This window comes from Mobula hypostoma, chromosome 9, assembly GCF_963921235.1.
Source record: "Mobula hypostoma chromosome 9, sMobHyp1.1, whole genome shotgun sequence".
NCBI classification, from domain to species: Eukaryota; Metazoa; Chordata; class Chondrichthyes; order Myliobatiformes; family Myliobatidae; genus Mobula; species Mobula hypostoma.
The window spans coordinates 80,863,790-80,935,878 of NC_086105.1; the positions used below are offsets into that span (position 1 = coordinate 80,863,790).

Here is a 72,089-nt window from a genome sequence, read left to right on the forward strand (position 1 = left end):
TCTTTTAACAATGCCAAAAGTCTTCGGACCCCATGCCCAAACACAAGTTCAAGGGGCTAAAGCCTAGGGACTCCTGCACTGACTCCCTTACTGCAAACAAAGTCAAATAAAATCCCTCATCCCAATCCTTTTCATTTTCAACACAAAACATCCTAATCATGTTTCTGAGGGTAGAATGGGACCATTCTAAGGCTCCTTGCGATTCTGGATGGTATGCAGATGGTGTAATGTGTTTGGCTCCTAGTTTATAAACTACCTGTTTATATGTATAAATCCAGACATAAAATTACTTCCTTGATCAGACTGGATTTTTTCAAGTAACCCAAATAAAGTAAAGAATTTTATGAGGGCCTTCGTCACAGTTTTGGCTTTTATATTGCTGAGAGGTATTGCTTCTGGAAACCTAGATGCTGTACACAAGATAGTCAGAAAATACTGATGGCCAGTTTTAATTTTTGGCAATGGGCCAACATAATCTACAATAACTTTAGAAAATGGTTCATCAAATGCAGGAATAGGTTGCACTGGGGCCACTGGGGTAACTTGATTGGGTTTTCCCACAACCTGACAAGTGTGACAAGTTTGACAAGATGTCGCCACACCTTTCCTCAAACCAGATCAGAAGAAGTGTTTTATAACTTTGTTCACACCTAGATGGTCACCTAAGGGGATACTATGAGCCAAAGTTAAAATTTCATTCTTATGGTCCTTAGGAATGACTAACCTGGTGAATAAATGCCCAATCCTCATTTGCAGGAATCACGGGTGGTCTCCACTTTTTCATTAACACTCCACTCTTGAAATAAATCCTACTGGCACCTTCTCAATCTTGTTATCTGGGAGGGCATTCTCTTCCAAGGTGGCAATCTCAGGACCTCCGCTCTGCTTTGCTATAACCTCCTTCCGAGACAAAGACAAGTCTTTATGGTTACACTCACTACAAAGATCTTGATCAAACGAGGAAGGTAGGAAAGTTCCTGACAAATCATCAAAATCTGAATCCTGATTTGAGCTGTCATGGGTAGTAGACCCAAGCTGCACAGACCCATCTTCCTTGGCAGACTTTTTGGCCATAGCTCGGGTCACTGCACAGGATGGATACATGTTAGAATCCATCTTTGATCATCAGTGATTGGCTTAGTTGTCAGCTGCACTGCAGGAACAACTTTCCCACCTGCTAGGTCATTCCCTAACAATAAGGAAACACCATCCACCGGTAAACTGGGTCGTAGTCGGATTTTAACAGGTCCTGACCGTAAAACTACCTTGTGCAGGGGTACAGGTGTAAGATTGCCCTCAATACTTCGTATAAGATTTACTTCACCAATGTCAGTCTCATCACTAAACTCTAGAACACTGTCTAACATAAGTGACTGAGAAGCTCCAGTAACCCGAAGAATTTTTATTGGTATTTGAGTGGACCCTTCATTCATGGAAACAAATCCCCCTGAAATAAAATGATTGAATCCCTTCCTAACTCGGTCTGATCTTGACAGAGCTTCCTTTGAATGTCCCGAACCCTGCAGATTGATGGGTGTTTCAAAGTGTTGCACACAAGCATCTCAAACTGCCTCCATTTCCTTCTTCTTCAGATGGAAACAGTTAGCCAGGTTTCCTACAATAATGACAAATAGGACCAAAATGTTTTTCCTTCACTTGCTTCCCTTTATCCCTACCTTTATCACTAGCTTCCGATTTAGTTTCTGGCCTCACTGAGGGAGAAAGTCTGGAACATCTTCGCACTGACCAATCGTCGTTCCTTCAAATTCATGAGCAGGCAGTGCACGCGGAGTAAGTCCGCACCCAGCAATGGCTGTGATACTGCGGCCAGCGTAAATGTCCATGTAAAGCAGCTGGAACTGAACTGCAAGGGGATGGTTCTTGTGCCGTAGGTACGGATGGTGCTGCTGTTGGCTGCTGTAAGTTCTGGTCCTGTTCTTCTCATTCGGGTATCGTGGCTCGAGTGGGGTAGGATACTGATTTCCGCCCCCCCTTGTCCACCAAGAATCTTCGCCCGGAGTGCTTGTCCCAAATGTAGATGAGGCCATCATGGTGACCAGCCGCCGTAGCCATCAGCGACGGCTGGTCCTGGCGTTTCCCTGGCACGATCATGGTGGTAGGCAGCAGCAGGGCCCAGAACCCCAGCTTTGATGATAAAAACACCAAGACTCAGAAGTGGTGCCGTCCTTTGGTGTGGGTGTTCGGTGCTCCGCTGCTGGGGTGCAGGAGGGCTGGGCTTTCGGCCATGTCACAGCACTAATTTCGATGGTGGTTCCACCATCTTGTTTGGCGCGCCAAAGCATGTCCGCGTGGGCAGCCACCCCGCGCGTGTCTCTGAGGTCTTCATCTGCTAGTAGGAGGCGGATGTCTTCTGGCATTTGCTCCAAGAAGATCTGTTCAAAAAGCAGGCAAGGCTTATGGCCGTCTGCCAGTGCTAGCATGTCGCTCATCAGGGCTGATGGTGTGCGGTCGCCTAGGCCATCCATATGCGGTAACCACGCGGCCCATTCGCGGTGGGAGAGGCCAAATATGCAGATTAACAGGGCCTTGAGTGCCTCGTACCTGTCTGTTGCCGGGGTCTGATGCAGAAAGTTGATAACGCGGCCCACTGTCTCCTGGTCGAGGGCACCCACAATGTAGTTATATCTGGTGGCATCTGAGACAATTTGCTTGACATGGACCTGGGCCTCTGCTTGCTCAAACCAGACCAGGGGTTGAGTGGACCAGAATGTTGGCAGTTTAAGGGAAACTGCATTCTGCAGAGCTGAGTTGTTCATGCTGGGTCCGAATGCCGTTGAACTGTTGGGGTCAACAATGTGGTCACGCTGATATGCAACGAGTGAAAGCAACACACTGAGTCAAACAGGATCTGGTTGAACTGTTTACTGTTTCAATCCGCGCGCGCTTAAGTGCCGCTCCCAGCATCCCCTGCTCTTTGTGGGGCGGTTGTGATGTCGGCATCTGGGCCGAAATCTGCCCCACACTCAGGGCCCTCTCAGTTGCCGCTGGCTGTGGACTCGCCTGCGACTGCTGGAGCTGGTTTGCTTGCTGCGTGGGCGAGCCACCACAGTATTTTGATTTACAATTCACTGTGAAAGAAAATAGGAACTGCAATTCAAACTCTATTCAAATCTATTTAAAGCTACAAATAAAATAATTCTTTATTTAATTACAGTAAAATATCATCAACAATTTTAGTGTGTAAACCAGTTGTCCAACTATTCACCACTTCATTGAGACGGATGGTCTTGATGCAGTGATATCAGCTTCTCAACATCACGGTGAATGTCACTCAGAACTATCAGATCCCCGTGTTCGATAATTTCCAGTCTGTTTCCTTCTTCTTTCTTTCTTTATCAATCTTTTAACTGATTTAAAAGGAGCAGAAATACAAATAAGAGGAGAATTATCTCAAATATATATATCAATAGCAATACAAACAGGAAGTGAAATAAACATTATCAAAATCATACATAGTGTTAAGCTAGTATGCAGTACATAATAAAAAAGAAGACAGCTAATTCTCCTCTTATCAATTCATGGAGAGAAAAAAAACACTTTAAATTTTTAAATGAAAAAAAACCCACTACACTATACAAAAAAAAAGAAAAAACAGAAAAATAGACTGGGCAGTGCATTCTGAGGATACAACCAAAAAAAAAGAAAGACTTTCTGATCAAACCTAAAACATCAAAAAAAAAATTGGAAGAGTAATAAATCAAATCAAATGAAAATATTGAATAAAAGGTCGCCAGATTTTCTCAAATTTAAAGGATGTATCAAGCGTCTGACTTCTTATTTTCTCTAAACTTAAACAGGACATAATGGAGGAAAGCCAATAAAAGACAGTAGGTGGATTAGAATCCTTCCACTTCAGTTAAATGGATCTCCTAGCCAATAAAGCTGAAAAGGCTATCATACGTTGACCAGAAACAGGAACACTTCCTGTTTCCGATGGGATAATCCCAAATATTGTCATTAGTAAATTACGTTGTAGGTCCAGATCCAAGAGTTTTGATAATGTTTTAAAAACATCTCTCCAAAAATTGTCTAGCTTTATGCAAGACCAAACCATATGAGTTAAAGTGGCCACCTCAATATTACATCTGTCACAAATAGGATTGATGTTGGAAAAAATACATTCTAGTTTATCCTTTGACATATGGGCCCGATGCACTACCTTGAACTGTGTCAAGGAATGACAGGCACAGATAGATGAGCTATTAACCAAATGAAATATTTTACTCCATTGATGATCTGTAAATGACTCTTGAAATTCCACTTCCCAAGCACATTTAATTTTATTGTTAGATATCATTCGTAAATTCAATAGCCATTTATAAATTATAGCTTTCAATCCTTTTTGAAGTGGTTTAAGCTGAAAGCGAGCATCTGTCATATTAGGTGGATAAGCAGAAGGGTAACTTGGCACCAAACCATGTAAAAAAATTCCTAAATATAAAAAAAGTAATTACCTAAAAAAGTGTACATTAGATAAATCGTATTTATCCACTAACAGAAAAAGACGTTAAACAATCCCTCAAAAACAGTTCTGAGAAAGTTTTTATTCCCTTGGTTTTCCAAATTAAAAAGGCCTTATCCAAAATTGATGGTTTAAAAAGTAATTGAAATAGATATTACTAGAAAGAACAAAATTATTTAACTCAAAAAATCTACGAAACTGAAACCAAATTCTTAATGTATGTTTAATAATAGGATTAAAGTCTTGTCTACTAATCTTAGAAAACAAAAAGGGAAGAGGAGCTCCCAGTAAAGAGGCCAAAGAGAATCCTTTCACTGAGTTTTCCTCCAAATCCAACCATGAAGGACATTCATGTATATCTGAATAGTGAATCCAAAAAGTAATATATCAAATATTGATTTCCCAATAGTACATTCTAAAGTTAGGCAAGGCCATACCACTATGGCGACCCACTTTCTGGCACCCACGAACCGGCTCACGAAACAGGGCACGCAGGCAGAGGGCCGGCAGCAAAAAAGGCGCCAAGCCATCTTCACCAGCAGGGGGAAAATCCCGCGCGCAGAAAAGGTCTGGGAATATGCATTCCCCACAGTAGTCCCACCCAGGGAGGGCGGGAACGGGAAGGCTTTAAAGCTGGCCGCGAAGTTTGAATAAATCTCTTTCATCGCAACTCTAACTCACCGACTCCATATGGTTATTCTAGCGCTGTGTGTAGCACATCGCTACAATTGGTGACCCCAACGGCCCAAATGATATTTGGACCAGAGATGACCGACGCTGCATCTGTTCACGCAGTTTTGTTAAAACTGCCAAGCTTCTGGATGCTGCGACTCCATTTATGGTTCGAACAAGCAGAAGCACAATTCCACATTCGGCAGATAACCTCGGAGTCCACTCGCTACTACTATGTGCTGAGCTCCCTCGACCAGGAGACTGCTGCACAAGTTGAGGAGTTTATACAGTCGCCCCCAGAGGACGGCAAATACACAGCATTCAAAGCCCTGCTCATAAGGACTTTCGGACTCTCACGGCGCGAACGAGCACGCCGCTTAATGCACCTGGATGGTTTGGGAGACAGGCCACCGTCAGCATTAATGAACGAGATGCTGGCCCTGGCTGAAGGACACAAACCCTGCCTCATGTTTGAGCAGGCGTTCCTAGAGCAACTGCCCGAGGATATATGCCTGCTGCTGTCCGACGCAGATTTCAGCAACACCCGGGAGGTGGCGGCCCGAGCAGATGTGCTGTGGAATGCCAGGAAAGAGAGAGGGGCATCCGTCGCACAGATCACCAAGCCGCGTGCCCAACGACAGACCAGACCAGGCCCAGCAGCAGAGCCTACAAAACCTGGCGACGGGAGTGAGGAGTCCAATGAACAATGGTGTTTCTACCACCAGCGGTGGGGCATGGAGGCCCGCCGCTGCAGACCGCCCTGCAAATTCCCGGGAAACGCCAGGGCCAGCCGCTGCTGATGGCTACGGCGGCTGGCCATCAGGACAGCCTCCTGTACGTCTGGGACAAGCAGTCGGGACGCCACTTTTTGGTCGACACCGGAGCGGAGATCAGCGTCTTATCTCCAACGAGTTACGACACCCGCAACAGAGAACCAGGACCCACCCTGAGGGCCGCTAATGGCAGCACAATACGAACCTACGGCACCCGCACGGTGCGGCTACAGTTCAGCTCCAGCTGGTTCACGTGGGACTTCACACTGGCCGCCGTGGTCCAACCACTGCTGGGGGCAGATTTTCTACGAGCCCACAGCCTGCTGGTCGACTTGCAAGGGAAGCGATTAGTCCACACCAAGACTTTTCAAACGTTCTCCCTGGGTGAAGCACAGTTGCCAGCCCCACACCTGGACTCCATCACGCTGTCCGACGATGAATTCACCAGGGTCCTGGCGGATTTCCCATCAGTACTGACACCGCAGTTCACGGCAGCCATGCCCAGACACGGAGTACAGCACCACATCCCGACCCAGGGACCACCCCTCCACGCCCGTGCTCGAAGGCTTCCCCCGGACAAGCTCCGACTGGAGAAGGAGGAGTTCAAGAAGATGGAGGAATTAGGGATCATACGACGGTCCGACAGCCCATGAGCCTCCCCCCTTCACATGGTGCCCAAGGCAACGGGGGGCTGGAGACCATGCGGTGACTACCGCAGACTGAACGAGGCTACAACGCCAGACCGCTACCCTGTGCCGCACATTCAAGACTTCGCAGCAAACCTACACGGCGCAAGGATCTTTTCCAAGGTAGACCTCGTCCGGGGATACCATCAAATCCCGGTACATCCGGACGACATCCCCAAAACAGCACTTATCACCTCGTTCGGACTTTTCGAATTCCTCCGAATGCCGTTTGGTCTAAAGAACGCCGCACAGACTTTCCAGCGGCTAATGGACGCGGTGGGACGCGACCTGGACTTTGCATTCATCTATTTGGACGACATCCTCATAGCCAGCAGTAGTCGGCAGGAGCATCTGTCCCACCTCCGCCAGCTCTACTCCCGCCTGAGTGAATTCGGCCTTACAATCAATCCAGCCAAATGCCAGTTCGGACTCGACACCATCGACTTCCTGGGCCACAGGATTACTAAAGACGAGGCAACCCCGCTGCCCGCCAAGGTAGACGCGGTCCGCCACTTCCCCCGACCCAACACAATCAAAGGCTTGCAGGAATTCGTGGGTATGGTGAATTTCTACCACCGTTTCCTCCCCTCAGCAGCCCGAACCATGCGCCCCTTGTTCACTCTAATGTCGGGTAAGGGCAAGGACATTACCTGGAACGAAGAGGCCGCAACCGCTTTCGTTAAAACCAAAGAAGCCTTGGCAAACGCCACGATGCTAGTGCACCCCAGAACGGACGTTCCTACTGCTCTCACGGTGGACGCATCCAACACAGCAGTCGGTGGAGTGCTGGAACAACTCATCGAGGGTCGCTGGCAACCCCTGGCATTCTTCAGCAAACACCTATGACCACCCGAACTCAAATACAGTGCTTTCGACCGGGAGCTATTGGCACTATACCTGGCAATCCGGCATTTCAGGTACTTCTTAGAAGGTAGGCCCTTCACCGTGTTCACAGACCACAAACCGCTTACCTTTGCGTTCACTAAGGTGTCCGACCCCTGGTCGTCCTGCCAGCAGCGACATCTGTCCTACATCTCCGAGTACACGACAAACATCCGGCATGTCTCTGGAAAGAACAATGTCGTGGCAGACGCACTTTCCAGACCTACCATACAGGCCCTGTCCCAGGGGGTGGACTATGCAGCGCTGGCAGAGGCACAGCAGGCAGACGCTGAGATCCCCAGTTACAGGACTGCAGTCTCCGGTTTGCAGCTCCAAGACCTCCCCGTAGGTCCAGGTGAGAGGACCCTACTATGTGACGTAGCTACTGGCCAACCCCGCCCCGTCGTCCCGGCAGCCTGGCGCCGGCGGGTGTTGGAATCCATTCACAACTTAGTGCACCCCTCCATCAGGACAACTGTCCGGCTGGTCTCCAACAGGTTCGTGTGGCATGGACTTCGTAAACAGGTCAGTGAATGGGCCAAAACGTGTATGCAGTGCCAAACGGCCAAGGTGCAGTGGCACACCAAGGCTCCGCCGCAGCGGTTCGAACCCACCCGCCGGAGGTTTGACCACATCCATGTGAATATCGTGGGGCCCCTGCCAGTGTCACGAGGAGCGCGGTACCTCCTAACTATGATAGACCAGTTCACCAGATGGCCAGAGGCAGTCCCGCTCACCAACACCACCTCCGAATCCTGTGCCCAAGCACTGATCGCAACCTGGGTAGCACGCTTCAGGGTACCGGCCCACATTACCTCCGACAGGGGTGCCCAGTTCACCTCCAGCCTGTGGTCGGCTATGGCCAGACTTTTAGGAACACAGCTACACCACACAACTGCCTACCACCCACAGTCAAACGAACTAGTGGAGCGCTTCCACCGTCACCTGAAATCGGCTCTCATGGCCCGCCTGGAGGGGCCTAACTGGGTGGACGAACTTCCCTGGGTCCTGCTCAGAATCCGCACGGCGCCCAAAGAGGATCTACACACCTCGTCGGCTGAGTTGGTGTACGGCGCGACCCTGGTCGTCCCAGGAGAGTTCATACCAGCCCCAAGGGGGCAAGAGGAAGAACCCACAGCAGTCCTGGACAGACTACGGGAGAGGCTGGGTAACTTGGCCCCCATACCCACTTCACAGCACGGACAGAGCCCGACCTGCGTACCCAAAGACCTGCAGAACTGTAAGTTTCTTTTTGTACGACGGGGTGGACACCGGGCACTGCTACAGCGGCCCTACGAGGGGCCGTTTAAGGTGATTAGGAACAATGGGTCCACGTTCGTGCTGGACATTGTGGGGAGGGAGGAGGTTTTCACGGTGGACCGACTCAAACCGGCCCATGTGGACGGCGCAACCGGTCCAGGCTCAGGCACCGCGGCGCAGGGGCAGACCTCCCAAACAGAGGCCGATCCAGACTGTGGACATTGGGGGAGGTATCGCCGGTTCTGGCACCCACGAACCGGCTCACGAAACAACGCGCGCAGGCAGAGGGCCGGCAACAAAAAGGGCGCCAAGCCATCTTCACCAGCAGGGGGAAAATCCCGCGCGCAGAAAGGGTCTGGGAATATGCATTCCCCACAGTAGTCCCGCCCAGGGAGGGCGGGAACGGGAAGGCTTTAAAGCGGGCCGCAAAGTTTGAATAAATCTCTTTCATCGCAACTCTAACTCACCGACTCCGTGTGGTTATTCTAGCACTGTGTGTAGCACATCGCTACACCACCATCTTTTTTTAATTTCTGCAATAAAGGTTTACTCAATCTAGGATTTTTATTATAACAAATATAAGACAAGAGTCTATTCTATCGAAAAATGTTTTAGGAACAAATGCCTGAAATGCATGTAAGAGTTTCAGTAGAACTATTATTTTAATAGCATTAATTCGACCTATTAATTGTAACGTCATAGGTGACCATTTAAAAATTGGGTATAATCACTTAATGGGAGAAAATTATATTTATACAGGTCCTTAAAATTTTTAGTAATTTTAATACCAAGATAAGTAAAGTAATTTTTAGCAATACTAAAAGGTACTTGATGATATTGATCTGAGTGATTATTAATGGGAAATAACTCACTTTTATGTAAATTTAATTTATATCCAGAAAAACTATTGAATTCAGAAAATACAGATAGCATAGAAGGAATAGATTTCCTAGGATCTGAAATACAGACTAACAGGTCATCTGCATACAATGAAACCTTGCGTACTTTGTCCCCTCTCTTAATACCCTGAACGGTATTGGAATCTCTAAGAGCAATAGCAAGGGTTCTAAAGCCAAGTTAAATAATAAACGGCTAAGAGGATATCCCTGCCGAGTACCTCAGTATAATCTAAAGTATAATCTAAAGATTTTTGATTATTAGTTATAACTGCAGCCATAGGGGCTTGATAAATCAACTTGATCCAGGAAATAAATCCCGACCAAAATTAAATCTTTCCAAAACCTCAAATAAGTAAGACCACTCCACCCTATCAAAAGCTTTCTCCGCATCAAGAGAGACAACATATTCAGATTTTTTAGATGGAGAGGAGTGAATAATGTTTAATAATCTTCGAATGTTAAAATGTGAATACCTATTTTTAATAAATCCAGTTTGATCATTGGAAATAACACTAGGTAAAATACTCCCAAGTTTACTAGCCAAAATCTTAGAAAGAATTTCAAAATCCACATTCAGTAAAGAGATTGGTCTACAGGAAGTGCATTCAGATAAATCCTTTTCTTTTTTAGGAATTAATGAGATTGATGCTTCATAAAAAGTTTTCCGGAGGTTCCCAGAGGGTAAAGAATCAGTGAAAATTTGACATAAATGAGGTGTAAGTATTTCAGTGAAAGTCTTATAAAATTCCACCATATATCCATCTGGTCCCAGTTGGGAAGAAGATATAGCCCTTGCTATTTCCTCCTGTTTGATAGATGCATCTAATGTATTCATACCTTGAATGGAAATGTTAGGTATATTCAATTTTTGCAAAAATCTACTCATAAAAGTAATATTGTCTGAAAATTCAGATTTATAAAGGTTAGAGTAGAAATCCATAAATACCTTATTAATTTCATAAGGATGTACCGTTTCAGTTCTATCAGGTCTTCGTATTTTCAGGATCTGTCTTCTAGCCATAGTTGCTTTTAATTGACCAGCCAATAATTTGCCTGACCTGTCCCCATGTATATAAAATTAACTTTTAGATTTAAGAAATTGCTGCTCAATGGGAAAAGTCAAAAGCAAATCATGCTGTGTTTGGAGTTCCACTCTTATAGAGTTCTTCACTAGGCATTACTGAATATAGTTCGTCTATTTCTTTAATCCTATTAGTAATTACTAAAAGTTCCACCTTAGTTTTCCTTCTTAAACCTACTGAGTATAAAATTATCTGTCCCCTAAGAAAAGATTTCACCGTGTCCCAAATAACCAAATTTGAAATTCCCTCAGTTGAATTTAATTCAAAAAATAGAGAAATTTACTCTTTCATAAAACTTACAAAGTTTGAATCTTTTTCACATATACATGTGAAAAAAATCCCTATCTTTAGGATGCATAAATCTCCAAATATTCACCAGACTATATTCTAATAAAAAAGAATTAATACAAGTCTTAGCTTTATTAGGAAACGACGGATTGGTGGACGATCTATTAATTGACAGGTTGAGACAACAGATAAAGTCACTGCCCATAATCAACTTATATTCATACAAATTCGGCAGCACAGAAAATAGCTTCTTCAAAAATTCAGTACTATTCATATTAGGTGCATAAACACACACCAAAACCACCTTTTGACCACATAACAGACCAGTAACAATTAAATATCTTCCAGTTAAATCAGTAACAGTGTTAAAATCTGTTTCCTTTCTTCAAAAGAAGTTGGGCAACTGCACTGAGACCACACTCCTCTAAATTTGATGTTGGACTCAATAAACAATACCATACTTAATATTCTTGAGTTGATTACTAAATGAAGCATATGTGTCTTCAACTAATTTTATCACAGTTTTGAAAAGTGCTTAAAATGTCTCAAGCAGTTTTCTTTTGAGAGCCATCTGACTTCTGTGTGAAACAGTAAGAGTTCAAACTGTTCATCATTCTCAATACAAAGCTCTCAAAATAATTGAGAATTGAGAACATGGGACTTGATTTTATTTATTGCTGTGGTTTGTGCAGCTGATCACTTGAGCGTTTTGCAAGAAGCTGTCTGTGAATTACACAGTGAATGGTAAATATATTAGGTATAGCTTTTTTAAAAAAAAATAACCCCGCAGTGGTGTCCCGTCATTGTTGGTGTCCCATCTGTTGCACAAGGATGACTGTCAGTGAGCAAAATGTTACTTAAGACCCCAAAATATAGACTCCCCCTTTGTACCTGCTTCTAGGCCTCTTGCAAATAGCAATTGTTGAACCATACTTTTATCTTTTAAGAAATAACATACCCAAGAAGCAAAAATTTGTTGCCTAGCAAAGTTGACTCTCCAACTGCAGAGCAAACTCTGTTGCCCTAAGTGTGTTCAGGAACGTGTCTTCCACATTCTCAGATATTTCATCTATCCATCTTTGAACAGAGTTGTTGCTGAGCAAAGTTGCTTTAATAATTTGATCTAGTGACTTATACAAATCCATACTCAGAATCTCCCTTACTGCTGTCAGAATCAGATCTTACCCAATTGTATTGAGCTTTCCAGATTTAGCAATGAGCTATGAAATGTTGTATGAAGCATAGGAACCATTACTGTTTTGTTATGAAAAGCTAACAACATGCTTTAAGTTTTTTGTCCATTTCTCAAATGTTAAAGGAGCCTGCTGTTTCATTGCCTCATCTGAAACAAAAAAATCACAAAACAGACGTATTGGTTGCTTGCCACTGGTAGAAATCTACATTTCAGATTCTCCATATTATACTGTCTACATCCCCCTTTCGTTTGGTCTGCTTCCGCCATTTTCATTATGGATTAACTGCCTACTGTTTAAGTCCAACCTCAAGTGCAGTGATCAATAAAGGGGAAAGTTTTGATGTTATAAGAACTCAGGCAAAAACTGACTCTTTGTCCGAAGGTACATCAAGTATATCTTGGTTGGGCTGTAGGCTAGAGAAATGTGGAAAAAGACCATTTCAAAGGGCAAATTCTGTACTATATCTTATTTTACACCAGACCCTAATTCACAAGAATTGTGTCATTGTGTGTTTAGAGTATAGGAATTGTACTGGCTAATACTGTACTACAGAGGTGAACGGCAATAATACGGAGGCCGGGCCCAGAAATAACATGATTTCTTCAGTCCAGATTTCTCATGGTATTTCAAACGCAGAGTGTCATATTGTTTTTCAAGAGCTATAACATACTTAGAGCAAAGTCTAAGAGAACAGTGGGGGGCGGGAGTTGCAAGAGATGAGGTGATTATGAGATTATTGTAAACAATTAAGAGGCACCCAGAATCAAATAATTATAATAAATAACTTCTTAAATTAAGCATGTAATCACTTAGATGCCCCCTCACCCCGCCATCGACTGTCCGGCCACCACCCCCTTTATCTTTATAAGACAGAGGAGCAGAATTAGTCCATTTGGCAAATCAAATCTGCTCTGCTATTCCATCATGACTGATTTACTATCCCCCTGAACCCTATTTTCTTGTCCCCAGAACCTTTGATGACCCTAATAATCAAGAACCCATAAACCTCCATTTTAAATATATACTTGACCTCCATAGCAGTCCTTGGCAATGGATTCCATAGATTCACAGAGGTTGCTTGACCAGGAAAAGTCCCAGGGTCCATTAAGAGAGCAGGATCCTGCAAGAGTAGGGGAAACCATGCATGCTATATGTGCTGGGGGATATGACAGACCTTAGCTCATCCCCCCCTGGCTCGGCTTCTGTCTGTCTGTCTGTCTCTCCCTTCACATCTTCTCTTACTTAGCGCCCCCTTAGAAACTCCCACCACCCCCAAGGGAGCGATATCTCCCACTTTGGGAACCTTTACCTTAAGACTTGAAGCCAACATTCTGTAAATGGTCTCCAATAATCATTCATGCCTGATTAAACAATGGAAAGTTCCCTTCATTTTTGTTAACTCACTTGTGGGGTAGATAAGACTATGAATGGTATGTATTGGAAATGAGATCTGATATATTTCTCACCTTTTAAGAAAGATTAATTCATAGTGACTTGTGAAGGAAATATTGTCACATATAACCATATAACCATATAACAATTACAGCATGGAAACAGGCCATCTCGGCCTTTCTAGTCCCTACTGAACTCTTACTCTCACCTACTCCCGCTGACCTGAACTCAGCCCATAACCCTCCATTCCTTTCCTGTTCACATATCTATCCAATTTAACTTTAAACAACAACATTGAACCTACCTCAACCACTTCTGCTGGAAGCTCGTTCCACACAGCTACCACTCCCTGAGTAAAGAAGTTCCCCCTCATGTTACCCCTAAACTTTTGCTCTTTAACTGTCAACTCATGTCCTCTTGTTTGAATCTCCCCCACTCTCAATGGAAAAAGCCTATCCAAGTCAACTCTATCTATCCCCCTCATAATTTTAAACACCTCTATCAAGTCCCCCTTCAACCTTCTACACTCCAAAGAATAAAGACCTAACTTGTTCAACCTTCCTCTGTAACTTAAGAGATGAAACCCAGGCAACATTTTAGTAAATCTCCTCTGTACTCTGTCATATCCCCCAGCACATACTGTCACATTCCTCCTTAATCTTTAATTTTCACTGTATTTCACATATTCTCTGATCATCAACTTTATTAGGTACACCTGTACACCTGCTTATTAATACAAATATCTAAGCAGCCAATCAATGAGCAGTAGCTCAATGCATAAGGGCATGCAGACATGCTCAAGAGATTCAGTTGTTGTTCAGACCAAACATCAAAATGGGGAAGGAATGTGATTCAAGTGACTTTGTGGAATGATTGTTGGTGACAGAGAGGGTGGCTTGAGTATCTCAGAAACTACTGATCTCCTAGGATCTTCAGGCATAACATTCTCTAGAGTTTACAGAAAATGGCTGTGTGTGTGAAAATGACGTGATTTGGGCAGATGATGTTCATCCCAGATAAGTGTGACATGGTTCATTTTGAAAGATCAATTACAGAAAAATAGAAACATAGAAAACCTACAGCACAATACAGGCCCTTCGGCCCACAAAGCTGTGCCAAACATATCCCTACCAAAGAACTACCTAGGCTTACCTTAGCCCTCTATTTTTCTAAGCTCCATTATTCCATCCAGGAGTCTCTTAAAAGACCCGATCGTTTCTGCCTCCACCAGCGTTGCCGGCAGCCCATTCCATGCGCTCGCCACTCTCTGCATAAAAAACTTAACCCTGACATCTCCTCTGTACCTACTTCCAAGCACCTTAAAACTATGCCCTCTCATGCTAGCCATTTCAGCACTGGGGAAAAGCCTCTGACTATCCACACGATCAATGACTCTCATCATCTTATACACCTGTATCAGGTCACCTCTTATCCTCTATCGCTCCAAGGAGAAAACTCATCCTATTCTCATAAGGCATGCTCCCCAATCCAGGCAACATCCTTGTAAATCTCCTCTACACCCTTTCTATGGTTTTCACGTCCTTCCTGTAGTGAGGTGACCAGAACTGAGCACAGTACTCCAAGTGGAGTCTGACCAGGGTCCTATATAGCTGCAACATTACCTCTCGGCTCCAAAACTCAATCCCACAATTGATGAAGGCCAATGCACCGTATGCCTTCTTAACCACAGAGTCAACCTGCGCAGCTGCTTTGAGTGTCCTATGGACTCAGACCCCAAGATCCCTCTGATCCTCCACACTGCCAAGAGTCTTACCATTAGTACTATATTCTGCCATCATATTTGACCTACCAAAATGAACCACCTCACACTTATCTGGGTTAAACTCCAGCTGATGGCAGAATATAGTATTAATAGTAAGACAAGAGGGCACAGTTTTAAGGTACTTGGAAGTAGGTACAGAGGGGATGTCGGGGTAAGTTTTTTTACGCAGAGAGTGGTGATAGTGTGGAATGGGCTGCCGGCGACGATGGTGGATTGATGGACGATACAAAAGTGTCTTTTAACAGACTCCTGGATAGGTACTTGGAACTTCGAAAAATAGAGGGCTATGGATAACCCTAGGTAATATCTAAGGTAAGAGCATGTTCGGCACAGCTTTGTGGGCCGAAGGACCTGTATTGTGCTGTAGGTTTTCTTTCTTTCTGTGATGTGAAAAACAAAAGAAACCACCACTGAGCAGCAGTTCTGTGGGTGAAAATGCCTTGTTAATGAGAAAGGTCAGAGGAGAATAATAGCCGGACTGGTTCAAGGAAGGTGACAGAAACTCAAATAACCACATGTTACAACAGTACTGTGCAGAAGAGCATCTCTGAACACTCAACACTTCAAATCTTGAAGTGGATGGGCTACAGCAGCAGAAAACCACACAGGTTCCACTAGTGGCCAGTGAGTGAACTTCAGCAAGTTTCAGGATGCCATTTCATGGAGAAGTGAGAAGTAACGTAATAGAGACATTTCAGGAGGAAATTCACAAAATTTGAAAGTTGCTGTTATCAAGTTAATGTTACAAAGTTAAAGTGTTCTTTTTAGAATAATAATGGTTTTAAGAGCCCTCTGTGTCTTCAAGGAAAACATTAGCCTGGTCAAAAGGAAACTTGGATTCAAAGTATTACCTGTCCTCTTCAGTACTCTCAGAAAGACTACTCAACACCTCTTCCCCAGGACAGAATGTCCTTTATGGACAGGATATCCCTTATACCAGTTGCCTCACTGAGCCACTAATGGTCACCCTTATCTACATAAACACAATGCATGTCACTCTCAGGTTGGAGAAGCAGCCCCTCATAATCTATCTAGTTTGCCTTTAACCTGTCTGATTGCACTAACTTTGTTAATTTCTCCCTCTCCCCTTTTCAATTGGTCATTCTGGCTCTCCTCTTACCCCTTTTCCTCCTCTCCTGCCCATCACCTCCCTCTGATGCTCTTTCTCCCATGGTTCACACTCCTCTCCCATCAGATTCCTTCTTCAGCTCATTATATTTTTCAGCTTTCACTTTCAGCTTCTCCCTTCATCCCCCCCATACCGCACCAAACTACCTTCTCCTTCATCTATCACCTCCTTTTCCCTCCCCCACCCACCTTCTTATTCCGGCTTCTTTCCCCTTCCACTGTGGCCCTGATCAAGGATCTCAGCCTGAAATGTCAGTCATTTATTTCCCTCCATAGATGAAGCCTGACCTGTTGAATTCCTTCAGCATTTTGTGTCTGTCCCTTCTTATCTACGTTGGATTCTTCATCCATGAAAGATCTCTGTCAATGAAGAAACTCCTTTGCAAATTCTACTTCCCACTCAGTACTCACAGGAGGATTCTAATATTAACTAATGCTACTTTCCCCTCTCCTACCCCCCACCCCTGCCCTTTGGTGGCCTTCCCCTTTCTGAGGAAACAATTGTCATATCAGTATGAGTTATTCTGGCTATCTTCTTCAGTTTCCAAAAGACTTACAGCATGGGCAACTGCCAGTCTTCCATACAACCTTGCCCAGGCCTGCACCCTGGAGAGTGAAGACTTTCCAGGCACAGATCCATGGTCTCGCGAGACTAACGGATAACACCTGAGGGAGACCAGTTTACAGTGAATGGTGCGAAAATCAAAAAAAAATCACACTTCCCTTTTAAAGGGGAACAGGTCTTCTCATTACTATTTAAAAATCAGCACAATGTGTTCACAAAACAACCAAGCCTCCCAAGTATAGTTGCCCAAGCATTGCCCTAGCATTGCCCTCTCTTTGTGTTTTGCATTTTGGGAAGTGTGACGTCTCAGTTGTGGGCTAGTTTCGACAGCTGTGTATTAAAATGATATCACTGCTGGCTGGAAATCACTATGTGTGACCCTCCCTGTTATGGAATATTAGACAGTTTTCCATTTAGACTGGAAGTCTTCTGCCCAGGTTTTACACTATGATCTACAAATGGAGCAAGAAAATGCTATTTGTGACTCATCTTGATACATTCCGCATTGTACTGCTAAAGTGTGGTCGCTTTGATGTTATAGGATACTAGTTTGTGTACAGCGAGATCCAACTGAAAGCAATATAAACTCAATGGCCACTTTATTAAGTGGCCCACAGTACATTCATGGGTTTTTGCTGATGTAGCCTACCCACTTCAAGATTTGACATGTGGTGCGTTCAGAGAAGCTCTTCTGTTGCACCACTGTTGTTTGAGTTACTGTTATCTCCTTGTCAGCTTGAACTAGTCTGGCCATTCTCCTCTGACCTCCCTCATTAACAGGGCACTTTCACCCACAGAACTGCCGCTCACTGGATTTTTTTTTGATTTTCGCACCATTCACTGTAAACTGGTCTCCCTCAGGTGTTATCCGTTAGTCTCGTGAGACCATGGATCTGTGCCTGGAAAGTCTTCACTCTCCAGGGTGCAGACCTGGGCAAGGTTGTATGGAAGACTGGCAGTTGCCCATGCTGCAAGTCTCCCCTCTCCATGACACCGATGTTGTCCAAGGGAAGGGCATTAGGACCCATGCAGCTTGGCACCAGTGTCAGCGCAGAGCACTGTGTCATTAAGTGCCTTGCTCAAGGACACAACACGCTGCCTCGGCTGGTGCTCGAACTCACGACCTTCAGATCACTAGTCGAATGCCTTAACCACTTGGCCATGTGACCACAAAGGTTATCACCTACAGAGAAAGTCTAGGACCAGAGAGCACAGCCTCAAAAATAGAAAGACATCCTTTCAGAACAGAGGTGAGAGGAATTTCTTTAGCCAGAGGATGGTCAATCAGTGGAATCAGTTGCCACAGATGGCTGGGGAGGCAAAGTTATTTTGTATATATAAAGCAGAGTTTGATAGGTTCTTTATTAGTAAGGGCATCATAGGTTACAGGCAGAAGGCAGGAGAATGGGATTGAGAGGGATGATAAATCAGTCATGATGGACTGGCAGAGCGGACTCAGTGGGCTGAATGGCCTGATCCTGCTTCTATGTCTCCTGGTCTTACATCGAATCATAGAGTGAAATGCGTCGATAACATTAACAACCAACACGCTCATAGATGCACTGTGGGCAGGCCACAAATGTTGGCCATAGATATCCCTGGTACTTTCTAGTGTGTCATGGAGAAAATGGTGGGGGATATGAACTTGCTTGAGTTATTGGTGTACTTGGATGATCTCATAGTTTTTGGGTCCACCTTGGAGGAACACATGAAGCGAGGTTACCAAATGCGCTGAGCTGCCTGAAAGCTGAAGGGTTAAAACTTACCCTGGACAAGTGTCACTTCTGCAAGACGCCTGTCATTACGTTGGGCACATAGTGTCATAAGACTGAGTAGCTACAGATCCATTTAAGATAGAGGCGGTGATCACATGGTCAAGGTCCCAGAGTGTGAGTGCTTTGTGTTCATTCCCTGGGTTCTGTGGGTACTATCAGAGGATCATGAAGGACTACTCTAAAGTGAGTCACACTTTAAATCAGGTTCTGTGCAATTACCCTCCATTGGGGAAGAAAGGGATGAGGACAAAAGGAGAAGATGGTAAAGATTATCTGAGTCCTTCAGAGCCTTTTGGACCAAGATGGGATGTGAAATGTGAAGCGGACTTTCAGTTGCTGAAGGAGCTGCTGACGAACGCGCCTGTGCTGGCTTTTACAGACCCATGATTGCCGTATGTATCGCATACAGATGCCAGCAGAGAGGTCTGAGGGGGTGTTCTGTATCAGGATCAGGGCACAGGGTTGAGACCTGTTGTGTTTGTCAGACAGAATCTGTCATCCTCCAAGTGAAACTACCCCATGCCCAAACTGGAGTTCTTGGCATTGAATTGGGTTGTGGTGGGTAAGCTAAGTGACCACCTATATGGTGCTAAGTTTGAGGTGGGGACGGAAAACAACCCATTAGCTTACATCTTGACCTTGGCGAAATTGGATGCCACAGGCCATCGTGGGTCAGCGGCGTTGTCTGCCTATGATTACAGCCTGAAGTACCGGTTGGGAAGTAGGAATATTGATGCTGATGCTTTGTCCCAACGTGCACATGAAGGACTGGACAGGGACGGACAGTGGGAAAGCATTCCTGCCCCTGGAGTCAAAGCCATGTTCCAGTTTTCCATCGTGGGGAAGTCAGAGGAAAGGCAAGGGCAGGATCGAGTGGTAGATCATTTGGAAACCTCTGATGGAGCCAGCACAAGCTTACTGCAACCTGACTGCTCTGAAGATAAAGCAGTCACCAGAATTGAGTCCTGGGGAAGTGGCAGGCACTCAGATAGATGACCCATGCATTTCTACTGTTTGGTCAGCATTTGCGAAGGGGGACATGGCCCAAGCAGACAAGATGAAATACTCTGTGATATGGTGTCCCTACTACTGAGAGAGTGGCCCGGATTAGAGTTGAGGAACCAGATCCTATACCAGGTCACGTCGCCTCCCAACCAGCCTTGGTGTTTCCAGTGGGCTCTGCCTGAGAAGTATCAGAGGAATGTGGTGAGCAGCCAGTTGCCTTGGTACATGTTGGTACCAATGACATCGATATGACAAAGGAGGAGGTCCTGAAGAGAGATTTCCAGGACTTAGGAAGGAAGCTAAGAAGCAGGACCTCCAGGGTAGTAATCTCGGGATTGCTACCTGTGCCATGTGCTAGCGAGGGCAAGAATAGTAGGATCAGGCAGATGAATGCGTGGCTGAGAGACTGGTGTAGGGGGCAGGGCTTCAGATTCTTGGATAATTGGGATCTCTTCTGGGGGAAGTATGACCTGTTCAAAAAGGACAGTTTACACCTGAACACGAAGGGGACCAATATCCTGGCAGGAAAGTTTAATAGAGCTGTTAGGGAGGGTTTGAACTAATTTGGCAGGAGGATGGGAACTGGAATGATAGAGCGGAGGAAGGGGAATGCAGAAATAAATCTAAGATAGTGAGCAATAAAGATGTCAGGAAAGACAGGCAGGTGATGGGGCAAATTTGTAGCCATTGGAATGAGTTGCAGTGCAATAAAGTTGCAGTGAAATCAAAGTGAAAAGTATCAAATACTGTCTTAAGGTGTTGTACTTAAATGCACGCAGCATAAGGAATAAGGTGGATAATCTTGTCGTACTGCTACAGATTGGCAGGTATGATATTGTGGCCATCACTGAGACCTGGCTAAAGGATGCATGTCTCTGGGAGCTGAACGTCCAAGGATACACAGTGTATCGGAAGGATACGAAGGTAGGCAGAGGGGGAGGCGTGGCTTTATTGGTAAGAAATTATATTAAATCATTTTAGAAAGAGGTGATATAGGATCGGAAGGTGCAGAATCTTTATGGGTCGAGCTAAGAAATAGCAGGGGTAAAAGGACCCTGATAGCAGTTATTTATAGGCCTCCAAACAGCTGCAGGGAAGTGGACTACAAATTACAACAGGAAATAGAAAAGGCTTGTCAGAAGGGCAGTGTTATGATAATTGTGGGGGATTTTAACATGCGAGTGGATTGGGAAAATCAGGTCGGCACTGGATCTCAAGAGAGAGAATTTGTAGCATGTCTGCGAGATGGCTTTTTAGAACAGCTTGTTGTTGAGCCCACTAGGGGATCGGCTGTACTGGACTGGGTATTGTGTAATGAACCAGAGGTGGTTAGAGAGATTGAGGTGAAGGAACCCTTAGGAGGCAGTGATCATAACATGATTGAGTTCACTGTGAAATTTGAAAAAGAGAAGCCAAAACCTGATGTGTTGGTATTTCAGTGAAGTAAAGGAAATTACAGTGGCATGAGAGAGGAACTGGCCAAAGTTGACTGGAAGGGGACATTGGCGGGAAAGACAGCAGAGCAGCAGTGGCTGGAGTGTATGTGAGAAATGAGGAAGGTGCAAGACAGGTATATTCCAAAAAAGAAGAAATTTTCGAGTGGAAAAAGGATGCAACCGTGGTTGACCAGAGAACTCAAAGCCAAAGTTAAAGCAAAGGAGAGGGCATACAAGGAAGCCAAAAACAAGAGGACATGGCTTTAACGTAAGGGGTGGGAAGTTCAAGGGGGATATTAGAGGAAGGTTTTTTACTCAGAGAGTGGTTGGTGCGTGGAATGCACAGCCTGAGTCAGTGGTGGAGGCAGATACTCTAGTGAAGTTTAAGAGACTACTGGACAGGTATATGGAGGAATTTAAGGTGGGGGCTTATATGGGAGGCAGGGTTTGAGGGTCGGCACAAAATTGTGGGCCGAAGGTCCTGTACTGTGCTGTACTATTGTATGTTCTATGTTCTATGTTTGGCGGGACTGGAGTCTGTCTTCCTGGGACTTACACAACCAAGGAACCCAGCAGGGTTTCACTGAGAAAGTGAGTCCATAGGTGTGGAATCAGTTCAGAGTTGAGGTGAGTGACATTTATCCATACAAGGGAAACAATGGGAAGTGCTTGGGAGTATCTTGAATAAGATGTAATTGAATGAGCGGAAGAGGTTGTCTTACAATGTATGAGGTATAAGATTTTTATTAACTTAGAATGTATAGTCTTGGGAGTTAGTGGGTGGAAACACTATTTTTAAGTTACGCTAAGGAAACTCCATATATAACTTGGACATGTTTCTGCCTTCCATTTTACTTGTTTATAACTAGATTCTATCTTTATGAATGCCCATGAGATATGAAATCAGTGGTTAATGAAACTCTGCATGAAGGAAATAAATATCACCTGGGATCCTTTAAATAGAGAAACCACAAACATGAGCTGTCTTATACATTTCTATCGGTAGAAGGCAGGAAAGCCCTGTGAGGCAGCTGGCCAGAATATATTTTACGCAGAACTGCTCAAGCATGAGTTTCTCAAAGATGTTAGAATAATTAAGGTAACTGTTAATGACTAAATCAATTGCTCTTAATAAACTGCATTGTATAATCGTGTCTTGAGAACTGGCTGTAATTATATACTTAATAACCGGTTCACAATGACCAATATGCTTTGTCTGTTCAAAAGGTACCTAGTGCCCATTTTATCTAGTTTTAAATATATTCTGCCATTTGGATCCAAATATCTACAGTTTAGAATTCTGTATAAAAGAAGTATAATTTTATAAACTGTTATAATGAATAACTGGATTTAATCTTCTGGTTAATTATTATTGCTCCTTCGTCACTTGCATGGGTGACACAGTAATATAGCAGTTAGTGTAACGCATGCAGCACCAGCAATCAGCGCTCAGCTCCTGCCGCCATCTGTAAGGAGTTTGTATGTTCTCCCTGTGACCATGTGTGCTTCCTCCAGGTGCTCTCGTTTCCTCTCACATGCAGGGTCATAGGTTAATAGGTCACATGGGTGTAATTGGGCGATGCAGACTCATTGGTCCAAAAGCCTGTTACTGTGTGTATTTCTAAATAAACTAAAATTAAAAAGTATCTGGGATGTGAAAAGGAATTGCCAACACGCCCATGATCACTGAAGTGGTCTCATCTATTCCACGTAAAGGGGTGAACTGTAATATTGGTTGTGAACTGCTCAACACTACAGAACAGCTTGAGATTCATCTGCCTGCTTTTCTACATTGGAATCTCAATCAGCATCAGGTTTATTATCACTGATATATGTTGTGAATTTAACTGTTTAGCGACAGCAGTACAGTGCAACATATAACAAGAAATATATATATTTTAAAAAGAGAACAAAAGTAATGAGCAACACACACAAAATGCTGGAGGAACTCAGCAGCCAGGCAGCATCTATGGAAAAGAGTATAGTTAATGTTTCTGGCCAAAACCATTCAGCAGGTCTGGAGAAAAAAGCTGAGGAGTATACAGATCTTAAAAGGAGGGGGGAAGAGAGAGCGAACCACCAGATGATAGGTGAAACCTGGAAGGGGAAGGAATGAAGTAAAGAGCTGGGAATTTGATTGGTGAAAGAGACACAAGGTCAATGAAGAAAGAAAAAGGGGGAAGGAGCACCAGAGGGAGGGGAGGGCAGGCAAGGAGATGAGGTGAGAGAGGGAAAAGGGGATGGGTAAAGTAGGGGAGGAGGGTTAGGAAGTATTGCCAGAAGTTTGAGAAATCGATGTTCATACCAACAGATTGGAGGCTACCCAGGCAGAATATAAGGTGTTGTTCCTTCAACCTAAGTGTGGCCTTATCGCAACAGCAGAGGAGGCCATAGACGGACATATTGGAATGGGAATGGGAAGTGGAATTAAAATGGGCAGCCACTAGGAGATCCCACTTGTTCTGGCGGACAGACCGTAGATGCACGGCGAAGCAGTCTCCCAATCTATGTCGGGTCTCACCAATATACAGGAGACCACACCGGGAGCACCGAACACAGTAAATGACCTCAGCAAACTAAAATAATGAGGTAGTGTTCATGGGTTGTTTCATCGTCCTTTAAGGAATCTGATGGCAGAATGGAAGAAGCTGTTGCTAAAATATGGAGCATGTGCTTTCAGGTTCCTGTACCTCCTCCCTGATGGTAGTAATCTCTCTGCATCAAGCCAACTGACATCATTGTCAGGCTTCGACCAACATAGCTGTCCCGAGGACCATATTTTTGCCTCTTTGAAGGAAACAATTGGGCCTTCTCTTGGTGTGATTCCATTTATGAATTACCGGTGCAAGGAACTAACCCTCCTTGCTATGGATTTCCGCACAAGATTTTATGAGAAGTGTTTTCAACCATAAGAACTGATTTCAGAAAAGCTGTTGAGAATTCATTCATTTTACATACCAACAGAATGCCAGCTTTTTTTAAAATAGTATATTAATACAGGAAAATGTCCCAAGGCAACTATGGGGAACATTGTGAAACAAAGAACCAAACTGCTGGAGTTTGAGCGGCTGTGGAGGCCAAGTCATCGGGCGTATTTAAGGCAGAGATAGATAGGTTCTTGATTAGCCAGGGCATCAAAGGGCATAGGGAGAAGGCAGGGGAGTGGGGATGACTGGAAGAATTGGATCAGCTCATGATTGGATGGCGGAGCAGACTCAATTGGCCAAATGGTCTACTTCTGTTCCTATATCTTATAGTCTTATGGTCTAACTGCTCAAGGCTTTGCAGATACCTTGAGAGAATGAATTCAAGAGCCACAAGGTAGTTTTTCAGCTCTACAAAATCCTGGTTAAGTCACAGTTAGAGTAGTTCTGGTCACCTCAATGTACATAGGAGTTTCAGAGAAGGTGCTGAGGGGATTTATCAGGATGAGATAGTCCCTGGACTAGATGGCATGTCTTATGAGGATAGGTAGAACAAACTAGGGCTATTCTCTTTGGATTTAAGCAGAATGAACGGTGACATGATAGAGGTGAACAAGATGATAAGAGACGTGGATAGAGTGGATAGCCAGAGACTTTTTCTCAGGGCGGAAATGACTAATAATGGGCATAAGTTTTAAGGTGATTGGAGGTACAGGGGTATGTCAAAGATAAGTACTTTACATAGAGAGTGGTGGATGTGTGGAATGCCCTGCCAGGGGTGACAGTAAAGCCAGATATATTCAGACATTTAAGAAATTCGTAGATAGGCACTTGGATGATTAAAAAATGGATGGCTACAGAGGTGGAAAGTTTTAGACTATTCTCAGAATAGGTTAAATATCAGCACAATATTGTGGACCAAAGAGTAGTACTGTGCTGTAATGTTCTATATTTCTATGTTCTATCTTGGAAAGTTGTAGGACTGGACACAGCACAGAGAAAAGATGAAGAGAAACCACAGATTAATGAAATTATTTTCAAATTGAGCCACAGTCGAAGCCGGAACCAATGACCCCGTTTGGATTAAGTAGCATGTTTTCTATTGCCTACCAATAGGTTTGCACTGTATTTCTGTGTACCATGCCATTCAGGAAAATGACAATCTGACATGTAATGCGAGTTGTATGCCATTGAGTGATTTTCCACGTGTGTAGTGGGTATGGAGCACAGTGGAGCCCAGGTCATGCACTGTAAGCTTGGATATTACAAATGTATTTATGGGATTTTCATCCACAGTGACTTAATGAGAAGCTGATTCAGAAGCAGAGTTACGTAAAATGGAGTGCTATACCAGGAACAACTGCTCAGTGACATGTTTGCTGCAGCCAATGGTGCTGCTGTCTCCCCATGCCAAATTCAGATTTAGATCAGGATTCAAATTCAGATTTGGAATTCGACTCATGTTTAGATTTAAATTCAGATTCAGATTCAGATTTGGTTATTTATCACACAATGAAATGTGTTGTTTGTGTCAATGACCAAAACAGCCAGGGATGTGCTGTGAGCAGCCTGCAAATATCATCACACAGTCCAGTGCCAACATATCAAGCCCACAATGCTCGGCAAAACAATATAAGCAACAATAACAACAACAATAATAACAGCAGAACAACAGCAACAAAACAACAGCAGCAAAACAAGTCCTTTCACCTACCTCACTCACATAACTGGTTATACAGGTTCAATCCCAAATTAGAAACACAGACATAGAAAACCCACAGCGCAATACAGGCCCTTCGGCCCACAAAGCTGTGCAGAACATGTACTTACGTTAGAAATTACCTAGGGTTAACCATAGCCCTCTATTTTTCTGAGCTCCATGTACCTATCCAGGAGTCTCTTAAAAGACCCTATCGTATCCACCTCCACCATCGTCGCCGGCACCTCATTCCACACACTCACCACTCTGTGTAAAAAGCTTACCCCTGACATTTCCTCTGTACCTACTTCCAAGTACCTTAAAACTGTGACCTCTTATGTTAGCCATTTCAGCCCTGGGAAAAAGCCTCTGACTATTCACGCAATGAATGTCTCTCATCATCTTGTACACCTCTGTCAGGTCACTTCTCATCCTCTGCCGCTCCAAGAAGAAAAAGCTGAGTTCACTCAACCTATTCTCATAATGCATGCTCCCAAATCCAGGCAACATCCTCGTAAATCTCCTCTGCACCCTTCTATGGTTTCTGCATCCTTCCTGTAGTGAGGTGACCAGAACTGAGCACAGTACTCCAAGTGGGGTTTGACCAGGGTCCTATATAGCTGTAACATTAGATCTCAGCTCTTAAACTCAATCTTACAGTTGATGCAGGCCAATGCATCGTATGCCTTCTTAACCACACAGTCAATCTGCACAGCAGCTTTGAGTGTCCTATGGACTCAGACCCCAAGATCCCTCTGATCCTTCACACTGCCAAGAGCCTTACCATTAATACTATATTCTGTCATCATATTTGACCTACCAATATGAACCACCTCACACTTATCTGGGTTGAACTCTATCTGCCACTTCTCAGCCCAGTTTTGCATCCTATTAATGTCCCGCTGTAACCTCTGACAGCCCTCCACAATATCCACAACATCCCCAACCTTTGTGTCATCAGTAAATTTACTAATCCATCTCTCCACATCCTCATCCAGGTCATTTATAAAAATCACAAAGAGAAGGGGTCTCAGAACAGATCCCTGAGGCACACCACTGGTCACCAGCCTCCATGCAGAATATGACCCATCTACAGCCATTCTTTGCCTTCTGTGAGCAAGCCAGTTCTGGATCCACCTTGGATTTCATGCCTCTTTGCTTTCTCAATAAGCCTTGCATGGGGTACCTTATCAAATGCCTTGCTGAAATTCATATATGCTATATCTACTGCTCTATCTTTATCAACAAGTTTAGTCACATCCTCAAAAAATTCAATCAGGCTCGTAAAGCACGACCTGCCTTTGACAAAGCCATGTTGACTACTCCTGGTCAAATTATGCCTCTCCAAATGTTTATTAATCCTCCTTCTCTGGAGCTTCTCTATCAACTTACCAACCACGGAAGTAAGACTCATTGGTATATAATTTACTGGACTATCTCTACTCCCTTTCTTGAACAGGGGAATCACATTTGCAACCAATCAATCCTCTGGAACCTCTCCTGTCCTTATTGATGATGCAAAGATCATTACCAGAGGCTCAGCAATCTCCTCCCTTGCCTCCCTCAGTGGCCTAGGGTACATCTCGCCCGGTCCTAGAGACTTATTCAACTTCATGCTTTCCAAAAGCTCCAGCACATCCTCTTTCTTGATGTCTATATGTTCAAGCTTTTCAGTCTGCTGTAAGTCATCCCTGCAATCGACAAGATCCTTTTCCATAGTGAATACCAAAGCAAAACATTCATTAAGTGCATCTGCTATCTCCTCCAGTTCCATACACACTTTCCCACTATCACACTTGATTGGTCTTATTCTCTCATGTCTTATCCTCTTGCTCTTCACATACTTGTAGAATGCCTTGGGGTTTTCTTTAACCTGCTTGCAAAGGCCTTCTCATGGCCCCTTCTGGCTCTCTTAAATTCATTCTTAAGCTCCTTCCTGCTAGCCTTATAATTTTCTAGGTCTCTATCATTACCTAGTTTTTTGAACCTTTCGTAAGCTCTTCTTTTCTTCTTTACCAGATTTTCAACAGCCTTTCTATACCACAGTTTCTATACTCTACCATCCTTTCCATCTCATTGGAACATACCTATGCAGAACGTCATGAAAGTATCCCCTGAACATTTGCCACATTTCTTCTGTACATTTCCCTGAGAACATCTGTTCCCAGTTTATGCTTCCAAGTTCCTGCCTGATAGCTTCATATTTCTCCTTACTCCAATGAAATGCTTTCCTAACTTGTCTGTTCCTATCCCTCTCCAATGCTGTGGTAAAGGAGATAGAATTGTGATCACTATCTCCAAAATGCTCTCCCACTGAAAGACCTGACACTTGACCAGGTTAATTTCCCAATACCAGATCAAGTACAGCCTCTCCTCTTGTAGGCTTATCTTGGACCAGCAACCCGAAGAAACCAAGACTGGTTCGATGAGAATGATGAGGAAATACAGGCACTACTAACGGAGAAACATCAACATTACAGAGCGCATCAGAATGACCCCACGTCGCTAGCCAATGCAAGAAGAAAGGTGCAGAAAAAACTTTGCGAGATGCAGGACAGCTGGTTCAGCAAGAAGGCCGATGAAATCCAGGGCTATGCAGACAGCCACGACATAAAGCGCTTCTATGATGCGCTTAAGGCTGTATACGGACCCCAGTCCTCTGGCTCCTCACCCCTCCTCAACGCAGATGAGACGCAGCTGCTGACAGAGAAGAAGGAGATTCTGGATCGGTGGGCTGAGCACTTTAACAACGTCCTTAACCGCCCTGCCGACATCAACGACGAGGCCATTGCCCGCCTGCCCCAGGTAGAGATCAACAAGAACCTCGACACCCTCCCCACAGTGGATGAAGTCAGGAAGGCAGTGAAGCAACTCTCCTGTGGCAAAGCACCAGGACCCAATGCAATCCCTGCTGAGATATACAAAGCAGGAGGCCCTGTCATGATGCAAAAGCTGACTGTACTCTTCCAGTCCATGTGCAAAAAGGGACAGGTCCCGCAACAGCTGAAAGATGCCAGCATAGTCCACATCTACAAGAGGAAAGGTAACCTCCAGTCTTGCGACAACCACCGAGGCATCTCCCTCTTGTCCATTGCGGGGAAGATTCTGGCCCGTGTCCTGCTCAACCGCCTTCTCCAACATCTTGAGCAAGGTCTGCTCCCAGAAAGCCAGTGCGGCTTCTGTGCTGAACGTGGGACCGCGGACATGATTTTTGCTGCGCGCCAACTCCAGGAAAAATGCCAGGAGCAACACAGCGACCTCTTCATGACCCTTGTCGATCTAACCAAGGCTTTCGATATGGTCAGCAGAGAAGGCTTTTGGAAGATCATGGAGAAGTTTGGCTGCCCCAGCAAGTTCATCACAATCGTCCGGCAGTTCCACGATGGTATGATGGTGAAAGTTCTGGATGACGGCGACGAGTCGGAGGCCTTCCCAGTGAGAAATGGCGTCAGACAAGGCTGCGTTCTTGCCCTGACTCTGTTCAGTATGGTATTCCCTGCCATGCTGACAGATGCCTTCTGTAACTACGAAGAAGGAATCCATGTCAGGTACAGGACTGACGGCAGGTTGTTCAACCTTAGGCGCCTGCAGGCAGTTACAAAGGTGCAAGAGACTGTCATCAGAGACTTGTTGTTTGCTGATGACTGCGCACTCAATGCCAGCACAGAGCAGGAGATGCAGCGTGAAATGGACTGCTTCTCACAAGCCTGCGACAACTTCAGTCTCACTATCAGCACCAAAAAGACCAAAGTTATGTACCAGCCTGCCCCAGGAAAGCCATACCAGGAGCCGCGCATCACGGTGAAGGGCCAGAACCTCCAGGCAGCCGACAACTTCACCTACCTGGGCAGCATACTCTCTCGCGCAGTGAACATACGACACTGAGGTCAACAACAGGATTGCCGAAGCCAGCGCCGCCTTTGGGAGACTCCGTGAGAACGTCTGGGAGCGGAGGGGACTCAGCCTTACCACCAAGCTGAAGGTCTACTGTGCAGTGGTCCTTACCACCCTCCTTTACGCCACCGAGACCTGGACTGTCTACAGCAGATTCGCCAAACAGCTCAACCACTTTCACCTGAGCTGTCTCCACAGACTCCTCCACATCAGGTGGCAGGACAAAGTCCCCGACACGGAAATCCTGGAACGAGCTGGGCTCTACAGCGTCTACACCCTCCTGCTGAAAGCCCAAGCCGGGTGGGCTGGACATGTGGTCAGAATGCCAGATAGCTGATTGCCTAAGCAGCTGCTATACGGAGAACTGTGTCAGGGCAAGCGCTCAGTCGGGGGGCAGGAGAAACGTTACAAAGACTGGCTCAAAGCGTCCCTCAAAGGCCTGGGTGTCGATATCAACACGTGGGAGACGCTTGCCCTCGACCGTCCAGCTTGGCGCAGCAAGATCACCACAGGAGCCCGTGCAGCTGAAGTCAGGCGCATCATCGAGGCGCAATGAAAGCGTGCTGTGCGCAAGGCCCGAGCAGCATCCACTGCCACAACAGCACCCACCCACTTGTGTCCCACATGTGGGCGAGCCTTCAGGGCCCGGATTGGCCTCATCAGTCACCTCCGGACCCACAGCCACCAATCTCCCATTTGACTTTGAAGCCATGGTCACCTTCGACTACGAAGGATGAACAACAACAACAACAACAAAGCTTATCTATGTATTGTGTCAGGAACATTTCCCGAACACACCTAACAAACTCCATCCCATCTAAAACCCTCACTCTAGGGAGATGCCAATCAATATTTGGGAAATTACAATCTCCCACCACAACAACCCTGTTATTATTACATCTTTCCTGAATTCGTCTCCCTATCTGCTCCTCGATGTCCCTGTTACTACTGGGCAGTCTATAAAAAACACCCAGTAGAGTTATTGACCCCTTCCTGTTTCTAGTTTTCACCCATAGAGACTCAGTAGATAATCCTTCCATGACTTCCTTCTTTTCTGCAGCCGTGACACTACTTCTGATCAGAAATGTCATGCCCTCACCTCTTTTGCCTTCCTCCCTGTCCTTTCTGAAACATCTAAATCCTGGCACTCTAAGTAACCATTCCTGCCCCTGAACCATCCAAGTCTCTGTAATGGCCACAACATTATAGCTCTAAGTACTGATCCACGCTCTAAGCTCATCTGCTTTGTTCATGATACTCCTTGAATTAAAATTTGACACATCTCAAACCATCGATCTAGGCATATCCCTTCTCTATCACCTGCCTATCCTCCCTCTTGCACTGTCTCCAAGCTTCCTCTGTTTGTGAGCCAACTGTCCCTTCCTCTGTCTCTTCAGTTCAGTTCCCACCCCCCCAGCAATTCTAGTTTAAAGTCTCCCTGATAGCCTTAGCAAACCTTCCTGCCAGGATATTGGTCCCCCTCGGATTCAAGTGTAACCCATCCTTTTTATACAGGTTACACCTGCCCCAAAAGAGGCCCTAATGATCCAGAAATCTGAATCCCTGCCCCCTGCTCCAACCCCTCAGCCACATATTTATCCTCCACCTCACTCTATTCCTATACTCACTGTCGCGTAGCACAGACAGTAATCCCGAGATTACTACCTTTGAGGTCCTGTTTCTCAACTTCCTTCCTAACTCCCTGGAGTCTGCTTTCAGGATCTTCTCCTTTTTCCTACCTATGTCGTTGGTACCAATATGTACCACAACCTCTGGCTGTTTGCCTTCCCACTTCAGAATATCGTGGACGTGATCAGAAACATCCCAGACCCAGGTATCCAGGAGGCAAACTACCATCTGCGTTTCTTTCCTGCATCCACAGAATCGCCTGTCTGACCCTCTAACTATAGAGTCCCCTATTACTGCAGCTTTCTTCTTTTCCCTACCCTTCTGAGCCACAGGGACAGACTCTGTGCTGTTGTTTTCCCCAGGTGGGCCGTCCGCCCCAACAGTACTCAGACAGGAGTACTTATTGTAAAGGGGGACAGTCACTGGTGTACTCTCTAGTATCTGCCTTGTGCCCTTCCATCTCCTGACTGTTATCCAATTATCTGTCTCCGGAGGCCCCGGTGCATCTACTTGCCTATGGCTCCTCTCTATCACCTCCTTACTTTCCCTGACCAGACAAAGGTCATCAAGCTGCATCTCCAGTTTCCTAACGCAGTCCCGAAAGAGCTGCAACTCGACGGATCTGGCACAGATGCGACCATCCAGGAGGCTGGGAGTCTACCGGACATCCAACATTTGATACCCAGTACAGAACACTGGCCTCACAGATATAACTCCTCTTTCTATTCCTCACACGTAGCTTACCTCGCCTCGACCCATTATTGCCGAAGCCCGAATGAGCCAAAGCCCTAGCACTCTGGTTGTGTGGAGCTCACTTATCCTCTCTGCAACCAGGTGGGTTTTCTCTGGATCATCCTGTTTCCTCCCTCATCTCTAAGTCATAGCAGTGACACACACAAAACCAGTGGGTCAGGCAGCTACAGTGGACAGAAAAAGGCAGTCATTATTTCAGATCAGAGACATTCATCTGGACTGAAAGGTAAGAGGTGAAATGGTAAGGTGAAGGGAAAGGATGGAACTAGAGCTGGCAGGTAACTGGTGGATCCATATGTGGGAAGGGGAAAGATGTTGGGGGCAAAGGAAGAGTAGGGTGGACTAGAAGCTGGGAGACAATGGGTGGAAGTGACAAGGTTTGAAGATGATGGAATCTGATAAGAGAGAAAAACCTGGAGCTATTCCCACTATTCCCTCTCCCTAAAAACCCTCCTCACCCAGGATCCACGTATCACTTGGCAGCTCTGGTTCTATTCTTTCCCTCACCTTTGTATCCTGGTGAACTCTCCCCCAAGTGAAGGGTCTCAAACCAGAATGTTAAGTATATCTCCCTACAGCAGATACTGCCTGACCCATTGAGTTTCTCCAGCTTTTTGTGTGTTATTCCACATTCCTGCATCTGTAGGAAAGAGCAAACAGTGAATGTTTTGGGCCAAGACCCTTCATCAAGACTAAAACGTCAACTATTTACTCGATTCCATAGATGTTGCCTGACCCACTGAGATCCTCTAGCATCTTATGTGTATTGCTTTGGACTTCCAGCATCTGCAGATTTTCTCGTGTTTGTGACATATACACAGTTCTCCAACCCAGGACAGACTATCTCCAGGGTCCAACCTCCAAGCTCAAACATCCATCATCAAGAACTCCCAAGAAGTCACTGCTATTATCCTTAGGCAGGAGATACAGGATCTGTAGGTCCCACACCACCAGATTCGGAAATAGCCATTACCTTTCAACCATCAGGTTCCTGAACCAGCGTGGATAACTTCACTTATGTCAACCCTGAACTGATTCTACAGCCTACAAACTCACTGCCAAGGACACAACAACTAATATTCTCAGTATTATCAATGTACAGTAGTGTTAGAAAGTTTGTGAAACCTGTAGAATTTTCTCTATTTCTGCATAAATGTGACCTAAAATGTGATCAGATTTTCACGATTTTGCCACCAATAACACAAAAAATTATACTTTTGCATTTATTTATTGAGAAAAATGATGCAATATTACATTTTTGTAATTTGTTAAATTCAGGGCATTAAGTTAGATAAACTATATCTAAAGTGATAAGTATGTGAAGCAACACACACAAAATACTGGAGGAACTCAGCAGGTCAGGCAGCATGATCGGAAGGAAATAAAGAGTCAACACTTTATGCCGAGATCCTTTATCTGGACTGATGAATGGTCCTATGAAGGGTCTCAGCCTGAAACACCAACTCTATATCTCTTTCTGTCGATGCTACCTGACCTGCTGAGTCCCTCCAGCATTTTGAGTGTGTTATTCTGGACTTCCAGTATCTGTTTTTAAGTATTAGAAGTATTTGGTCATTTTTATGGAGCAGAATTATTCTTCTTTGGATAGACAGGCAAAAAACAAAATAAATTGAATGATATCAGTGAAGATTACTGTTTCAGTTTTTCCAAATGGTAAGCTGCCCTGCTGCCAGCTAGCACCTGTCTGAATGCATTGACACACCCAACTCCCACTCATCCCCACCACTCTCCAACTCACAGCACACTCTCATCCTGCGCTGGTCACTTCTCATCTTTCAGTGCTACTGTTCACATATTTATACGACTGCTTGTTTTATTATAATAGTGACAGTGACAAGTCTTACATAAACATGCTTCTCACACTTTCTGTCAACCTGTCAATCTTCAGGCCATGTCTCTCAGGGACTTGTGCTAATATTATTCTGTGACTATATGTGCTGAGTCGTAAATACTGTACATGTACTGTGTGTGACTCCATGAACTGTGTTTTGCACCCTTATTTGGGAGAAATATTGTTTTGTTTGGACATATGCATGTGTATGGTTGAATGACAATAAACTTGTCTTGTGTAGGATGTAAATGTGTGCTGAAATACACAAAGCTTAAGGTGAATTTATTTTTCAACCACTTTTTAGTTTGAAACGTACCTTTGCAAATAGATAGGTCAAGTTTGGGTGGAATGGTGGTGCAGCGGTTAGCATAATGCTATTACTTCACCAGTGACCTGCGTTCATTTCCCACTGCTGTCTGTAAGAAGTTCGTATGCTATCCTTTTGACTACGTGGATTTCCTCTGAGTGTTCTGATTTCCTCCCACATTCCAAAGATGTGCAGGTTAGCAGATTAATTAGTCATATGGGTGTAGTTAGGCAGCACGAGCTAGTTAACATAGAAACATAGAAAATAGGTGCAGGAGTAGGCCATTCGGCCCTTCGAGCCTGCACCGCCATTCAGTATGATGATGGCTGATCATCCAACTCAGAACCCTGTACCAGCCTTCCCTCCATACCCCCTGATCCCTTTAGCCACAAAGGCCATATCTAACTCCCTCTTAAATATAGCCAATGAACTGGCCTCAACTGTTTCCTGTGGCAGAGAATTCCACAGATTCACCACTCTCTGTGTGAAGAAGTTTTTCCTAATCTCGGTCCTAAAAGGCTTCCCCTTTATCCTCAAACTGTGACCCCTCGTTCTGGACTTCCGCAACATCGGGAACAATCTTCCTGCATCTAGCCTGTCCAATCCCTTTAGGATTTTATACGCTTCAATAAGATGCCCCCTCAATCTTCTAAATTCCAACGAGTATAAGCCTAGTTGATCAAGTCTTTCATCACATTAAAGTCCTGCTATCCCAGGAATCAATCTGGTGAACTTTCTTTGTACTCCGTCTATGGCAAGGACGTCTTTCCTCAGATTAGGGGACCAAAACTGCACACAATATTCCAGGTGTGATCTCACCAAGGCCTTGTACAACTGCAGTAGTACCTCCCTGCTCCTGTACTCGAATCCTCTTGCTATGAATGCCAGCATACCATTCGCCTTTTTCACCGCCTGCTGTACCTGCATGCCCACTTTCAATGACTGGTGTATAACGACACCCAGGTCTCGTTGCTTCTCCCCTTTTCCGAATCGGCCACCATTCAGATAATAATCTGTTTTCCTGTTTTTGCCACCAAAGTGGATAACCTCACATTTATCCACATTAAATTGCATCTGCCATGAATTTGCCCACTCACCTAACCTATCCAAGTCACCCTGCATCCTCTTAGCATCCTCCTCACAGCTAACACTGCCGCCCAGCTTCGTGTCATCCTCAAACTTGGAGATGCTGCATTTAATTCCCTCATCTAAGTCATTAATATATATTGTAAACAACTTGGTCCCAGCACTGAGCCTTGCGGTACCCCACTAGTCACTGCCTGCCATTCTGAAAAGGTCCCATTTATTCCCACTCTTTGCTTCCTGTCTGCCAACCAATTCTCTATCCACATCAATACCATACCCTGAATACCGTGTGCTTTAAGTTTGCACACTAATCTCCTGTGTGGGACCTCATCAAAAGCCTTTTGAAAATCCAAATATACCACATCCACTGTTTCTCCCCTATCCACTCTACTAGTTACATGCTCAAAAAATTCTATGAGATTTGTCAGACATGATTTTCCTTTCACAAATCCATGCTGACTTTGTCCAATGATTTCACTGCTTTCCAAATGTGCTGTTATCACATCTTTGATAACTGACTCTAGCATTTTCCCCACCACCGATGTCAGGCTAACCAGTCTATAATTCCCCGGTTTCTCTCTCCCTCTTTTTTTAAAAAGTGGGGTTACATTAGCCACCCTCCAATCCTCAGGAACTAGTCCAGAATCTAAAGAGTTTTGAAAAATTATCACCCATGCATCCACTATTTCTTGGGCTACTTCCTTAAGCACTCTGGGATGCAGACCATCTGGCCCTGGGGACTTATCTGCCTTTAATCTCTTCAATTTACCTCACACCACTTCCCTACTAACACGTATTTCCCTCAATTCATCCATCTCACTAGACCCTCTGTCCCTTACTATTTCTGGAAGATTAGTTATGTCCTCCTTAGTGAAGACAGAACCAAAGTAGTTATTCAGTTGGTCTGCCATGTCCTTGCTCCCCATAATCAATTCACCTTTTTCTGTCTGTAGGGGACCTACATTTGGCTTAACCAATCTTTTTCTTTTCACGAATCTATAAAAGCTTTTACATTCAGTTTTTATGTTCCCTGCCAGTTTTCTCTTATAATCTTTTTTCCCTTTCCTAATTAAGCCCTTTGTCCTCCTCTGCTGGACTCTGAATTTCTCCCAGTCCTCAGGTGAGCCACTTTTTCTGGCTAATTTGTATGCTTCTTCTTTGGAGTTGATACTATCCCTATTTTCCCTTGTAAGCCACGGGTGCTATACCTTCCCTGATTTATTCTTTTGCCAAACAGGGATGAACAATTGTTGTAGTTCATCCATGCGATCTTTAAATGCTTGCTATTTCATATCCACCGTCAACCCTTTAAGTGTCATTTGTCAGTCTATCTTAGCTAATTCATGTCTTATACCTTCAAAGTTACCCTTCTTTAAGCTCAGAACCTTTGTTTCTGAATTAACTATGTCACTCTCCATCTTAATGAGGAATTCCACCATATTATGGTCACTCTTACCCAAGGGGCCTCTCACGACAAGATTGCTAATTAACCCTTCCTCATTGCTCAATACCCAGTCTAGAATAGCCTGCTCTTTAGTTGGTTCTTCGACATGTTGGTTCAAAAAACCATCCCGCATACATTTGAGCCAGAAGAGCCAGAAGAGACTGTTACCATGCTTAGTGGAAAAAACAAACAAAAACTATTTGTAGACTCCTTACTCCATAACTGGTGATAACTATGGAGCTACTCTGTGTATTTGAAACACAACTGTTGCATGCCATGTAGGCAGCTGTAAGCTAAGGTTTGACAGTTAGAGCTTGGCCAGTAGGATTGGCAATTGCTTAGATGAAAGTCACCTGGAGGAAGAATTAATGCACAATGCTGGGATGGTCACTGGATGGGCTATTAAACAAGGAGGTGAATAGGTACTACTAGTAGGGGTTTGGAAGAGTGTGTCATTGAGAGGACTAGATCAGAGTGTGGTGTCATGGGGATGGGTGGAATGTGGTGTCTTTGGCAAATGACTTGATGTATATTTTCATGCAAGCATTCACAGTAGAACAAAGAAATACAATAGAATCTGTGTAAAGCTACACACAAAGACTGACAACCAATGAGAAAAGAAAATAAACTGTACAAATAAAAATAAAAAATAAGTAAATAAACTAACAAACAAATAAGTAGCTAAATAAATAAATAATGCTGAGAACACAAGGCCAAAAGACATGGAAACTGAATTAGGCCAATTGACCCATGGAATCTCCTCTGCCATTCCATTATGGCTGATTTATTCTCCCACTCAACACAATTCTCCTGTCTTCTCGCCGCAACCTTTGACATGTTGACTAATCAAGAACTTATCATCCTCCACTTTCAATATACCCAGTGACTTGAACTCCACAGAAGTCTGTGACAATAAATTCCACAGATTCACCACCCTCAGGCTAACAAAATTCCTTCTCATCTATGTTCAAAAGGGATTCTATTCTGATACTGTGCCCTCTGGTCCTAGCCTCACCCATGGGAGGAAACATCCTCTCCATATCCACTCTATCTAGACCTTTCATATATTTTATATGTTTCAATGAGATCCCATCTCATTCTTTTAAACTCCAACGAGTACAGCAAGGTATTTGATAAGGTAACTTTGCTCTGTGGATCCAGAATTGCCTTGCTCACAGAAGACAAAGAGTGGTTGTAGACAGGTCCTATTCTGCATGGAAGTTGGTCACTAGTGGTGTGCCTCAGGGATCTGTTCTGAGAACCCTTCTCTTTGTGTTTTTTATAAATGTCCTGGATGAGGAAGTGCTGGGACGGGTTAGTAAATTTGCTGATGACACAAAGGTTGGGGGTGTTGTGGATAGTGTGGAGGGCTGTCAGTGGTTACAGCGATAGGATGCAAAACTGGGCTGAAAAGTGGCAGATGGAGTTTAACCTAGATAAGTGTGAGGTGGTTCATTTTGGTAGGTCAAATATGACGACAGAATATAGTATTAATGGTAAAACTCTTGGCAGTGTGTAGGATCAGAGGGATCTTGGGGTCTGAGTTCATAGGACTGCTGCGCAGTGTGACTGTGGTTAAGAAGGCATACAGAGCATTGGTCTTCATCAACCATGGGACTGAGTTTAAGAGCCGAGAGGTAATGTTACAGCTATATAGGATCCTGGTCAGACTCCACTTGGAGTACTGGTCACTTCACTACAGCCCAGAGCTATCAAACACTTCTCAAGTATTTACCCTTTCATTCCTGGGATCATTCTTGTGAACTTCCCCTGGACCCTCTCTAATTCCAGCATATCTTTCTTAGATAAGGGGACCAAAGCTGCTCACAATACTCCAAGTGCAGCATGATCAAAGTCTTATAATGCCTCAGCATTATATCCTTAAAGTAAGTTCATGGGTTGTGGGATCAAATGTCAGCCTTGCAGTGGCTGGTTGGACTGAGGGATGGGGTGCTAGTGGAACAGAGAGGAGTGCATGGGGAAGCAGGGAGATATTGTTTGTGGAGTGAGGGGCTGACTAGTGATATAACAATCTTTGCTGGAAGGAGATGATGTTGAGAGGATGTTTCCTACAGTGGGAGAGTCTACAACCAGAGGAACATCCTCAGAATACAGGACAATGAGATGTACTGAGATGAGGAGAAATTTCTTCAGCCAGAAGGTGGTGAATCTGTGGATTTTAGTGCCATAGACGGCTGTGGAGGCCAAGTCATTGGGTATGTTTAAAGCAGAGGTTGATAGGTTCTTGATAGGGAAGGGTGTCAAAGGTTCCAGGGAGAAGACAGAGAACGGGGTTGAGAGGGAAAGAATGGCTGAGCAGGCTTGATGGGCTAAATGACTTAATCCTGCTCCTGCTCCTATGAGACGGATGTCAGTTCGGTGGACTGGGTGCTGGTGGGAGGTGTTAATGGAAAGATAAGTCATTGAACATGGTCTGCTGCTATGTGGTGTCAACAAGTGTTGAGAATTGGTCTGCATAGAGGAAATGTAACTGCTAAAGGGTGCCCTCGGGCCCCAACTTTCACCTAATTTTGCATTACCACTGTGTTGTAAAGAGGAAAGAAAAACAAATTTTGCTTTCAATTTGACTCACTCTCATCTATTGCTTTGTGGCAAGCTGGAAAACCCACCCACTGCTTTTAGGAGAATTCTATCCACTCACAACCCTCTTCACATTGACAGCACAGCAGTGGAGACTGCAAGCAGTTTCAAAGTCCTAGGAGTGCACATCTCGCACAACTTCTCATGGTCCCAGAACCCATTCTTCACTGTCTAGAAAGCCGACCAAAGCCTCTGCTTTCTGAGGATGCTGAAGAGAGATGGACAATGCACATCTGTACTCACAATGTTTTACAGATGCTCAATAGAGAGCATTCTAAAATGCTGTATCACTGTGTGGCATAGAAACTGCACTGTAGTGGATAGGAGGGTTCTCTAACAGGTAGTCAAAACAGCCCAGTGCATCTCCGGCACCAGACAACCAGCCATCAAGGACATATATACAGAAAGGTCCTGGGAAAAGTCCACCAATACCATGAAAGATCCCAGCCACCCTGCTCATGGACTGTTTGATCCACTCCATCACGGAAGAGGCTATTCAGCATCCACCCAAGACCACTGTAGATCCAAGTTTAAGGTAAATTTATTAACAAAGTACATATATGTCAGCATATAAACCCCTGAGGTTTATTTTCTTGTGGGCATTCATAGTAAATACAAAGAATGACAATAGAATCAATAAAAACACACAAAACAAGATGGTTAAACAACTGAAGTGCAAATGACAACAAATTGCAAATACAAAAAGAAAAAGAACGAACACAAGAATAATAAAAAATAAATAAATAAGCAATAAATATCAAGAACATGAGATGAAAAATCCTTGAAAGTGAGTCCATAGTTTGTGGGAACAGTTCAGTGTTATGGTGACTGAAGTTGATTCACAGTTACTTCCCCCAAGTCATCAGGCTAATTAATAGCTCCACCCATTAACCTACCACACCACCAAAACATCCACATCAGCCACTCCTCTTCACAGCTCTTCAGCACCCTTCAGCCCCCCATGCTCTTCCATTTTGTAATTACACTCCATACCTCATATCTCCACTGACACAGTCAGTATGCTATTGTTTTTCCATATGTACTGGTACTACCTAGAAGAATTCCACTTGCCAAGACTCACTTGGTCAATTTATCATTTCCTGTCAGAGTCACTTTATGTACAGTACATACAATCAGACTAGGCATATATAGTGTAATTTTATATATATACAGCCACACTCTAGCAGTTGCTGTGCATTGTGTTTTATATACAATTGCTTATAAATCATTTATTGCTTTTATATTTATATTTATCATGTTCTTTATTACTATTGTGTTTTTTATGCAGCATCGGATCGAGTAACAATCATTTCATTCTCCTGAACACTTGTGCGCTGAAGAATGACAATAAACAATCTTCAATCTTGAATAAAGAATGCATCACCCAAACATTTACTTCTCCTCAGAACCAAAGTTTCTGTCAACAAAATGACTTGGCTGGAGATCTAATTATGGTTACCCTGTTGCTCTAAACTTGGTTTGCTTTAGCTACTAAATAAAGAAAAGAATAGAGCTGATAATTTATATTAATCAAGAACATTTATTTTTGTTAATATGTGGTTTGTCAACAGAGTGTTAATCATAAATCATGTTACTCAGTGTCATTAAGGTGAAAGCACTTGATATGACATACTCATAGTGTGCTAATTATAGACTAGCATGGGCAGAAGTGAAAATCACACTTCGTTTCACAGAGTTTTGCTTTGTTACAACTTAATTCTCCAAATGCATGTGGAAATCATGAATGGAACAAAAACTTTCCATGATAAGTTAGTGTTGAAAATGCAGCAAATTAGGGACTCTGGTGATATTTGCTCTCAAACCTATCTATCCTGTGTTCACTGACAAACTTAGAAAGTTGAATCTGCCACTATGAATCCTCCATTATCAAGGACCCCCACCATCCAGACGATGCTCTTGTCTCACTACTACCATAGGGAAGAAGGTACAGGACCCTTAAGTCCCTCAGTACTAAGTTCAGAAGTAGTAATTACTCTGTCATCATCAGGCTCCTGAACCACAACCTATGCATCACCACCACCATCCAGGCCATGCTCTCTTCTCGCTGCTGCCATCAGGCAATGGGTACAGGAAAGTTAGGTCCCACACCACCAAGTTCATTACCCTTCAAAAGCCAGGCCTCTGAACTGGCAACTCACCTCAACTCTGAAATGATTCCACAAGCGATGGACACACTTTCAAGGACTCTACAACTCATTATTTATTTATTATTATTATTGTTACTTCGTATTTGCAGTTTGTTTTCTTTTGCACATTGGTTGTTTGTCAGTTTCTGTGTGTAGAATTTTTCAATAATTCTGTTGTATTTTTCTGTTTTACTGTAAATGCCCGCAAGAAAATGAATCTCAGGATAATATATGGTGACATACATGTACTTCGATAATGAATTTAATTTGGACTTTTGAACTTTAAACTTTGTTGGGCTCAGATCAAATTTCCTATCAATCTGTAAGACAAAGATGGAGAAGGAGAGGGAGAGTGGGGAGGGGGGGGGGAGAGAGAGAGAGAGAGAGAGAGAGAGAGAGAGAGAGAGAGAGAGAGAGAGAGAGAGAGAAAGAGAGAGAGAGAGAAGAGAGGGAATGAAGTATTTCAGCCCTTCACCAGCTCACTTCCCTCTGTAGATGCTCCCTGATCTGCTGAGTCCTTCCAACAGCTTTTGTATGTGTAAGATTCACCCCATAAAATGCGTAGTAATTCCAGGCTACATAGGTTGGGGAAGGAGGATGGTATCTTAGCAACTCCCCAGTGGCTGGTATTTAACAGAGGGAGGGATAGAAATGTGGAAGGCAAGTAGAAATGAGAAAACACAAGAAAAGAAAGGGAGGGACAAGAGAGGGACTGATGGAGGAAAAATGGAAAACTTAAAAAAAGGGAGTTAGCCAGAGTGAAAAGATGGCTGAGAATATAAAAGAGAATTGGAGGGAGGAGGCAGCAGAGAAGGAGAGAGGGAAAGGCAGAGCAAGGGGTTTGGAAGGAGGAAAAGAAGGGTGGGGTGGGACAGGAAGAAAAGAAGGAAATGAAGAGAGAAGAAGGAGAGGAGTGGGAGAAGGAGGGAATGATTGGCAGAAGGGCAAGAGGGAACGTGACACAATGAAAAGAACAGAGGGAAAGAGAGAGATAAGGGAAAGGAACTTGCCAAAAGGGAGTGAATAGGATAGACTTGAGGGGAAGAGAGGTGAAAAGGAATGGATAGTAATTGGGAAGGGTGAGGGAGAGAGGGAGGGCAAAGGGAAAGAGACTGGGAGACCAAAGCAATCAGGGAGAGCAAAGCAAGAAATGGAGAGAAAGATGGGGGGTGGGGAGTAGAGGGGAAAGAGAGGGAGAGGGAGATGGGGAGAAGAAATTGAAGGGAGTGTTAGGGAGGAAGAGGGAGAAGAAAGAGGGAATGGGGAAGAGAGGGAGGCAAGTAGTAATAAAGAGGCATGAGATGGAGCAAGGGAGAGGACTAGAGCAAGAGGAACAGAGATGGTAGGAAAAGAGAGGAATAAAAGAGAGAGAGAAGGAGAAAGGTTACAGAGAGGAAGGAGTGAAGTAACACGTAGGATAGTGGGGGGTCAATGAGGGGGAGAAAAATGCAGGAAGATGAAGGAAAAGAGAGAAGCAGATTGAAGGGAACAAGGGAGAGTGGAAATGGGAGGGGAGCAGAGGGGGAAGCAATGGAGCTACAGAAGAGAGAGCAGGAGGCAGTGAATTGGGAGGGCGGGTAACCCAGCGAGTATGGGGCAGTGATATGGAGGAAGGAATGTAAGAGGGTGGCTGGGCCGAAGGTAAAGCAGAACGGAATGGAGAGAGGCAAATTGAAAATGCCGAACACCTTTACCTGATTTTGTTAACATGGGAAGGTTGGTACACGAACAGCCACCACAGGTCGGGTCAGGGTCCAGTGGCACGGAATGCAACTTGACTTGCAAGCCTTCGCTTCTGCAGCCTTCCTTTGTATGAACCCCATTGTGATGTGTCATCATTTTCCACTAGCTCCATTGTTGGAGTCTTGGTTGGATCACTCTTTGTCTGGAAATCTCCACCTGACTTTGCTACCCTGAACTAAGCTCCAGATGTGATTGCTCTTGGAATCTCAGGAACTCACAAGCCACTCCACCATGACAAGGCAATGACCTTGGAAAAGAGAGAGAAAGAGAGATAGAAATGAAGGAACAGGAGAATGGTGGAAGGAGAAATAGGATTGCCATTGACAACCAGAAGTGCAAAGAGACTTGGGAGTCCTCATGCAGGATTCCCTAAAGGTTAGCACATAGGTTGAGTCAGTGTGAGGAAGGCAAATGCAATTTTAGCATTCATTTCTAGGGGACTAGAATGTAAAAGCAAGGATCTAATGCTGAGGCTTCATAAGGTATTTGTTAGATCTCACTTTGAGTATTGTGAGTAGTTTTTGGCCCCTTATCTAAGAAAGGATGTTTTGCATTGGAGAGGGTCCAAAGGAGGTTCACAAGAATGATCCTGGGAATGAAAGGGTTAATGCGTGAGACCCTTTGACATTGGAACAGAATTAGGCCACTTAGCCCATTGAGACTACTCTGGCATTCAATCATGGCAGATTTATTATGCCTCTCAACTCCATTCTCCCTTCTCCCCATAATGTTCGATGCCCTGGTTAATCAAGAACTTATCGGTCTCTGCTTTAAATATACCCATTAACTTGGCCTCCGCATCCATCCATCCATGGCAATGAATTCCACAGATCCACCACTCTCCGGTTAAAGAAATTCTTCTTCATCTCTGTTTTAAATGGGTGTCCTTCTATTCTAAGTCTGCGCCCTCTGGTTCTAGACTCCTCCATTATAGGAAACATTCTCTCCATGTCCACTCAAATTCAATTCCTTTCAATATTTGATAACTTTCATTGAGATGCCCCTTTCATTCTTCTAATCTTGGATGAGTACAGGCCCAGAGCCAACAAGCACTCCTCATACGTTAACTCTTTCATTCCAGGAATTGTTCTTCTGAACCTCCTCGGGATCCTCTCCAACGTTAGCACATATTTTCGTAGATAAGGGGCCCAAAACTGCTCACAATACTCCAAGTGCAGTCTAACCAATGCCTTACTATACCTCAAACTTAACACCCTAGCTTTTATTTTCTAGTTCTCTTGAAATGATTGCTTGATGGCTCTGGAACTATACTTGCTAGAATTTAGAAAAATGTGGGGGGTACTATCAAATATTGAAAGGTCCAGACAGTGTGGCGTGGAGCGTATGATTCCTATCTATAGCTGGGGAGTCTGGGACCAGAAGGCATAGTCTGAGAATGACATCCCTTTAGAACAGAGGAGGAGGAATTTCTTTAGCGAGAGTGGTGATTCCATGGAATTCATTACCATAGATGGTTGTGCAGGCCAAATCATTGGGTATATTTAAAGCAGAGGCTGATAAATTCTTGGTTAGTAAGGGTGTCAAAGGTAAGGGGACAAGGGGTTGAGAGAGAAAATAAATTAGTCATGAAGGAATGGCAGAACATATTCAATGGGCCATCGGTTTAGTTCTGTTCCTACGTTTTATGGTCTTAAAGATTGAGGAGGACAAGGAGAGAGGGAAACAGAGGCAGAGGCACAGAGAGAGACAGACAGACAGACAGAAACGTAGAGAGAGAGAGAGAGAGAGAGAGTGAGAGAGTGATGAGTGATGAGGAGGTGGGAGTGTAAAAGAAATGTTAAGGTGAGTGGGTTGGAGGTAGTGGAGAATGGAATGGAAAGAAGGAGAGGTAGAAATGAAGGAGGAAGAAAGGGTGGGAGCAAAAATATGGCTCCTTTCAGTCTCATAATGCTGATTTCCATCTTGCAACTGCTACACAATGGAGCACAAACCAACAGGGCCAGATCAGTGCAGAGTAATGACAGTCATTGGCCAACAAGTGATGGGACACTGTCTGCTCTGCATGTATCACATTAGGTCGGCCCCTATTCTGTGTAGTTTTCCTGACACAGACATCTAGTCAACTCTCATTGTGTCTTAGAACAGACCCAAACTGAACGATGCTGACTCAGCATAGATCAAATCAGGTCACCAGCAGTGAGAACTGCCGGCTCACCACTGTGACCCCTAAGTTAATCAGAATTTACCTTCCAGCGCGTGCTTGCAGGAACTCAGCAACCAGGCAAAACCACAGTTACACAGCAGCAGCAGCTCCCGGGAATTAGATGTCCGCCATTGACAGCTGGTTTTGTCTGGGTGGGGCCTGACTGGAAACTTATATTTAGTTGCTGCCAGCTGCTTGGCAGGAGACTGAGTGGAGGAGAGAAGCAAGTGAGAGAGAGACAGAAAGGAAGGAAGGAATGAGAGTGAAAGGAAAGGGGGAGGGGAGAGAAAGTCACTGCTGGCAGCTACATCTAAAATGAGTGAGAAATTCCAACAGCAGGACTGGATGTACATATTGTTCCTGTGATTCAATATGCAGTGTGAATGAAAATTCCAGCCTTGCAGTCAGTACAAAGAGCAAGAGCGAGGCTACCCTCTAATGGAGGGCATCTTACACTGCACCTAACTGCACCGTGTTCATCATATAGGAAAACACTGACATCTACAGATCACTATGAAAGATGCAGGGACCGTCCACATGATTAATCGGTGTTGGACTAGGGTATGCTTGCTTATATACTTACCCACATTCTCTTTTCTTGCTTTTGCCATCGGGAAGATGGTGCAGGAGCCTTAGATCTCACACCACCAGGTTCAGGAACAGTTATTATCCTACAATCATCAGGCTTCATAACCAGTATGGATAACTTCACTCACCTCAACGCTGAACTGATTCCACAACTACAGACGCACTTTCAAGGATTCTAAACCTTATGTTCTCAGTATTATTTATTTATTTACTTGTTATGATTTTTTTTTGTATTTGCACAGATTGTCTTCATTTACACATTTTTGTCTATCTGTAGTTTCTTACTGATTCTATTGCGCTTCTTTGTTTTACTGTGAGTACCTACAAGAAAATATGTTTCAGGGTAGTATATGCGGACATATACGTACTTAGACAAGAAATTTACTTTGATCTTTTGAACTTTGTATACTTTCAGCAGCACTTCATATTCCATTTGGGTATCTATCAACATGATGGCATGAACTTCAATTTCTCTAACTTCCAGCAACTACTCCCCTCCATTCTGCCTACCCCTCAGCTGCCCACCATCTCGCTCTGGTGCCCTTTCTCCTTCCCTATCGCTCATAGTCCACTCTCCTGTCCTATCAGATTCCTCCTTCTTCAACCCTTTCCACTTTCCACTTAACACTTCCTAGCTTCTCATTTCATACCCCTCTCCAAGACACCCACCCACCCGGACTCACCTGGTCTCATCTGTCACCTACCATTCCTTCACCTCCACCCCCAATCCCGCCCCCCCCACCTTCTTAATCTGTCTTCTGCTTCCTTCATTTTAAGTCCTGAAGAAGGGTCTCAGCCCGAAACTTTGACTGTTTAGTCCTCTTCAGAGATGCTGCCTGACTTGCTACGTCCCTCCTTCATCTGTGTACGATGATGACCTACAGATTATACATGTAATTGCTGAGTGAATTTTAAGATCATTCTATATTTTTCATGAAACTTCTCAGTTTTCCACAACAGGTATCACATGACTGGAATCTGGCTATTTTATTGGTTAATTACTATCAATAGAAATTTGGTAATCTCTAGTCTGAGTATGAAACAAACACAAATGCTTTTTCCTTTCTCTTTTCTCTGTTCATGTGACTCTCTTTTCTTATTTGTTTATCAATCTTGTAACACAATTGTAAGCATTAAGTTTTATGCCTCATTCTTAACTTCCAAAGAACCTTTGGATCGCAAAAGTACTAGAATACAACCATAAAGCAGGCTTTATCCAAGTAAAGAGAGTAGAAATATTGAGAAAACAAGCAAGTCTGCAGATGCTGGAAATCCAGAGCAACACACACAAAATACTGAAGGAAATCAGCAGGGCAGGTAGCATCGATGGAAAAGAATAAACAGTCACCATTTTGGGTTGAGACCCTTCTTCAGGACACTATTCAGGAATATTAGGAGTACATTCGAATCTCACCAACTAATTTCAGGGAAGATTAAAATGTTGTTACAAATGGACTGAGGCACCTCAGTTCTGCTCCATGAAGTCCAAGGCTCTCTCCAGAAATTTGGAGCAACGCTGTGGCAATGCAGTGGTACACAGTTGGCGGTACTGCCTTTAACAGGTAATCTGAAATGGTGGTAACTCTGGTCAACGTTCAAGGATCAAGGACCAAAGATCACCTGTATTTGACACATACATAAGATATTGCTCTGGTGTGTTGATCGAGGTGTGACATGCAACAAAAGACAACATTCAGCATTATAAAGAATAAAGAATTACTGTGTATATAGAAAAAGTTAAAGGTTAAATCAGGCTTTCACAACCAGGATTCCGTGAGAGGATGCAAGGGGTTCTGCGAGAGATCACGATTGAAAGAAAATCAAACATCGTCTTTTGAATTTCAAGCAACACGCAATGCTAGGGCTCACAGTGGTGGGCAGCGACTGAACAACCCTGTCAGCAATATCAGCCAGATATGGCAGTACGCAGTAGGACCATGTTTATTAGTTGACTAATTCTCACTTTTTGACATGAGATAAGAGGGGTCGTTGATAATTGGAGAGCGTTGTATTGCACGGAGGGGAGGGTGATAGGCTGATAGGCTGATGGTGAGTGCTGTATTGCACAGAGGTGGAGATGGTAGGCTGATGATTGGAGAGTGTTGTATTCCATGGGGGTGGTGGAGTGGAGGTTGATAATTGGTGAGTGTTGTATTGTACAGAGGGGAGGATGGTAGGCAGATAATTGGTGGGTGCTGTATTGCATGTAATGGAGGACTGTAGGCTAATAATAGCTGAGTGATGTAGTGCATGGAGCAGAGGATGGGAGGCTGATAATTGGTGACCGTTGTATTTCACGGAGGGGAGGACGGTTGGCTTATGAGCAGTCTGAAGTGCGTTTCCTGAGCATTGAATGGATTAGCCCTACTGGGGCTATGACGTCAGCCGCTCCATCTTGAATTACCTCCCCCAGCTTCCCCTGACAAGCCTTGGTCATACTCTACTGGTGGAGTAGAAAATTGGAGGGAATTAATTCTAAAGATGGTCCAGTGTGGTGATTTTTGAAAAGGAGGTGTGAGATGGAAGAGGGGGATTCTAGGCCTCAGCCTACGGACAATTCTGATAAGGGTGATGATGAAGAATTACAATCTTCTGAGTCATTTCACTGCACCAATGCAAGAATGGACACAAAAAAAGTCTGTCTTTTTTTTAACAAAACTATAAAAGTTTATTTACGCAACAAATACACAATGTGCAAACATTAAATATTTACAAGACAGTGATTAAATTCAAAATAAAATACGATTACTACTGTCTATAAAACAGTCAATTCTCTGGGGAGCTCACCACTCCCGTAAACCACCTGCTGTACCTATTGTGATCGCATGTTCCCTCTCCAAAGACAGCTGGGCACAAACATATCATCGGAAGAAGGTCAGACAGTTGGCCCTGGCAGAGCCCACAACTTTACACCGGCTGGTCCTGTGAATGGCCATCTTGGCCAGGCCCAGGAGCAAGCCCACCAGTCAACCCTCTTCACAACCCATCCCGCTTCCGTACTGGCTGCCCATATACGAGGAGCGTGGAGCTGAAGTGATCCAGAACCCGAACAGCAGCCCCTTCAGACACTCAAACAGGGGCTGCAACCTCTCACACACCATATCAGCTTGGTACACTAAATTCTCCCGGCCACAGAATGGACAGGTGGACCTGCTGCATGGCACTGCCCTGTGTAACACCTTCCACCCAGGTCCCCAGTGTACAGAGAAGGACCCCTGCATGAACAGATTCCTCCGCTGCCAGGTGGTAAAACAGACTGCCAAGATGAGTCTGTTTGGCAGACAAAGGCGAGGAGGTGAAAGGTGTGCAGGAGCAGCCCATACAAGAAACGATTTGAAGCATCTAAGAAGGGTACAGTGGGTATCCCCGAGAGGTGGCTCACATTATGCAAGACCCTCTCCCACACAGTATCCCAAGGCCTTGAACTGAGCACTTCTGGCCCTCCAAGTGGTGGTCCAGCTGGAACCTCTCCACTTTTCCAAGCCCTATTGACACCCACCATAACTGGATGGGGAACCATCCCCCTTGCAACTAGAGCACTGTCTCCCACTGCCACAGGAGCACTCTGTCAGGCCGAGACTAGACCCATACCCTCAAACTGAGACAGTTCCCTCCGAGCAGAGTGGCTGATGCTGTCTGCTGGAAGCCGCGTGCCCTCCTGCAGGCAGAGGAAGTGTGATGCCAGTTCATGCCATCTCAGAGGGTGGTCTCTATACAGGTATCTCTCTGGGGTCCTGAGGCAGAGAGCTGCCAGATGGGTGCTCACCCACACCAATGACTGACTGCCTTCTGTGATCAGAAGACTCAGGGCCCCAGCAGAGATCCAATGCCCCCCGTTGTCCCAGAAGAAGTTCACTGGTCTTTTTTGGGTCCTGGAGACAAAATCAGTGGGTGGAACTAAAGTAATCAGCTAGTACCATATCTTTCCAATGAAAGCTACTTATCAATGGATTTTAAATGGACTAGTGCACCAAGTTGTTCTACTCAATTCTGCCTAGTCTGTGGCAAGCAACTTACTAATGTAGCAATGGCTCCAGGAAAATTGAAAAGACACTTCAACTACAAATCACAGCCATTTTTATGCAAGAGTTCCCTGAGACCTGAAAATTATTTCAAGGTTTCCTCCAGGGCAAAAGGTTGAGAAAGGCTGGGTTAAAGTGTAGATATGGAATAAAATATGCATAAGTACATAAATGGAAGCATGAATAAACAACATAATCGGCGAAGGTTGTTAGGTTCTTGGTTAGTCAGGATGTCAAAGATTACAGGGCGAAGGCAGAACAATGAGATAAAGAAGGATAATAAATCAGCCATAATGGAATAGTGGAGCACACTTGATGGCCCAAATGGCTTTATCTGCTCCTATGTCTTATGGTGGTATGGTCTATAAAAAACATTTTAAAGTGTTTACAGTACACTGCAGTGACAGGGGTATTAGACAGAGAGGGGTGGTGGGGCTAAATAGAATGATTGATCAGATTAACTGCCTGAGGGAAAGAAACTTCTAAGAAAGTGTGGTTTGTGTATTAAAAGCCTATAGCGCTTTCCAGAATGGAGCTTTTGGAATAGGGGTCTTGCAGAGTAGTGCTATCCGTAATGATTTTTCCTGCTTGCTTCAGTGTCCTGGCCACATACAAATTCTGCAGTGATGGTCGACTGCAGTCAATGACCTTTTCAGCTGACCCGAGCATTTGCTATCATTTTCATATATTGTGAGAAAATGCTGCACCAAACCAGACAGTAATGGGTGACCTGAGGATGCTTGCTTTGATGGCAGTGTAGAATTGCACTGGTATTTTCTAGGGAATATGGAACTTTACCAATTGATGCAAGAAGCACATCCTCTGCCGAACTTTTTTGTTAAAGCAGGAGATATAGTTCGCCTACATGAGGCCCTGAAGTAATGATGCCTGGGAAGCTGAGTGTTGAAGCGGTGCTAATGTTAGAGTTGCTGATGATGGGTGGAGAGGTGATACATTTCTCCTAAAGTCAATATGCATCACTATGGTTTGAGGATATTCAACTCCAAGTTGTTGTGATTGCACCAAGACACTAGATTTTTTACTTCCTGGTGGTACTTAGATTCATTGCCTGCAGCGATTAGTTCTATTATGAATGTGAAATAAACACAGCAACATAAGACCATAAGACATAGAAGCAGAATTAAGCCTTTTAGCCCTTCAAGTCTACTCTGCCATTCCATCATGGCCAACTTGTCAATCCCATTCTCTTGCCTTCTGCCTGTAACCTTTGATGCCCTTACTAATCAATAAACTATCAACCTTTGCTTTAAACGTACTTAATGTCTTGGTCTCCTCAGCCATCCATGGCAATGAATTTCACAGATCCACCACCCTCATTACCTCTGTTTGGGAGGGACATCCTTATAATCTGAGGCTGTGCTCTCTGGTCCTAGAATTTCTCAGAAACATCCACTCCACATCCAATCTATCTAGGCATTTCAATATTTAATAGGTTTCAGTGAGTTCTACCTCTTTCTTCTGAACTTCAGTGAGTACAGACCCAGAGCCATCAAAATGCGCTTCATACATTAACCCTTTAATTCCCAGAATCGTCCTCAGGAATCTCCTCTGGACCCACTCCAATGCAGGGCCCAAGCTGCTCAGAAGCTCTTAATTTTAAAGAAGAATAGTATCAGTTGGCTGACCAACTCTCCCTCAACTGAAAAGGGCTGAGCAGAATACCAGGTTGATGTCATTACTATTGGATGGGTGCTTGCTTTATTCCAGTATTCATCAGCAGTGCTTCCTGGTCGTAGTTTCAATCTGAGGCAGCAAAAGGTGTAAAACACATAAGCAAGACTTCCTTTCTGTCTGGTGCTGTGTTTTCTCCCAGCACCGCTGAAAGAGAGAACTCTGACTTCTTGTGTTGCAACCTGTAAGGGCTCTTACACATGGTTATCGTGCTCAGAGCCTTTATCATCTGTGGGAACTGCTTGCTTCGTTTCAATGTTTTGATTCACTCTGTTGAGATTGTTTGACATCGTGTACACAAACAGGAATTTGTTGTGGGAAGCAAAATTCAGTCAAACTGCTGAAACTGGAATCAGAGCTGTGACTGTTCCAGAGGAGCATTTCGATGTGCTCACACACTTGGAAAGGATTGGTCACTTTCCGAATGTGAACCATTAGTAATGTATCTGAAAGGTGCCTTTGTTCCATTGTTAGATAGGATGGTACATTAGCTTTGAGATCTTTCATATAACGTAGAATGTAGAACATGAGAGCACAGTGCAAGCCCTTCGGCCCACAATTCTGTACTCACTCAGCATTCACTCAGCAATTCAGGAACAGCTTCTTCCCCTCTGCCATCTGATTTCTAAACGGACATTCAAGCCATGAGCACTACCTCACTACTTTTTTATTTCCGTTTTTGCACTACTTATTTTAATTTAACTATTATAAAACTAAGAGTTTCTTAAATACACCCTAATGCATCTGCTTCTACCACAGGCCATGGCAGAGTGTTCAAAACTCTCACCTCTCTCTATGCATCTCTGACAATCATCTGACAATTTCCCCCTATCATCTAAAAATTATACCCATGTCTTTATAATGAAAGCATTGAGTTCAAGAGTCAGGAAGTTATCTTGAAACTTTATAAATCTCTGGAGCACGGCATTCAGTTAAATTGTCCCATTATAGGAAGGATGTGAAGGCTCCAGAAGAGGATGCAGATGCAGAAAAGGTTTACCAGGATGCTGTCTGGTTTAGAGAGGAAGTGTTGTAAGGAGAGTTGGACAAGATGTCACAAAGGCGGGGCACTGGGAGCAAGGGTGGACCCAAATGCAAGACAAATCTTGTGAGGTTAATTAAGTTTAGTTTATTGTTCAATACCAGGAGAGCAAGGCAGGAGCAGGGATATCGAACTGGACAAGGACTCAGGACTACGACTAGGCTGGGACCAAGGGTCTGGGCTTGGACTCGGAATCGGATCCCAGAACTAGAGGTGGCATGAAGAGGCTATGGTATGGACTCCGAGCCATGGACTGAGCAAGGACCTAGTACCTGGATCTTGCCCCGGGCTCGGATCCCAGAACCAGGCATGGACATGACACGGGCTAGGGAGAGGAGGTGCATGGAAAAACAGAGCCTCGGTCTCGGGAGAGCAGGTACATGGAACCATGGACACATACACAGAACACAGAGTCGGGACCCCTCCTTGGGTACAGGACATAGGGTTGTGACTTACACACAGAACAGAGAGCTGGGACCCCTCCTTGGGTACAGGACATAGGGCCGGGACTCACACACAGAACAGAGAGCCGGGACCCCTCCTTGGGTACAGGACATAGGGCCGGGACTCATGACCCCCCCACGGGGCAATGGCAAGACGGCCAGACTTACCCCACGGAGGCAAGGACAGGACAAGACCAGCACGAAAGAACACAGACGGTACCTATCTAGCTCCAGCGATAGAACTAGACCAAGGTGCAGGCGAGGGCTGCAGACGAGGGCTAGAGGTGAGAGGGGCAGAGAAGGGATTCAGACAGGGGGGTAGGACAGGAATCACAGATGGCCAGGGCCAGGACTTGACTCGGAACTTGGGTGCCACCAGGGCCCGGACTTGACTTGGAACTTGGATACCGCCAGGACCGGGACTTGACTCAGTACGTGGATGCCCCCAGAACCAAGACTTGACTTAGAGCCTCCGGGTAGTGGCGAGCTCTCGACTCGGCCCGGGAACAGTAGACAGTGGTTCTTGATTCCCTGCAGCGGGTTAACTGACGGACCCACCTCGGTGAGGAAACTTTGCAGGCTCGCTTTGGCGAGGTAACTTGACAATGTTGCTCCAGTGAGGAAAGGCGAATTACCGGCACTCGCTTCGGGTGGAGATGAGGCTTGCTCCGGCCAGATGACGTTGGCACGCCGTACCTTTGGTGACTTTGCAGACGCTCCCGTGCCGAACAGCTGAAAGCCGGAGACTATAAACTACCAGTTCAACCGAGAGTAAATTGCCTCTAATCACCAAGGCCGAGGGACACGGGAAAACAGGGAAACAAAGGAAAACAGGGAGTCAGTGGTCCGGATCATAACATAAACGAAGTAAATTTAAAGAGACCCTGATCCAGATCATGACACAAGGTAGAGTTGTTTTCTCTGGAGCAATGGAGAGATTTGAAATTTATAAGTTTATAAAATTATAAAAGGCATAGATAGAGTACATAACCAGTATCTTTTTCCTAGAGGGCATGCATTTAAGATATGTGTGGGGTGGAAATTCAAAGAAAATATGTGAAGCATGTTTGGGTGCTTGGAATGCACTGCCGGGAATGGCGGTCGAGGCAGATAAGGATAAGGTGCTTAAGAGGCTCTTAGAAAGGTACATGAATTTACAGAAAATGAAAGGATACCCATAAGTGCCAAACTGAACTGGTGAGATCAAGAATGGCTTCAGGTTGGATGACCCAATTGCATCATTACGCTGGGTCCGGGTCCTAGCGCAAGACATTAATGGTGCTTGGGCAATTTAAATACAAGTTCAGAGTATTGGGACTGGAGGCGAGGGTCGAGTTGATTTCGTTCGCTCTCCCGCAGTGTTCATTCATCTCTTGGTGATGAACTGCTCCAGCTGCTGTGCTACTGAGACCGAGGCTTGGGCCTACTCCGCCTGCTTTGGGGAACAGATCTAAGAACTCAATCTGGTTTGCTTGCTTCTATTGTTGGCATGATTGTGGTATTTTCTTTCTCTTTCTCGGCACAGTGGTTTTGGTCTTTCTTTTTATTTTAATTGGGTATTTGGAGTTTCTTGCTTTGTGGCTGCCTGTATGTAGACAAATCTCAAGGTGTATAATTTATACAATAGTTGATAATAAATGTACTTTGAATCTTGAATCTCTGATGCAGATCATGTTGTGAGAGAAGGGAAGAGTTTAGTTTGGCTTCATTAAATCAATTCAACATTGTGGGTCAAATGACCTGTTTCTGTGCTGTACTGTTCAATGCTCTAAACATTAGACAAAAAAATTAAACAATTTAAGTAGCAGTTTGTCACCATATACCATCCTGAGATTCATTTTCTTGCAGGTGTTTACAGGAAAAAATACGAATAACAGTACATACACAAAGACTGACAAACATACAATGTGCAAAAGAAAACAGACTATGCAAATAAAAAATAATATTGTGAACATGTCCTTCAAAGTGAGTCTCTAGGTTCAGAGTTGAAGTGAGCGATCCATGCTCATTCAGGAGCCTATTGGTTGAAGGATAGTAACTGTTCCTGAACCTGATGATGTATGACCTGAGGCTCCTGTACCTCCTGTCCAATGGTAGCAGTGGGAAGAGAGCATGGCCTGGATGAGTGGGGATCATTGATGATAGACACTGTTTTCATGTGGCCGAACTCCATGTAGGTGTACTCAGTGGTGGGGAGGGCTTTGCCTGTGATGGACTGGCTATATCCGCCAGTTTCTGTCAGCTTTTCCATTCCTAGGCATTGATGTTTCCATACTAGGCTGTGAGGCAACCAGTTTGGATACTCTACACTATGCTAGGGAAATTATTGGTATTATAAGGATTTAGCATTTTCTGTGATCTCCAAAAAATTATTTAAATCCATCAGCTGAAGTGCATTTGACCAAGAACAGGGTCACACCTTGAATTGACCCAAGAGGTGTGATTATCAATAATGAGCTGTATGTCTGAAATGTTCTCTTCCCCTGGGAACATTAGAGTATTCAAGTGTTTAGCAAGCTTTATTCTTCCTACAAGGATAGACAATAAACAGAAAGCAGTTGTATTTATATGGGAGAGTGGATGTCTCCCGGACTTTCCACATCCGACACACAGTACAAAATACTGCCCCTGGAGCCATGCACCAACAGATGAGGAATGAACAGAGGGAGAGGGAGAGAGAGAGACTTACAAGACAATCTACCTCACCCAAGCTAATCTCGCGTAAGCTTGATGAGTCACAGCCACACTAAACACTGGCACACTCTAAAGAATGGCCACTCCAGTTGTACTTAACTTATTCTTATTGGCCCTTTCTAATGAATCCCTCCTGTTGATTGGTTGCTCCTCAAATCAGAAAAAAAAACTGCAGCGAACCTCTGCCTTCAAAATCATGATTACTGTCCTGATTAAAAAGTAGGTTTTCGTGCACCCATTGTGTGGATTGTCCAAAGGAATTGAACTCTGGCTCAGCTGTTCCAGTCATTACACAAAATGGCATTTCAAAGGTACTAAATTGAAGCCTGCAGGGATCCAACTAAGAACCTTGTTGGAAAAAAGACAACACCCGTGGGAATGACATTTGTAACAGTGAAATACAACAGGCAACAAGCCACTTTGGGCTTTTATGTGGTAAAAACAGGAGAACCAGCACTGTAGGAGTGTGATTGTTTGACACCACCACAACTTGATAGGAGATCCATCCACCATTTGCATGCCACATCCCTGTAATAGAATCAGCTGAAAGAGAATTGAGATAGGTACAGCAGTGATCAAGGACGGCATTGGAAAACTCAAGCATATCAAGGGTGAATTAGTGTTAAATGTAAATGCTAACACAAGTTTTACAAAGCCTCTCCAGTTCCTTAAACCGTCTGTGATAATGTAGCCAGTGAGCTAGATGACATGGTGGCTGAAGGAATTATTTCCGAGGTTTACTGGAGCCCATGGGCAGCACCAGTGGTTCTAGTAGCCAAGGAGAATAGGTCTGTCAGGATCTGTGGTGATTATAAGGTTGCCATCAATATAAAGATAGATCAATAACCTCTGCTCAGGATAAAGGATATCTTTCTGGAGGAAAATACTTCAGCAAAATGGACTTAGATGAGGCCTGCCTAATCTATAATACTCACTATAAACACTCACAAAGCACTTTATTGCTATACTAACCTTACTTATGCAGTAGCATCTGTATCTGCATTCTGGCAGAGCTACAGGTATCATCCATGTGTTGCAAGGCGGCCAGCTACTCAGTGTTATCTTGGTGACAAGGAACACCCCCAAAATCTCAAGACAGGGTGTCCAGTGGTGTTCTGCAGGAGTCGGTGTTCGGACCACTTCTTTTTATGCTGTTTATCAATGACTTAGATGATGGAATAGATGGCTTTGCTGCCAAGTTTGCAGATGATATACAGATAAGTGGAGGGACAGGTACTGTTGAGGAAACAGGTAGGCTGCAGAAGGACTTATTCACATTAGGAGAATGGGCAAAAAAGTGGCAAATGAAATACAATGTTGGAAAATGCATGGTCATGTACTTTGGTAGTAGAAATAAATATGCAGACTATTCCCTAAATGGGAACAAAATCCAAAAATCTGAGATGCAAATGGACTTGGGAGTCCTTGTGCAGAACACCGTAAAGGTTAACTTGCATATAGAGTTGGTGGTGAGGAAAGCAAATGCCATGTTAGCATTCATTTCAAGAGGTCTAGAATACAAGAGCAGAGATGTGATGCTGAGGCTTTATAAGGCACTGCTGAGGCCTCATCTTGAGTATTGTGAACAGTTTTCAGCTCCTCATCTACAAAAACATGTGTTGGCATCGGAGAGGGTCCAGAGGCAGTTCACAAGAATGTTTCTGGAAATGAAAGGGTTATCATACAAGAACATTTCTTGCTCTGGGTCTGTACTGACTGGAAATTGGAAGGATGAGGGGGAATCTCATTGAAACCTCTCAAATGTTGAAAGGCCTAGACAGAGTAGATGTGGAAAGGATGTTTCCCATGGTGGGGGAGTCTAGAACAAGAGAACACAACCTCAGGATTGAGGGACATCCATTTAAAACAGAGATGCGGAGAAATTTCTTTAGCCAGAGGGTGGTGAACTTTTGGAATTTGTTACCACGGGCAGCTGTGGAGGCCATGTTGTTGGGTGTATTTAAGGCAGAGATTGAGAGGTTCTTGTTTGGACACTGCATCAAAGGTTATGGGGAAAAGGCCGGCGAATGGGGTTGAGGTGGGGGAAAAAAGATCGACCATGATTGAATGGCGGAGCAGACTCGCCATTGTCGTATGGTCTAAAAAGATTAGAAGATTATGTGCTTGGAGCACGATGCAACAAGTTAAACTAAGTATAACTTACTGTGGTAACATTATTGATACACAAGAACTAAACAAGTGTGCAGAGAATATTCAAGCACTGAATGGCCCAAAGCCAAAGGATGTATCACAGTTGCAGTCCCTCTGGTATTTGTCAATGACTATAACAGGCTTCTGACAATCCTGGCTCCTGTGCTCCACACCTTGAAATAATTACTGCAGACTGGGAGGGAATGGCAATAGACCAAGCAGTGTGAGGTGGCTTTCAAAATGGTGAAGGAAATATGGTGATAGCAGACAGTGTACTCACTCATTATGATCCACATCATCCTGTGAAGCTTACTTGTGATGCCTCATGTTATGGTATGCGATGGAAGTGAATGCTCCAAAGCCTTTTTATCATGTTCCCTTAACTCTGCAGATTGACAGAGAGTCCTTGAATCTGGTTTGGGGTGTAAAACGTACTTTTATGGGAGAGAGTTTGTCTTCATTACTGATCATCAACCACTACTGTCCATTTTCAGTCCTCAGAAGAGTGTTCCATGAACAGCAGCAGCACAAATGCAGAGATGGACTCTGCTTCTTGGATGATACAAAATCAAATTGAAAAAGAAACTAATCATGGAATTGCTGATGTAATGTCCTATTTACCCTTGGTAGTGGAAATAGCTGAAAAACTTTCAAAAGAGGACACTCCTCTTGATATATTCTCCCTAATGGAAATCTAAAGTCCCTATATTATGGCAGAGATGTTTCAAAAGGAAACCAGTAAAAAAAAACACACTATTTCAGGTTGACATGGTGACTCAAAGTAGCTGGAATGTGCAGCAAAAATTCAATTTTCCTCACTTTTACCAGTGCCGGGATGAACTTGCCCTTGACGGAGTTCGTCTTGTTTGGAAATTAAGATTTGTTGTATCAGCCAAGCTGAGCGCTGAAGTATTGGAGGACGACATGCTGGGGTCATCTAGGTGTGGTCAAAATGAAAGCATTAGTTTGAAGCTTTGTTTGGTGGCCTGGGATAGATCAGCAGATTGTGCAGCTTATCTGGGATGCCAACACTTCCAGAAGGTGCCAGAGCATCTGCAGAAGAAAGGAAAATGGAGAAGAAAGGTGTCCAGAGGTCAGAATAGGTGAAGATAGGTGGTTACAGCCGTCTAAATAAGTGAAGAAAGCTGGCCACAGCTATCAGAACCACTGCCTGCAGTCCTAGAGTCAACTCTGCAACCAGCGCTGAGGAGGCCCTAGAACCTGAGATAGTTCCATAGCCACAAGTCTCTCCTGCGAAGCAAAGTGACACGTCCCTTGTCAGAAAAGTCATTACCCTACAAGAGTAAGAAATCCACCACAGCAGTTAAATCTTTAAGTCTGAATAGAATGATTTAAAATTACTATGCTGTGAATGTCTATATAGTAGATGTATTATAATGTATAATGTATATACTGCATATATGTATATAAGGAGAGTTGCATTCTATGTTGAGTTGGAATTCATAGCTAAATGGCGGGAGTGCTGTGTATTTAATATTTCAGTAATATTTGAATATCATTTTTAATATATCATTTGATTAAGCATTCTACATTGTTTTGCATTGAGGGTTAAATGTAAATTTATGTGAATGGCATACGTCATCATACCACCACGAAATATGTGTGCACCTTGATAAAAGTAAAACTAAGAGCATACATAAGTTATCCCGGCTCCATGTATTTAGAACATAGAACATAGAACATAGAATAGTACAGCACAGTACAGGCCCTTCGGCTCACAACGTTGTGCCAACCCTCAAACCCTGCCTCCCATATAACCCCCCACCTAAATTCCTCCATATACCTGTCTAGTAGTCTCTTAAACTTCACTAGTGTATCTGCCTCCACCACTGACTCAGGCAGTGCATTCCATGCATCAACCACTCTCTAAGTAAAAAAACCTTCCTCTAATATCCCCTTTGAACTTCCCACCCCTTACCTTAAAGCCATGTCCTCTTGTATTGACCAGTGGTGCCCTGGGGAAGAGGTGCTGGCTATCCACTCTATCTATTCCTCTTATTATCTTGTACACCTCTATCATATCTCCTCTCATCCTCCTTCTCTCCAAAGAGTAAAGCCCTAGCTCCCTTAATCTCTGATCATAATGCATACTCTCTGAACCAGGCAGCGTCCTAGTAAATCTCCTCTGTACCATTTCCAGTGCTTCCACATCCTTCCTATAGTGAGGCGACCAGAACTGTTCACAGTACTCCAAGTGTGGCTTAACCAGAGTTTTATAGAGCTGCACCATTACCTCGCGACTCTTAAACTCTATCCCTCGACTTATGAAAGCTAACACCCCATAAGCTTTCTTAACTACCCTATCCACCTGTGAGGCAACTTTCAGGGATCTGTGGACATGTACCCCAAGATCCCTCTGCTCCTCCACACTACCAAGTATCCTGCCATTTACTTTGTACTCTGCCTTGGAGTTTGTCCTTCCAAAGTGTACCACCTCACGCTTCTCCGAGTTGAACTCCATCTGCCACTTCTCAGCCCACTTCTGCACCCTATCAATGTCTCTCTGCAATCTTCGACAATCCTCTACACTATCTACAACACCACCAAACTTTGTGTCACCTGCAAACTTGCCAACCCACCCTTCTACCCCCACATCCAGGTCATTAATAAAAATCACGAAAAGTAGAGGTCCTTCAATTAGTTTTAATGTTTTGAAATTACAAAACATAACAGGTGTCTGCACTGATTTTCTTCATTTACCGCCAATCAAAAGAGCATGGCAGGGTACACTGAATGAATTCCTCCTTTGATTACTACTAGTAACTAATATGCAATTTTATAGTACTGTGGTAGTTTTGGTAGTGTGTGAAGTTGTTCTGTATTTAATTTAAATACATAATTTGTTACACAGTTAAATGTTAGTGTGTCTTTTGTATACCATTTTATCTAGTTCATGAGCTTTTAGCTTTGTCCAAAATGTACTGGTCCTAATGTGTCCTACTTAACCGGAATCCACTGTATATAGTTAAATGAGTAGAGAAAAAAAAGAGAAGAAAATACGGAAGTAATGTTCATGGGTTCATTAACTGTTCAGAAAACCAAATGTGGAATAGAAGAAGCTGTTTCTAAAATGTTCAGTCAAGTCTTTAGACTCCTCTACCTCCTTTCTGATGATAGTGAGGAGAAGAGGGCATGTCTGGGTGGAGGGGGTACTTAATGCTGGATGCAGCCTTTGGAAGGCATTGCCTTTTGAAGATGTCCTTGGTGCTAGTGAGGTTTGTGCCCAACATGGAGCTGGTTGAGCTTACAACCCTCTGCAGCTTTTTCTGATCCTGTGCAGTGGTTCCATTCATACCAGACAGAGATACAATCAGTTAGAATGCTTTCTTTGGTAGAAACTGTTAGCATCTTTGGTGACATACCGCATCTCTATTTTACATGACAGTAAAATTCGATCTAAAAAATAAAACCTCCCAGCCACAATTATTCCGGTCATGAATGCTGAACTGTTTATTCACTAGCAGAGGTTATGAATGGACAACAGAAACAGAAGGTGTTGTCAGGAAGGGTGAACTGCCCACCAGAAGTCATGCACCATTTTGTATTGATGGTTTGACTCTTGGGACGATCATGAGTAGGTTTCAGCTCATTCCAGAAAAGAAATTGGCATTAGCTATTGCATGCAATGTCTCAGCTTTAAGTCATGTCATTTCACCCAAAAGTACACATTTCTGTGGATTGACTTTTGCAGAGTATGTAGTAAGTCAACTTACTCAGTTAATGTAAAGATAGAGGACCATTAGAACCAAGAGTCCTGAAGGTTTAAAATGAGATCAACCTCAATGACGTCATGTTTTGCTCTTCTGAGCAAGATGGGTTGCGTAGTCTCCATTTCTGAGGTGTAATGTTCCCATAGACACCTTTTTTGTATAATAGCAGTAGTTCCCATAAGAATATCATTATTACACTGCTTATATTCTCACTGGGACCCTCATCATTTTGTTTTCCTGTTACATCATTCATTCTAAGACTGTCTTCCAGAAATTCCTTTGGAGGTCTCTAGATGAGTGGTCCTGTGTAGATGTAAGTTGACAACAACTACGGAAACTTGGGGCACACTTTAGGTGCCTAAATTCCTGTCGGAAAATGCAACTTTTTGTTGGGATTACTGCAACAAATCAGTAGGGAACTTAACACTGCAGCCAATAATATAATTTTTAGAAACATAATCAGAAAAACAGGATATTCAGCAGGTCTGACAGCATCTAGAAGAGGAAACAGAATTAACAAGAGGAGAGGCTGTACTTGGTTTGGTATTGGGAAATGAACCTTGTCAGGTGTCAGATCTCTCAGTGAGAGAGCATTTTGGAGATAGTGATCATAATTCTATCTCCTTTACAATAGCATTGGAGAGAGGTAGGAACAGACAATTTAGAAATGCATTTAATTAGAGTAAGGGGAATTATGAGGCTATCAAAGGAAATTGGAAGCTTAAATTGGGGACAGATGTTCTCAGGGAAAAGTACGAAAGAAATGTGGCAAACACGAGGAATTCTGCAGATGCTGGAAATTCAAGCAACACACATCAATGTTGCTGGTGAACGCTCAAGACAGGATATATGGCTGTGCCAAGAAAGGCTATATGGATTTCCAAAACCTCCCTCCCCTTTCTAGATCTTTCTGGCTCTGTATCTGGAGACAGTTTATCTACTGTCTGTTATCTATCTGTTATCTGTCTGTCCACTATAAGCCTACTGACTCTCACAGATATCTGGACTATTCCTCTTCTCACCCCGTCTCTTGCAAAAATGCTATCCCATTCTCACAATTGCTCCATCTCCGCCGCATCTGCTCTCAGCATGAGGCTTTTCATTTGAGGACGGGGAGATGTCCTCCTTTTTTAAAGAAAGGAGCTTCCCTTCCTCCACCATCAACTCTGCTGTCAAATGCATCTCCCCCATTTCACACACATCTGCTCTCAATCCACACTCCCGCCACCCCACTAGGAATAGGGTTCCCCTGGTCCTCACCTACCACCCCACCAGCCTCCGGGTCCAACATATAATTCCCCGTAACTTCCGCCACCTTCAACGAGATCCCACCACTAAGCACATCTTTCCCTCCCCCCGCCTCTGCTTTCCGCAGGCATTGCTCCCTACGCAACTCCCTTGTCCATTCATTCCCCCCATCCCTTCCTACCGATCTCCCTCCTGGCACTTATCCTTGTAAGCGGAACAAGTGCTACACATGCCCTTACACTTCCTCCCCTACCACCATTCAGGGCCCCAGACAGTCCTTCCAGGTGAGGCGACACTTCACCTGTGAGTCGGCTGGGGTGATATACTGCGTCCGCTGCTCCCGATGTGGCCTTCAATATATTGGCAAGACCCGACACAGACTGGGAGATCATTTTGCTGAACATCTGCGCTCTGTCCGCCAGAGCAGGATCTCCCAGTGGCCACATATTTTAATTCCACGTCCCATTCCCATTCTGATATGTCTATCCACAGCCTCCTCTACTGTAAAGATGAAGCCACACTCAGGTTGGAGGAACAACACCTTGTATTGGTGTGGGTGGGTGGAGAATTGGTTAGCAGACAGGAAGCAAAGAGTGGGAATAAACGGGACCTTTTCAGAACGGCAGGCGGTGACTAGTGGGGTACCGCAAGGCTCAGTGCTGGGACCCCAGTTGTTTACAATATATATTAATGACTTGGATGAGGGAATTAAATGCAGCATCTCCAAGTTTGCAGATGACACGAAGCTGGGTGGCAGTGTTAGCTGTGAGGAGGATGCTAAGAGGATGCAGGGTGAATTGGATAGGTTGGGTGAGTTGGCAAATTCATGGCAGATGCAATTTAATGTGGATAAATGTGAAGTTATCCACTTTGGTGGCAAAAACAGGAAAACAGATTATTATCTGAATGGTGGCCGATTAGGAAAAGGGGAGGTGCAACGAGACCTGGGTGTCATTATACACCAGTCATTGAAAGTGGGCATGTAGGTACAGCAGGCGGTGAAAAAGGCGAACGGTATGCTGGCATTTATAGCGAGAGGATTCGAGTACAGGAGCAGGGAGGTACTACTGCAGTTGTACAAGGCCTTGGTGAGACCACACCTGGAGTATTGTGTGCAGTTTTGGTCCCCTAATCTGAGGAAAGACATCCTTGCCATAGAGGGAGTACAAAGAAGGTTCACCAGATTGATTCCTGGGATGGCAGGACTTTCATATAAAGAAAGACTGGATGAACTGGGCTTGTACTCATTGGAATTTAGAAGATTGAGGGGGGATCTGATTGAAACGTATAAGATCCTAAAGGGATTGGACAGGCTAGATGTAGGAAGATTGTTCCCAATGTTGGGGAAGTCCAGAATGAGTGGCCACAGTTTGAGGATAGAGGGGAAGCCTTTTAGGACCGAGATTAGGAAAAACTTCTTCACACAGAGAGTGGTGAATCTGTGGAATTCTCTGCCACAGGAAACAGTTGAGGCCAGTTCATTGGCTATATTTAAGAGGGAGTTAGATATGGCCCTTGTGGCTACGGGGGTCAGGGGGTATGGAGGGAAGGCTGGGGCGGGGTTCTGAGTTGGATGATCAGCCATGATCATAATAAATGGCGGTGCAGGCTCGAAGGGCCGAATGGCCTACTCCTGCACCTATTTTCTATGTTTCTATGTTTCTATTCCCTCTGGGTAGCCTCCAACCTGATGGCATGAACATTGACTTCTCAAACTTCCGCTAATGCCCCACCTCCCCCTCATACCCCATCTGTTATTGATTTATATACACACATTTCTTTCTCTCTCTCTCCTTTTTCTCCCTCTGTCCTTCTCACTATACCCCTTGCCCGTCCTCTGGGTTTTTCCCCCCCTCCCCTTTTTCTTTCTTCCTGGGCCTCCTGTCCCATGATCCTCTCATATCCCTTTTGCCAATCAACTGTCCAGCTTTTGGCTCCATCCCTCCCCCTCCTGTCTTCTCCTATCATTTTGGATCTCCCCCTCCCCCTCCCACTTTCAAATCTCTTACTAGCTCTTCTTTCAGTTATTCCTGACGAAAGGTCCCAACCCGAAATGTCGACTGTACCTCTTCCTAGAGATGCTGCCTGGCCTGCTGCGTTCACCAGCAACTTTGATGTATGTTGAAGAAATGTGGGAAATGTTCAGGGGATATTTGTGTGGAGTTCTGCATAGCTACATTCCAATGAGATAGGGAAGTTATGTTAGGGTACAGGAACTGTGGTGTACAAAGGCTGTAATAAATTTAGCCAAGGAGAAGAGAAAAGCTTACAACAGGTTCAGAGAGCTAGGTAATGCTGGAGATCTAGAAGATTATAAGGCTAATAGGAAGGAGCTTAAGAACGAAATTAGGAGAGCCAGAAGGGCCATGAGAAGGCCTTGGCGGGCAGGATGAAGGAAAACGCCAAGGTATTCTACAAGTACGTTAAGAGCAAGAGGATAACATGTGAAAGAATAGGACCTATCAAGTGTGACAATGGAAAAGTGTATGGAACCGGAGGAAATAGCAGAGGTACTTAATGAATATTTTACTTCAGTATTCACTATGGAAAAGGATCTTGGTGATTGTAGTGATGACCTGCAGCAGACTGAAAAGCTTGAGCATGTAGATATTAAGAAAGAGGATGTGCTGGAGCTTTTGGAAAGCACCAAGTTGGTTAAGTAGCCAGGACCGGATGAGATATACCACAGGCTACTGTGGGAGGCGAGGGAGGAGATTGCTGAGCCTCTGGCGATGATCCTTGCATTATCAATGGGGACGGGAGAGGTTCCGGAGGATTGGAGGGTTGTGGATGTTGTTCCTTTATTCAGGAAAGGGAGTAGAGATAGCCCAAGAAATTATAGATCAGTGAGTCTTACTTCAGTGGTTGGTAAGTTGATCGAGAAGATCCTGAGAGGCAGGATTTATGAACATTTGGAGAGGTATAATATGATTAGGAATAGTCAGCATGGCTTTGCCAAGGGCAGGTCGTGCTTTACGAGCCTGATTGAATTTTTTGAGGATGTGACTAAACACATTGATGAAGGAAGAGTGGTAGATGTAGTGTATATGGATTTCAGCAAGGCATTTGATAAGGTACCCTATGCAAGGCCTATTCAGAAAGTAAGGAGGCATGGGATCCAAGGGAACATTGCTTTGTGGATCCAGAACTGGCTTGCCCACAGAAGGCAAAGAGTGGTTGTAGATGGGTCACTTTCTGCATGGAGGTCAGTAACCAGTGGTGTGCCTCAGGGATCTGTTCTGGGACCCTTACTCTTCATGGTCTTATAAATGACCTGGATGAAGAAGTGGAGGGATGGGTTAGTAAGTTTGTTGATGACGCAAAGGTTGGAGGTGTTGTTGATAGTGTGGAGGGCTGTCAGAGGCTACAGCGGTACATTGATAGGATGCAAAACTTGCCTGAGAAGTGGTCGATGGAACTCAACCCAGATAACTGTTAAGTGGTTCATTTTGGTAGGTCAAATACGATGGCAGAATATAGTATTAATGGTAAGACTCTTGGCAGTGTGGAGGATCAGAGGGATCTTGGGGTCTGAGTCCATAGGATGCTCAAAGCAGCTGCACAGGTTGACTCTGTGATTAAGAAGGCATACGGTGTATTGGTCTTTATCAATTGTGGAATTGAATTTAGGAGCCGAGAGGTAATGTTGCAGCTATATAGGACCCTGATCAGACCCCACTTGGAGTACTGTGCTCAGTTCTGTTCGCCTCACTACAGGAAGGATGTGGAAGGCATTGAAAGGGTGCAGAGGAGATTTTCAAGGATGTTGCCTGGATTGGGGAGCATGCCTTATGAAAACATGTTGAGTGAACTCTGCCTTTTCTCCTTGGAGCAATGGGGGATGAGAGGTGACCTGATACAGGTGTATAAGATGACGAGAGGCGTTGATCATGTGGATAGTCAGAGGCTTTTTCCCAGGGCTGAAATGGTTGCCACAAGAGGACACAGGTTTAAGGTGCTAGGGAGTAGTACAGAGGAGATGTCAGGGGTAAGTTTTTTACTCAGAGAGTGGTGAGTGCGTGGAATGGGCTGCCGGCAACGGTGGTGGAGGCGGATACGATAGGGTCTTTTAAGAGACTTTTCAATAGGTACATGGAGCTTGGAAAAATAGAGGGCTATAGGTAAGTCTAGGAATTTTTGAGGTAGGGACACTTTCGGCATAACTTTGTGGGCCGAAGGGCCTGTATTGTGCTGTAGGTTTTCTATGTTTCTACGTTCTAACATCTTATCAAGGTATTTAGTCAGACTGCACTTGGAGTATTGAGAGTAGTTTTGGCCCCTTATCTAAGGAATGATGTGCTGGCATTGGAGAGGGTGCAGAAGAGGTTCCAAGAATGATTCTGGAAATGAAAGGGTTAACATATAAGGCAAGTTTGGTGGCTCTGGAACTGTACTCTCTAGAGTTTAGAACAAAGGCAGGGGGTATCTCATTGAAACTTATTGAATATTGAAAGGCCTAGATACAATGCGGTTCCTTAAGATTGTTATTGGCGGGTGTGGTAATGGGGACAAGCTCCCACTACCTATTAAATGCTTCCAATGGCTTTCGCCTCAATAACCTCTGACAACCAAGTCCAGCTCCTGGCCTTCACGTGTGGCTTAGCTACTAAGCAAAGCAGGACCATTGCTACTGACAGGAGAAGGGGCAAAGTCAAGTTACTGGTGCCTTAAAACTAGTTGCTTCATTCAGATGGGGCTCATCAGCTGTTGTTCGCAGCTCATCTAGGAAAAGGAAAACTCTGATCTCAAACCCTTGCTGCCTTGTGGCTATACCTATGCATGATGAAGGCTTCTCTGCCGTTCCTTTGGGTTCACCAGATGTGTGGAGAGGGGGAGCCTGCTACACGGGCAACAGCTTGCTCTCCATATTGTACTGCCCTGGCTTCTGTATCCAGACAGCTAGGACGCAATATCCATGGTCAACTCTGACCGACAGAGGCCTCACTTCACCCCACATACAGGATGTATATAGGACTAGAGGGCATACCTGAGAATTGAAGGGATGTCTCTTTAGAACATAGATGAGGTTGAATTTCTTTAGCCAAAGTTGGTGAATTTGTGGAATTCATTGCCATACATGGCTGTGGAGGCCAAATCATTGGGTATATTTGAAGTGAAGGTTGATAGATTCTTGACTAGTAAGGGCATCAAAGTTTACGAGGAGAAGGCAGGAAAATGGGGTTGAGATTGATAATAAGTCAGTCGTGATGGAATGGTGGAGCAGACTCAACAGGCCAAATGGCCTCATCTGCTCCTACGTCTTTAGGTCTCATGGTCTTATGTCAGTTTCAGCATAGTAGTATGAAGGGAAACTTGGCAACAGATCTGTGGAGTCTCAATAGAGGTTCATTATCTTCAGGTGACTTCATGAATAGTGTTACTATGACCCAGTGTAGCACTTTAATGTCATTAATAAAGTCAAAGTTGAGTTCATTGTCTTATGCACAAGTACTGAATGCATAGGTACTGGAAAACTTGCAGCAGCACCACAGGCACATACATAACGTCAGTGACACAACATTCAGAAGGAAAAGCAAATTAAATATAGGATGTTCAAAATGATACTAGAAATATCTATTGCAGTGCAGTGTGGTGAAAGTGTTGCTGTGCTGAGGTAGTGAAATGGTTTGTACAGGTTTTTTCAAGAACTGATTATCAGAAGTGAAGTAGATGTTCTTAAACCTGATGGTGTGGGGGTGGGGTATCACTCATCTGTACCTCCTACTTGATGGTAGCTGTGAGAAGATGGTGGTGATGAGGGGTGTTGTCTTCTTGAGGTAGCACCTCATGTAGATACTACGGATGGTGGCGAAGGATAGATTGGGCGGAGGCCCCTACTCTCTGCAGTTTCTTACATTCCTGTGTATTTGAATTTCTGTGCTGGACTATGATGCGATTTCTCATCTTTGAGCCATTGGACAGAGCAGACAGCAACATGAAGTTTTGTAAATTAAGTGGTAGCAGGTGATTTAAACATTTCCAAATATTTTATATTGTTTAGGCTTGGTGTTTCTGGAAACTGTCAGCAATCAATACAGGATAACAATTAAAGAGTTTGTACGTGGGCAGAGCATGTATATGTACATTCACTGTGAATCTAGGAGATATAATCAGTAGATATCTGGATGACATGAAAGTTAGTGCTATTCTGGATGGTCAGCTACATGATATTGATCAATTGAAAAGTTGGGTGAAACACTGGCAAGTAGAATTTAATCCTGAGAAGTGAGAGGTGATACATTGTGCGAAGTCAGCTGGGGGTAGGACAAATACAGTAAATGGTAGGGTGTCGTTGATATGGTTCCAACTAATCCCATGAGCATGGAGAGCTTTTCTGGAAATCCACCTCTTGGTCACTTTGCTGTCTGTGGTAAGGAATGGACAGTGGCTTGGGCTGTGATCAAGTTTGTTAGAAAGAAAACACTTGCTGCAAAAGTTAGCAATGCTGTCAATAAAGTATTACACAAGTGAGTATCACCACCGTCCATTACGATTCAGCAAACCATGACATTGAACAGAGAAACTTAAGTGTCCAAGTGCATATGTGCTTTACTGTGACAAAATGCTTTCTTTACAGCATAGTAAAGAAAGCATATCAAAGTTCAAAGTAAATTTATTATCAGAGTACCATATACTACCTTGAGGTTCCTTTTCTTGCAGAAATTCAGAGTAGAACAACAAAATACAATAGAACCAATAAAAAAACTACGCACAAAGGAAGACTGACAAACAACCAATGTGCAAATGAAGACTAATTATGTAAATACAAAAACAAATAACCATAAATAAATAAACAATACTGAGAACATAAGTTGCACAGTCTCTGAAAATGAATCCATAGGTTATGAAATCAGTTCAACGTTGAGGTGATTGAAGTAATCCTCGCTGGTTCAGGAGCTTGATAGTTATAGGGTAATAATTGTTCCAGAAGCAGGTGGCATGGGACCTGAGACTCTTGTACCTCCTTCCCAATGTAGCATGCTTGCCTTCATAGGTTGTGGCATGGAATATAAGAGATGATAGGAAGCTTAATGGTCTGAGGGTGGATAAATCTCCTGGACCTGATGGAATGAACCCTTGGGTTCTGAAAGAAGTAGCTAGAGAGATTGCAGAGACATTAACAATGATCTTTCAAGAATCAATACATTCTGGCATGGTACCAGATGACTGGAAAATTGCAAATTTTACTCCGCTATTTAAGAAGAGTGGGAGGCAGCAGAAGGGGAATTATAGACCTGTTAGCCTGACTTCAGTGTTGGGAAGATGCTAGAATCGATTGTTAGGGATGAGATTATGGAGTACCTGGAGGCACATGACAAGATAGGCCAAAGCCAACATGGTTTCCTGAAAGGAAAATCCTGCCTGACTAACCTACTGCAATTTTTTTTGAGGGAATTACAAGCAGGGTAGACAAAGGAGATGTAGTAGATGTGGTGTACTTGGATTTCCAGAGGCCTTTGACAAGGTGCCGCACATGAGGCTGCTGAGCAAGGTAAGATCCCATGGAATTACAGGGGAGTTACTAACATGGGTGGAACACTGGCTGATCGGCAGAAAACAGAGAGCGGGAATAAAGGGATCCTATTCTGGCTGGCCACAGGGGTCGGTGTTGGGACTGCTGCTTTTTACGATGTATGTCATTGATTTGGACGGTGGGATTAATGAATTTGGAGCTAAATTTGCCAATGGTACAAAGATAGGTGGAGGAGCGGTTAGTGTTGAGGAAACAGAGAGCCTGCAGAGAGACTTAGATAGTTTAGGGGAATGGGCAAAGAAGTGGCAAATGAAATACAATGTTGCAAAATGTATGGTCATGTACCTTGGTGGAAGAAATAAACAGGCAGACTATTATTTAGATGGGGAGAGAATTCAAAATGCAGAGATGCAAAGGGACTTGGGAGTCCTTGTGCAGGATACCCTAAAGGTTAACCTCCAGGTTCAGTCGGTGGTGAAGAAGGAAAATACAATGTTGGCATTCATTTCTAGAGGTATAAAATATAAGAGCAGGGATGTGATGCTGAGGCTCTACGAGGCACTTGTGAGACCACACTTGGAGTATTGTGTGCAGTTTTGGGCTCCTTATTTTAGAAAGGATATACTGATATTGGAGAAGGTTCAGAAAAAATTCACAAGAATAATTCCAGGAATGAAAGGGTTACCATATGAGGAACATCTGGCAGCTCTTGGGCTGTATTCCCTGGAGTTCAGGAGAATGAGGGGGAATCTCATAGAAACATTCCAAATGTTAAAAAGCCTGAACAGATTAGATATGGCAAAGTTATTTCCCATAGTAGGGGAGTCTAGGACAAGAGGGTACAGCTTCAGGATTGAAGGATTTTCATTTAGAACAGAGATGCAGAGAAATTACTTTAGTCAGAGGGTGGTAAATCTGTGGAATTTGTTGCCATGAGAGGCTGTGGAGGCCAAGTTATTGGCTGCATTTAAGGCAGAGATAGATAGGTTCTTGATTAGCCAGGGTATCAAAGAGTATAGGGAGAAGACAGCGAAGTTGGGATGACTGGAAGAATTGTATCAGCTCATGATTCAATGGCGAAGCAGACTCAATGGGCCAAATGGTCTACTCCTGCTCCTATATATTATGGTCTTATGGTATTATGATATGTTATGTTAGAGTTTTATGTAACACTGGGCTTGGAGCAGAGTATGCAGTTCTGGTTGTAACAATTTTATAATGTGCCCTGTCACACTGCAAGAAGTAAACACAAAAAACTCTGTAGATGCTGGAAATCCTGAGCAACACACACAAAAGAAGGTGATATGTGGAAGAGTTAAATGGCTGAAAGAGAGGGAATCTGATTGGGGAGGAGAGTGGGCCATGGGAGAAAGGCAAGGAGGAGGGCCCAGAGTGAAGTGATGGGTAATGAGCAGATGAAAAGGGGCAAGTGGAGTCCCCGAATGGAGAATGGGAA

The 72,089-nt window shown here is 44.2% G+C and overlaps 1 protein-coding gene across 4 annotated transcripts; it reads right to left on the reverse strand.

Annotated features, from left to right (window-relative positions):
• Positions 1 to 1,169: 1,169 nt before the first annotated feature.
• On the reverse strand, positions 1,170 to 45,803 carry LOC134351287 (uncharacterized). Of its 4 annotated transcripts, none has more exons than XR_010019118.1 (3): positions 45,592 to 45,803; positions 43,336 to 43,631; positions 1,170 to 3,368 (listed from the first exon to the last, which is right to left on the reverse strand). XR_010019118.1 is itself a non-coding variant. In XM_063057351.1 (3 exons), exon 3 carries the CDS (start codon positions 2,775 to 2,777, stop codon positions 2,109 to 2,111), a length of 669 nt encoding a protein of 222 aa, XP_062913421.1. In that variant the 5' UTR covers positions 2,778 to 3,368; positions 13,252 to 13,341; positions 45,592 to 45,803; the 3' UTR covers positions 1,170 to 2,108. The 4 variants fall into 4 exon arrangements, 3 of the variants coding, with proteins under 3 accessions (XP_062913421.1, XP_062913424.1, XP_062913423.1); XM_063057351.1 differs by lacking the exon at positions 43,336 to 43,631 and adding an exon at positions 13,252 to 13,341; XM_063057354.1 differs by lacking the exon at positions 45,592 to 45,803 and adding an exon at positions 32,196 to 32,368 and having other exon boundaries at positions 43,336 to 43,351.
• Positions 45,804 to 72,089: the final 26,286 nt, after the last annotated feature.

Excerpts from the sequence above, each read along its gene's own strand:
- LOC134351287 (XM_063057353.1), bottom strand. The coding sequence starts at position 2,777 with ATGAACAACTCAGCTCTGCAGAATGCAGTTTCCCTTAAACTGCCAACA.